General features: G+C 38.8%; 9 protein-coding genes across 9 annotated transcripts; 1 reads left to right on the top strand and 8 right to left on the bottom strand.

Moving 5' to 3' along the window:
- Nucleotides 1–3,853: 3,853 nt before the first annotated feature.
- On the bottom strand, nucleotides 3,854–8,131 carry GCK72_008159 (uncharacterized protein; the record flags this gene model as incomplete). The annotated part of the gene is made up of 15 exons (XM_003102084.2): nucleotides 3,854–3,925; nucleotides 3,971–4,205; nucleotides 4,253–4,348; nucleotides 4,395–4,592; nucleotides 4,640–4,738; nucleotides 4,824–5,017; nucleotides 5,195–5,506; nucleotides 5,749–5,952; nucleotides 5,997–6,179; nucleotides 6,585–6,848; nucleotides 7,381–7,548; nucleotides 7,595–7,702; nucleotides 7,749–7,852; nucleotides 7,905–8,004; nucleotides 8,051–8,131. The coding sequence occupies 15 exons, from the start codon at nucleotides 8,129–8,131 to the stop codon at nucleotides 3,854–3,856; spliced, it is 2,418 nt and encodes an 805-aa protein (XP_003102132.2).
- A 1,095-nt stretch (nucleotides 8,132–9,226) lies between these two features.
- GCK72_008158 (uncharacterized protein) lies at nucleotides 9,227–12,230 on the bottom strand (the record flags this gene model as incomplete). Its single annotated transcript, XM_053726671.1, has 9 exons — nucleotides 9,227–9,424; nucleotides 9,494–9,631; nucleotides 9,688–9,786; nucleotides 9,835–10,109; nucleotides 10,174–10,339; nucleotides 10,476–11,213; nucleotides 11,423–11,564; nucleotides 11,660–11,834; nucleotides 12,134–12,230. The coding sequence occupies 9 exons, from the start codon at nucleotides 12,228–12,230 to the stop codon at nucleotides 9,227–9,229; spliced, it is 2,028 nt and encodes a 675-aa protein (XP_053586248.1).
- On the top strand, nucleotides 10,199–14,867 carry GCK72_008157 (uncharacterized protein; the record flags this gene model as incomplete). Its single annotated transcript, XM_003102120.2, has 8 exons — nucleotides 10,199–10,356; nucleotides 10,550–11,187; nucleotides 11,326–11,401; nucleotides 11,614–11,842; nucleotides 13,831–13,934; nucleotides 13,980–14,485; nucleotides 14,534–14,685; nucleotides 14,733–14,867. 8 exons carry the CDS (start codon nucleotides 10,199–10,201, stop codon nucleotides 14,865–14,867), a joined length of 1,998 nt encoding a protein of 665 aa, XP_003102168.2.
- Nucleotides 14,868–15,098: 231 nt separating this feature from the next.
- Nucleotides 15,099–16,264, bottom strand: GCK72_008156 (uncharacterized protein; the record flags this gene model as incomplete). The annotated part of the gene is made up of 5 exons (XM_053726670.1): nucleotides 15,099–15,201; nucleotides 15,313–15,549; nucleotides 15,608–15,697; nucleotides 15,753–15,769; nucleotides 15,839–16,264. 5 exons carry the CDS (start codon nucleotides 16,262–16,264, stop codon nucleotides 15,099–15,101), a joined length of 873 nt encoding a protein of 290 aa, XP_053586247.1.
- Nucleotides 16,265–16,849: 585 nt separating this feature from the next.
- On the bottom strand, nucleotides 16,850–19,980 carry GCK72_008155 (uncharacterized protein; the record flags this gene model as incomplete). The annotated part of the gene is made up of 11 exons (XM_053726669.1): nucleotides 16,850–17,002; nucleotides 17,052–17,414; nucleotides 17,612–17,923; nucleotides 18,175–18,378; nucleotides 18,426–18,608; nucleotides 18,760–19,026; nucleotides 19,230–19,397; nucleotides 19,444–19,551; nucleotides 19,598–19,701; nucleotides 19,754–19,853; nucleotides 19,900–19,980. The coding sequence occupies 11 exons, from the start codon at nucleotides 19,978–19,980 to the stop codon at nucleotides 16,850–16,852; spliced, it is 2,043 nt and encodes a 680-aa protein (XP_053586246.1).
- Nucleotides 19,981–27,643: 7,663 nt separating this feature from the next.
- GCK72_008154 (uncharacterized protein) lies at nucleotides 27,644–32,373 on the bottom strand (the record flags this gene model as incomplete). The annotated part of the gene is made up of 6 exons (XM_003102074.2): nucleotides 27,644–27,673; nucleotides 27,724–28,924; nucleotides 29,020–30,716; nucleotides 30,767–30,863; nucleotides 31,201–31,482; nucleotides 31,880–32,373. 6 exons carry the CDS (start codon nucleotides 32,371–32,373, stop codon nucleotides 27,644–27,646), a joined length of 3,801 nt encoding a protein of 1,266 aa, XP_003102122.2.
- A 1,159-nt stretch (nucleotides 32,374–33,532) lies between these two features.
- Nucleotides 33,533–36,103, bottom strand: GCK72_008153 (uncharacterized protein; the record flags this gene model as incomplete). The annotated part of the gene is made up of 6 exons (XM_053726668.1): nucleotides 33,533–33,886; nucleotides 33,947–34,450; nucleotides 34,692–35,044; nucleotides 35,415–35,649; nucleotides 35,701–35,853; nucleotides 35,903–36,103. The coding sequence occupies 6 exons, from the start codon at nucleotides 36,101–36,103 to the stop codon at nucleotides 33,533–33,535; spliced, it is 1,800 nt and encodes a 599-aa protein (XP_053586245.1).
- Nucleotides 36,104–39,929: 3,826 nt separating this feature from the next.
- Nucleotides 39,930–46,653, bottom strand: GCK72_008152 (uncharacterized protein; the record flags this gene model as incomplete). The annotated part of the gene is made up of 8 exons (XM_053726667.1): nucleotides 39,930–40,184; nucleotides 43,524–43,642; nucleotides 43,687–43,756; nucleotides 43,803–43,929; nucleotides 44,685–44,841; nucleotides 44,890–45,070; nucleotides 46,422–46,519; nucleotides 46,569–46,653. The coding sequence occupies 8 exons, from the start codon at nucleotides 46,651–46,653 to the stop codon at nucleotides 39,930–39,932; spliced, it is 1,092 nt and encodes a 363-aa protein (XP_053586244.1).
- Nucleotides 46,654–49,933: 3,280 nt separating this feature from the next.
- GCK72_008151 (uncharacterized protein) lies at nucleotides 49,934–59,414 on the bottom strand (the record flags this gene model as incomplete). The annotated part of the gene is made up of 8 exons (XM_053726666.1): nucleotides 49,934–49,984; nucleotides 50,041–50,163; nucleotides 50,209–50,292; nucleotides 50,437–50,559; nucleotides 50,681–50,749; nucleotides 53,498–53,613; nucleotides 54,068–54,202; nucleotides 59,315–59,414. The coding sequence occupies 8 exons, from the start codon at nucleotides 59,412–59,414 to the stop codon at nucleotides 49,934–49,936; spliced, it is 801 nt and encodes a 266-aa protein (XP_053586243.1).
- Nucleotides 59,415–60,186: the final 772 nt, after the last annotated feature.

Genomic DNA, 60,186 nt, shown 5'->3' with positions numbered 1-60,186 from the left:
CTCAGCGGGGCGTAAACAACCCAGCGGCCGGCCGAGAGTCCCCTTTTCTCCTCTTTACATAGAGTATATACTTCACTGGTGCGGGGGAAGGACGAGAGTCCTTCTCCTTGCTATACCGGCCAATAAATGATTGCAATCATCAAGAATATACCTAAGACAGACTGAAATGTTAAAAGGATGAACAGGCGCATTCATGCCTTTTACAATTGCGACGTGGATCAATTTTACGAGTTTCTGATCGTATTTTCTTGAAAATATCAGAATTTTCTGCGTTAAAGCGCCTCACACGGTTTTATAATTTGATCGTTTTGACGAAAAAGGCACGAGATTTGTCAGATGAAGCGAGAAAACTCACAGAAAGAGCGTTTTTTCAGTCACGGTTCATTTTTTGAGCTTTGGCGATTTTTGGTGGGATGATTTGGAGAAAACAGGGAAAATGACAAGAAGAAACAGTGATTGTTAAATTATAGCTAGAGACCGCAACATTTTTTTCAAACTAATTTTTTCATAAAAATTTCCATCTTGACCTGTTCTTCAGGTATATCGAAGTACATTCCCAAATTTTTTTCCGAAAATATTCACTCTCTCCGAAGTTACAGGACCTTTTGGTCAGCCATGGTTTCTACTGAATTCTCTTGGGGAATCCTTTCGTTTTCCTGACCACGCAAAAAATATTTTCTATTTTCACGTTCAGTCAGTCAAATTTTTGCAAAATTTGGGAAAGCTGGAACCAGAAACTGTTTGATTAAAAACCCAACGTGTTATCCACTGAACTAAACAAACACAAAGGTGACGCTGATAAAAGGAAAATATATTTTTGACGTGATTTTTTAAAATTCAAGAGAATTTTTTGAAGGATATTCAGCATATTTCGAGAAAAAACATCAAATATCTAAAATTCGACAGCACGAAATTTTTTGTTTCCAAGTGGATCTAGATCGAAATTTTGCGTAGAATCTGAATCCGTCAAGAAATGATGCGTGTTTGATCTCCTTTAACCTTAACTGTCGGGAAAACTACTTTTCTTTCTGAGTCTGTTGTCTTCCGACCTCGAAAAAATCACAATTTACGAATCAACGCGCTTCCAAATTTTGGCCCCAGGTATCTGAAGAGATGTCCAAAAAGAATATGTCAGAAAATAGATATGTTATCACAGAAAGTTTTTTGGTGTGATGCCTCGCAGTTCAGATGGCTCCCAAAAAAATTCGACAGCACGAAAATCGAACTTTCTTTCAAAACCTATTAGAGTAAGTCCAGAACTATTAGAAACTGTCAAAAAATGATGCGTGTTCGACCTAGAACAAACTAAACGTGACATTTTTCTGAAAAAAGCAGTACGTTTTTTCAGTTTACTGAGAAAACTAAACATTTGGGTGAAAGGAAAGTGTTCTCATCGAATTCTACATACTCGATTACATAGGGGTCGAAAGTTTTCATTCTGTTTTATCGTACTGGGCTCTCAGGGCAGTCCACCAAACATTTCAATAACCTCCCCATGACGTCCCAAGTAGGGCTGTTAAAACAGGCGTTTTCGGGCAGCAACGCCGGTTTCATTTCCGTCGATTGTCGCACACGCCGAAAATAAAACCGGCGATTGCGGCAAACACCGGAAATGAAACCGGCGATTGTCACACACGCCGGAAATGAAACCGGCGAATGACGCCGGTTTTTCAGCATTTTTATTCATTTCCAGTATATTTTCTACGAAAAAAACAGGCGTTTGACGCCGTTTTTTGAAATGAAAACCGGCGAATAACGCCGGTTCAGAAATGAAACCGGCGTTTGACGCCGGTTTGGAAATGAAACCGGCGATGGAAGCAAGTTTCGGAAATGAAATTGCTTTTTAGGCAATTAACGTGAAAATAAGCGGCGCCTGCTTGCCGGTGATTGCCGCAACTAACAGCCCTAGTCCCAAGAGAAGAAAATGAAAAACTCCGCCCACGGTCATTGCGGTCCCTAATTATAGCATAATATGAATGTTTTTCAGCAAAAATTCCACGTTTTTGGACATCGAAGCGTCCTATTTTTGTGAGAATAGAAGTGATTCGTAGTTATTCGAGAGGAATGTGTCAGAAATGCGCAAATACCGCCAATTGATAAAACAAAACACTCGAAACTGATTTAGATTCGTATTGTCTAAAAACTATACAGAAAATTCGTCGTCTTTAACAAAACATACTGGTTTCTGTAACTTGTAATATGTTTTCATTCGATTCAAAATAATTTTTGATCAGTTTTGAATGCGAATCATTGTGAAAGCCACCTCTGATGCATTGCCCGCTTTAAAACTGTGTTTTTTCTTCTTCTTTTCTTCAAATCTGTTTCAAATATGTATTCAGACACGCAAAGAAACTGTCAAACATCAGAAATCATCCAAAATTGAACTATTTTTTCTGAATTTTTCATTTTTAGGCAGGATTTTCAGAAAAATCGTCGCGGGCGGGCTGAAAATCTTCCGTGCACTTTTCCACTAAAATGTTTGGTATATTTCCACAATCGCCCCCCACTCCGGAAGGACCCCCCACGTTATGGTATCACCCCCCATCCCACAGGTTTGGGGTATGATTCCATGGTGGGGGGTTATAACAGAGCGGGGGGTGATCATGAACTTTCGACAGTCCATGATTGCCCCCCAAGAACGGGAATGGGGGGTCATTCTGAACCCTTAGGTATACTTCCACTATCACCCCCAATGAAGTTCACAATTGCCCCCCTACTTGTACGGTATATTATCTCCCCCCATGGGGGCCAATCATGGAATCACTATCAGAGTGGGGGAGGAAAGTGGAAGTACTATATGTTTCCACAATTGCCCCCGCCCGGTTCGAGTAAAGACATGATCTTTGAACCTAAGCCTAAGATTCAGAAGAAGCCTAAGCCTAAGATTCAGAAGAAGCCTAAGCCTAAGATTTAGAAAAAACCTAAGCCTGAGATTTAGAAAAAACCCAAGCCTGAGATTTAGAAAAAACCCAAGCCTGAGATTTAGAAGAAGCCTAAGCCTAAGATTGAGAAGAAGCCTAAGCCTAAGATTAAGAGAAAAACTAATCGATGAGCCTGAAAATGTGGGGGAGGAATGTGGAACTACTCCAAGTTTCCACAATCACCCCCCATAGAGTTCACAATTGCCCCCCTATTTTTACATGGGGGGCAATTATGGAATCCTTATCAGAGTGGGGGAGGAATGTGGAACTAGTCCATGTATCCATAATCACCCCCAATAGAGTTCACACATGACCCTTACTTACCCCTAATGGTCCCTACTTGCCTCTATAACCATTCTGGAGTCTTCGATAAATCGAAATAAATAAGAAATCCTAATAAAAACGAACTGCTACTTCAAACACGAGGGCCACGCGGTGCATAGAATGGTCACGAATTTTTAAAACTGAATAGATAATGAAAGGAAAATGGGGGGGCCATTCCCTTCCGTGCAGGTGGGGGGCAATTGTGATAGAGGTGGGGGGTGAAAGTGAACGTACACCAAATGTTTTGCCCGCGAAAATTTTTTGAAAATCCTTGGCCAAACTTTATTTTTTCACAGTAAAAGGGATGTTCGTTACTGATGAGGCCGCGGCATCCCTTCTATATCTTAGTTTATTGCTCTCAATCGTCTAACGTAGCGGCCGAAACGATAATTCATTGTTTTGGATGGTGTTGTTTTCATCAGTGGAACAGTCAGAACATCTGCTGATTCTTAATGTTAACAAGAAAACTACAATTAAAGGAACAAATAATAAGCCTTAAGAGACAAAAAACGGTAAAACAGATAACAAATTAACAAGGAATACTATAAAAATGATAGAAAAAATCAATGACATCAACATTGTTTGGAAAATCTATGAGAGAAATTGAGTTATTCGATGATGAGAAGTTGTCCCAAGCAATGCGAACACACGTCTTTCATTCCCCAACATCCGGTTACACACTGAAAAATATTCTGATAATGCAATCACGCTCTATTGACAATCACCTCTGGATGGAATCTTCTTCTACACTGCTGACATTCCATCGTTGGCGCCGATTGGTTCAAGAAGGTCCGGCAATTCCCGCAATTTCCGTCTAGTCTACGTGAAGACGAGGCTACGGCTGAGGAAGACGGAGTGGGAGTGGGTGGAGCTTGTTGGCGGTTTCTCTCCAACTCCTGCTCCAATTCCGCAATTCTCTTGGAAAACTTCTCGCGCATTTCCTCGAATTTTGCTTCTTCTCTGAAATAAAAAATAGAAATAGTCCACTGGAGCGCACTTTCTCTCACCGAGCAACGGCATTTGTCATCAATTCCATACTGTTGGCATTCAATGACTTCAACGATTTGTTCTCTTTTTCCAACCTACTGATAGTTGCCACATTACTGAAATTTTTAAACATCCTATTAATGAAAATGCGCTCTATCTCACTGGGATTTCGCCTCGACGAGTGTGGTTTTATTTGCCTTCAATCTCGCAATTTCCGCCTTCAGTTGTCCTTTCTCTCTTCCCATTTTATTGATAGTTGCGGCTTGTCTAGAAATTTCTAACTTCAATACAGCGGTACTGCAACGAGTGCTCGGTTCGAGCTTTTCCTTCGTCAATTTTTCGAGTTCCTTGCCACGATCTCTACAAAAAATTCAAAAATTGCAAGTGCGCTCCACCGAAATTCTTACTCTTCTTGTTTTTCCTTCAGCTCAGATACTTCTTTCTCGAGGGCGGCGATCTTTTTCTTCTTATTTACCTTCATTGTCTTCTGTTGAGTCAATGCATCACTGAAACATAAATTGTCAGTTGAACGAGTATTGAGGGGGCGTGGCCTAGCAAGGAATAGGCCACGCCCCCTCAAAAACACTCTACTTTTTCATCTTCTCAATCTTCTCATTTTTCTTGTTCGATTTGCTCGATTTCGAAATTTCCAAAGCATTGAGTGATTCAGTCGTTGCAGAAATCTCAATCGTCTCGATGGACTCAGGGACTGCGCCATTACAAATGTCACATTTAAGACCGATGACTCGTGAGCACGATTTTTGATAGTGAAGGAAGGTTTTTAGCTGAAAAAATACGGAAAATCGATTCAGAATTCATCGAGATATCGATATGGGGAAAATTAGAGCTGAAAAAAAGGCTAAAAAGGCGATTTCAGCGCTATTTTTCAAAAGCTGATATCTCGATGAGATCTAAATCAACATTTTAGAATGTTTCTTGCAATCGCGCTCCACCGAACTAACCTCTGGAACCCTATCGAAAATGCAGCGTAACTGGCACTTTTCCACCGCATCAAACATGTCACAAATTCTCGGATTACTCTCCTTTTGATATTCCATCACTTCTTTATAAACAATTTCAGCGTGATCCGTAATTTCAGGAAAATGATTCTCGAGTCCCAGGAATTTCAGGTCTTTACGGAGCTTTCGTATGGTGAATCCGGGTTGTTTCACGTCGCGAATCTCTGAGAGTGGAGATGACGTGGCCAGGCAGTTCTGGTTTATTGATTTTTTCAGATTATTCAGGACAGCGAGATTGACGAAATATGGATTAGTCTGAAATATAGGAGGTCATTTTATTTGAAATGCAAGCACAAGTGCGCTCTAATGAGAAATGATAAGAACAAGCGTGAACTACACGTGGAAGGGAGGTTGCCTAATCAAAAAGTTATAATGTTTCGTAACGGAAACACTTCGGAACCAGTTTCAAAATTTCCAGAATGCCACTTGTCCACGGGGAGTACACCAGCCAATCTTGATTTCTCAATAGAGCGCACTTCCCCCTTTCAAAAACTTACAACTTTTGGGTCGAAAACCGTATGAATCTGCTTGAATATTCCTATCGGCCATATTTCAGTGTGTTGGAACAGTTTCCATCCGAGAATAAGTTCTTTGAGAACTTCGAATAGACCATCGACGGCGAGAACACAGAACTCTAGACTATCTATCAATCGAATGGGCACTGCCTTGTGTTTCGAACGGAGGATTGGTGTACGGATGAACTGGAAAATAATTGGAATAGGTTCCGCTGATAGACCAAGATTACCTCAATTTGATCCACATGATCCTTATATTTCTCCAATACTTCCTTCATATCAAGAACTCCATAAAAAACTTTAGGCGAGTAGTTTACATCCAGATTGACCGCTTTCAAAAACTCTCCGTTCATTACAAATTGACGGTCACCATCCTCAAACATTCTGACGACAATCGGTGATGATGGTTGGGTCTGGAATAAGAAATAGACATTATGCGGCGAATATTGCAAAAGTGGGAGGAGCCAGACTTTACAGGGCCGTCGGAAATGCCTTTTTCGAGCTAAAAACTTTTGAATTTCCAGACTAAGAATCAGGCATGTTTCTGAAGTTCCGCATAGATGTTCTCAACTTGAAATGTTTGTTCGTGTTTTCAGATTTCACAACATTTTAAGATGTTTTTTGCAATAAAACTTTCAGTTTTTACTAAAAAAGAAAATTAACCATTTTTTACAACAAAATGACGCCGTCTTTTAAAAATGACGTTATATTCCGCCACTTCAAAAGCGTTCCGTTCCGCTCAAGCCTTGCCAGATCAAAGGAATTTCCGATGACACTGTGAGATTTTCTTTCAAAATGATCCAATTACTGATACGAACCTCCTTAGATTTCCGAAGGAACAAGTGAGGACGTTTATTGATTATTCCCTTCAAACAACTTCTCATAGTTTCCAATTCATACAACAATTGAGCTAATCGGAGTGGTCTTTCTTCCTTGTCAAAACTACAATTTGCTGATTCCAGACTTTGAAAAAGTGCATCATCATCGGCGACTCCCGGGAGATATTCCCTCATTTTCTTGTTAAATTGTTTTATCGTTCCGCCGGGAGATTTGCGTCCATGAAATGAAGTGTCTGTTGAGAGCTGAAAATTGTAAGATAAATATTGATTTTTGATTTCCAATTGAACTTTTGAATTGTTCATTTTAAAATTATGTGATTTTTTCGGTCGAAATGCGTAAAATTTCGATTGTTTCAGGTTAAAACTGTAATTTATGAGTCAAAACGAAAATTTCGACTAAAAACTACGTCGTGGGGAGAAGTGGTCATAAAAATTTGATAATTATTATGAAAAACTAATTTTTAAGTGTGAAAACCAAAGTTTAGGTCATTGTTATACGGTAAAATCGATTTGTTTACTGAAAACTTAGATTTTCACACCAAAAATTGAGTTTTTCATGAAAATTTGAAAAGTTTCATGACTATTTCAACCCACAAGACGAAGGTCACGATGTTTTGTTGAAAAATCTCAGTTTTTCAATGAATAAACTTAAAATGAGAATCACAGTGAATCCAGGAGTATATTTTTGACTTAACAATCACAAATTTGAGCTGAAAATGCTGAAATCGTGAACTTTTCGATCGAAAAACTCTAAAGATTCTGAATTCTGACTCACCGGCCCTTCGGAAAGCTCCATTCCTTTCACAAACTCATTCTCGATATCATCGATTTCCTTCTTATCAAATCGAACGAATTCCAATTTCCGATTGACATCTTTCGATTTAATTTTGAGAAAATGCGCAAGAAATGCACAATACACACCAACTTCGTGGGAATTTGAGTTCTGAATATTAATGAATTTGTTTCAGAAGCCACGCCCATTTTCCTACCGATTTCGGATGAAGATTTCTCAGTGCAATATTCTCTAAAATCACATAGAAATCTGCTTTGGCCATAAATATCCCTCCTTTCAGACTTTCGTATGCGATTGGACTTGTCTGTAAATATATTTTTTATATATTTTTTCAAATTATTGGGACTCACATAGAATGGAATCGCCGGTTTTGTCTCGAAATACTTGTAACTCGTCGTGAAATTTCGATAAATCTTCAAATTATCGACAAATTCTTCAGGAGATCCGTACACTTCTGAAATTAATTAAATTTTTTATTGGAATTTTTAATTTTCAGCCTCGCTTACTGAGCAAATCACTGGAATTTTCGAACAAAACTTGAATCATATCGATTTCTTCTTTCTTGTCGATGGATTGACTGTCTTTCGATTCAGAACGGTTGCGAAACTGCAAAAGTTACGTTTTTTATAATAAAAAGATTAATTTTCTGTACTTTTTCCAATAAATAATTCTCAGAAATCGCTCGAAGAGCGTCAGTTGCGATTGGGGGCGGAGTCATGACCGGTGTCGTCATTTCTCTGAAAAATAGTATTTTTTAAAAGTTATTTTCCACTTTTAAACGAGAAAAACGGTTATTTTACGATGAGTTTGCTCTGAAAATGTGATTGTCCAGCCGAAAAAAAAAATTAAGTATTAAAAGTACTGTACATCGCGGCGAGACCCGGTAACAATATTTGGTGATGTGCCATAGGTGTGGATTTACGAAGGAGTACGGTAATTAATTTTTCGAGTTGGAAATTCGATTTTTAAACGAAAAAACTTCAAGAAAGCTACAATTTTTGTGTTTTTAATACAGAAAAAGTTAAGGAATTTTACCGACTTGAATAATCAACGCAAGAAACATCAGAACCCTCTTTTTACGGCGAAGAAACAACAAAAACGGCAACAGCGAGAAAAAGGTAACAACAAATAACAAATTAAAGATGAAAATTATAACAAAATTGGCACAAAACCTTATCAAACATTCGGAAGATTTCCATGTTAGGCATCGAGTGTGGTCTTTAAGCCGTTTGAATGCACACAAAAGCTGGGAAAAATTAGAGAAATCGGTTGTAATCTCGAGGAAATCATTACTTTCGAATGGAATATTTTCCTGCAAAGTGGATATCTGATTTCTTCTCTTGACTTAATTTGACCAGACTTATAAAATTCCAAAAATGTTGAATTTGTTTCACTTCAATTTTTATTTTGCAAAAAAATTTATTTTCTGAACATTTTCCATATTTTTCATCAAGTATATTTCTCAAAAACCTTTGAAATCTACAAAAAATCAGTCTTAAGAACTTTTTTCGCCAAAAATTGGAATATTTTCGAGAAAAATTTAATTTATAGGAAGCTGTCAACTTCAAAACCTCAACTTTTATTCCTTTTATTTTTAAATATTTTTTGTTTTCAGAGTTTCAGATTTTTAGACAACGACGACGAAATTGGTTAAAATCTGCACTATAGAACGAGTTGTTAACCAGAAAAGAAAAAACAACAATTTAATGTATGCGAAGTTATTAATAACAAAACAATATTACAATTCATGAAATAAAACAAAAAATCAATAAAAACAGTAGATTAACGTTATTATAAAACAATGAAACAAGAGGACATCAATTATTTATCAGTCAATTGTGATTACTTCAGCTTCCCCATTAGTGGGTCGGGAGGACTCTCCAGAGCCAGCTGCTCCAGATGTTGATGGACGAAGTCTCCCAGCAGCTTTCGATATTTTCAGTCCAGTGTAGTTGTCGTATTCATCTCCAGTTGAGACAACGAGCTCACCGCGTGTTGAATGGGAGGATTTCACAAGGATGTTGAACTAAAATGATGGAAAATAAATAAACTGCGCGGTGAAATTGCAAAAAAAGGGGCGGAGCTTGAAACTCACCAAGTGACTCTTCCGGCAATGATCCGCAAACTGCTCATCCGTCATTCCGGTTTGTCCACACAACTTGCAAACCACTTGCTTCGATTCACTGTTTACGAAACAGTGCTCTTCACGAATGTGCTCAATTCCTTGGGTTTGCTGGAAAAAGGGGCGTGGTTTAGTAATAGATCAAAACATTCGATGAGAAAACTGACATAAATGTCAGCAGGGAACTGTTTCAAACAACATCTGCACGACGAGAGATAGTCAAGTCCGTGACGAATCATATGCGACTGAAGGCATTCGGTTGTTTGCTGAAATAGGAAAAGAGACTTTCAATAGAGCGCACTTTGGAAACTTACATCTTTCGGTAGTGACCACATATCTAGTGATCCACAAATCAGGCAACACATCACGTCGGTTCCATTCGCTTCGAGGAATTCCGTATGCTTCTTATCGTGTAGATCACAGAGTTGTTTCACTGCGAAACGCGCATCACAGCACGACGCTTCAAATGGAAATTCCGCCGCGTGCTCTGTCCGAATGTACTTTTCAAGGGCTTTTGGCGACTGGAACTCGAGTTTTTGGCACAGTGGGCATTGGAGTTTGAACACGTTCGATTTGAATCCGGTGACTTCTGAAAATTAATAAAAATTATGAGATTGAGGTCTAATTATCAAAAAAAAAAGAAGCAAACTCACGTTGTTCGGCGTGAACCGGTGTCAAATGCTCGCGGACGTAGTGGAGGAACAAGTCCATTTCCGATTTTTGCGAATTTCCGCATTGGTGGCAGAACCACGAACTGTCGGATTCGTGCATGGTGTGGAGTTGACGATCGAACTCCGAATAGAGAATTTTGTCGCATCCCTGGAAAGAAAAGAAGGGTTAGGAGTACGCTGAAAGTGCGCTCTAACGAAGAGCTATGAGGTGGAGCAAGGAGAGATCCAAAGAGTCTAGAGTATCTGCTTGTCTGAGCTCTCTGCTACTATAAAATAATTCTTACCGCGAATTTACACTTTGTCGACGTCGCAATATGATTTCTCATCATTGAGACTGGCTGAGTTTGAGCCATATTAGCTTCAATATTTGGATTCCGCATACCCGAAATAGCCTTCACATTGCCGGAACGAAGCATACTCGATCGATTCTCATCACTAAGATAACGAATCAATGGGAAATCTTTCCGATCGTCGGCGTATGGCTCCATGTTGACAAAAGTTGGATAGCCGGTCTCTTCGCTATGCTTATTGTAAGCCATATAGCTGAACCATTGTTGGAAACAGTGACAAGTCTTACAAGTGACCAGAGTGTCACATTGCACCAACATCGATCGATGCGTGCAATCCGATGGTGTGTGGAGTTGAAGGATTTTCAAAAGCACCTGTATCGCGAAATCCTTCTCGTTCGCCGGTTTATAATTCAAAAGTTGAACTGGAACAGCTCCGATTCTCTGTGCGTGTGTGTAGTGATGTCCAGTGTGAGTCGATGTATGCTTGTAGACGTAATCGGGAATCGTCGATCCGCGAGCACAAATTTTGCAGAAATAGAAGAGTTCCGTCTCGTGAGTCAGCTTCAAATGCTCCATAAGAGCGAGATCAGACGGGAATCGGACGAGACATGTTCCACATGCGAAGTGTACTTTCTTGTCGCGATGCGCTTGGAGATGGTTCTTGAGTTCGGTGTGGTTGAAGGCGATTCCACAGCAATCGGCACATGTGAGCGTCGTTTCACCGTGTTGTTCCTGAAAATAGCGGAAATGTTATACTCGTTTAGATGGCAATTATTAGAAAATTCGGTCTCAAATTTATCTTAAATCAGAAAATTTTGAATTCAAGTACTCGCCATATGTTTAGTATGCTTCGCCTGCTCCTCAAACGCAATCGAGCATTTTCTACACAGGTATGCTGCTCTCGTAGTCTTCGGAATACCGTAAGACTCCATACTGTACACTGTTCTATCGGCATCCCATTTGTGATCATTCTCAGCGTGATGTTTGAGTGAGGAATTCGTAAAGAATGAGTTCGAGCATTTCGTACACTTGAACTTCTTCTCACGTCCAGCAGATACATTGGAGGGAAGAGTTCCGGTCGAGCTGAAAAATTAAATTTAACGATCATTGCTAAAATAAAATACAATTTCAGCTTTTTTTTTCTCAAATTTCCCACAATAATCCCTCTTTACGCTCACTTCTTCACTTCGGCCACCACCGCCAACTCATCATCCCCATTCTCGTCAATAATCTCCTTCACTACTGGCTCTCCTCCGCTCAGCGATTTTCTCACTTCCAACTCCGCGTCGTCTTCGTCAACGTATTCTGGCGCTTTGACAGTTCCGTATCCATCGGACGATTGTTCAACTCGGACTGAAAATGTAAAAATTGGAATTCGCATTTTTCCAATGAAGGAGTCTTGTAGACTGCCTATTGCTTAAAATGTTCTTGAAAAGTTCTCGAGTTGCTTCGAATTTCTTGTTTTTAGTGGTAATTATTAAACGAGAAATGATTTATTTTTCTGAAAAATGATAAAAACATGCCTGTACGGTCTATTTGGCTCGTGGAAGATGAAGTTGCCACGTTGTTGGTATTTTCTGGAAAATTTTCTTTATATATTTTTTCTCTTATTCTCAAACGCGCTCCATTGCACAATTCGATCTTCAACTCACTATTTACAGTAACCGCATTTGCGCGTAACCGCGCATTGTTGCCAAAAAACCGTTTTTTGGGTGGTCTTCCACGTGGTCGCTTTGGAGGTGATGACATCTGAAATAAAACTGATTAGCTTGATAGCAAGAAAAATTGGGCTGGGGCCAATCCTTGAGAAGGCCACACAACACCCTAAACGATAAAAAATGTACGACATTAAGCGGAAAAGCGTGAGAAAGACTGTTGCGATCAACTGAGTTTTTTGACTGAACAAATCATTCGAATTATCGAATAGATCTCGAATCATATCGATTTCAGCTTTCTTATCGACGAATTCACTGTCTTTCAGTTCAAAGCTATCACGAAACTGCGAAAAATACACTTTTTGTTTCAAAAAATTAATTTATCCGTACTCTTTCAAATAAATAATTGGCAGAAATCGCTCGAAGAGCGTCAGTTGCGATTGGGGGCGGAGACATGACGGGTGTCGTCATTTCTCTGAAAAATAGTATTTTTTAAAAGTTATTTTCCACTTTTAAACGAGAAAAACGGTTATTTTACGATGAGTTTGCTCTGAAAATGTGATTGTCCAGCCGAAAAAAAAGAATTAAGAATTAAAAGTACTGTACATCGCGGCGAGACGCGGTGACAATATTTGGTAATGTGCCTTTAGTGTGGATTTACGAAGGGTACGGTAATTAATTTATGAGTTGGAAATTTGATTTTTAAACAGAAAAACTTCAAGAAAGCTACAATTTTTGTGTTTTTAATACAGAAAAAGTATAGGAACTTTACCGACTTGAATAATCAAAGCAAGAAACATCAGAACCCACTTTTTATCTGGAAGAAACAACAAAAACGGCAACAGCGAGAAAAAGGTAACAACAAATAACAAATTAAAGATGAAAATTATAACAAAATTGGCACAAAACCTTATCAAACATTCGGAAGATTTCCATGTTAGGCATCGAGTGTGGTCTTTAAGCCGTTTGAATGCACACAAAAGCTGGGAAAAATTAGAGAAATCGAATGAAACTTTGAGGAGAATATTTCATTCGAATGGAATCTTCTCTTGCACAGTTAATCTGGCGTGTCCACGGAAAAATCAAGTTTAATGAAAGAAAAGTCAAAGAAGATAACCAACCATGAATGAGGTCATGAGAGCATACAATTTTTTCGAAAAAGTTTTTTTCTAAATTTGCAGATAATGTAGAAATCAGTTCAAAATTGAAAAAAATTGTAAGAGAGTTTGAAAAAAGTTGTAATTAACATTTTATAGCCGGTTTTCAAAAAGCAAAAAAAATTAAAACGAGAGAGGGTCGATCTCCAGACTTACCTCCTATCAGCGCCCCTCACTGCCACTGAGCCATCCGACCGCTGGCCGAAGCAGCAGCTAATTGTCTTTACAAACCCGATACTCCTCCCGAATTGGCGCTCGGATTTGGATTAGTTATGATGAAAAATGAGCAAACTTCGGAGCAGAAAAATTTAACTTTTCGGGAGTTTTGCAGTTTCTGATTATCACCACTCAATAGAACAGATTACAAACTATCGGAATGTGAGAGGAAACATCGAATAGATCAAAAATATTGTCCGAGAGGACTACACGGCCGCGTGGAAAGGCTCTTCCATCGTAGTTCCTTTTGAGTCAGGAGAACCGGAATTGTGGCGATTCGACGTTTTTATGTTGATCTGAAACCTTTAATTTGTATTACAGATGGTACCAACATCTACAATTCTTGGAAACATCGTTTTGAGACAGGTCTTTGATCTTAATGACGTGAAGAAAGAAGAGAAAAAGAGAAGATTTGGAATCAACTGGTAATTTTTGGAAACTATATTAATAATTTCTTTAACTTTTTTCAGGTCATTGATCGCATTCCGTCCGAAAGATCGTTTTGGACTTGCTCTGAGAGTCGAGGTTCCAGAGAATTCTGAAGAATGGTCGATTCAAGGAGAACTCGATGTGAAGATCGCCTCTCCAACAGGAGGAGAGTGGACCAAATTCAAGGACTTCAACTTCAATTCTCCGGAAAATCTCTCGATTTTGTGCTGTTCGAAGGAAGCCGATTTTGTGAAGGTATTCGCTGATGATGAGAAAATGCAAGTGGAGGTCACTGTGAAAGATTTGAAGATTTCTGGAATTGATCCAATAAGTTTTGGGGAAGATGTGAAAACATCTACCAATTTCCAACTAGTCGGAGAAGGGAAGAAGTTCTTCGTCAACCCAGATTTTTTCTCGTCACATTCGGAAGAAGTGAGGGACTTCTACATGATATATCCGAAGTTCACATTTTTCGATCTGATTGGACGAAAAGCTGCACATATACAGGGTTTCTTGGAAACACTGACGGGAGAAGATTCTATCGATGGTAATTTTTGAGTAGATCAAACAAAAAAAGTGATTTTTTCAATTTTAGATTCCACAGTCGCAGGGATTCTTGAACTAGCCGAGTATTTCAGAGCTCCTATGGCTTTCAAGAAATGTGAAGAATTTCTCGTGAAGTACTCAGGAATTTCGATGAAAGATCAATTGGGACTGGCCAAGAAATACAAGTTGGAAGACGTCAAAGTGATAGTTGATTCGAAAGACAAAATTAGAAAACTAATATTTTGCAGAAGTCTTGCCTCTCGAAACTGAATACAGTCTCCGAAATCTCGTCTGCTCTTCCAGACAATCTCGAAGAGTTGGATCACTCCGTGATGGCGTGCCTCTTCCAGAAGTCCATCTCTCTTCATGGCCAATCTATTTAAACTTGTTTCTTTTCTTCTTGTTCTTCAAAGATTATTCTTCAATTTTTTTGTCATTATTCTCGAGTAAATTTGAAAGTTACTTTTGAAAATACTCATTCCGCTCCAAATTACTAGATATTTTATCAGACAAACCTGAAAAAAAAACCGAACAAAAAAACAAATTATTTTTAAAAATTGGACGATTCCTCTCAATAGGCGCCTCTCTTCTTCCTATCTGTGACGTTCCTTCATCTAGCGGTCACGTCCACCGGTGTATCTTTCAGATGACTTCGAAGCTCCAGAAGTTGTCGTTTCACCACGACCACCACGGTGTCCTCCAGATGACACTCCTCTACTTTGATTTCCACTTTTTGTTAGTTCTGGAAGTCGGCTCGTCCTCATCGGATGACGTTTTCAGCTGAAAAAAGTATAAGTTAACGCGCCAACAGCACGCCAGACAACTCACTTCAACCTCTCCATTTTGAATTCTCTTCCATCGAATTCATCATCGTATTCATCATCATACACCCCTCTTCCATTCCCTTCTTCATCACTATTCGGTGTCTCATATCGATATTTATCATACGTCGGTCGAATCGCCACCTTATCAGCTTCACTGATTTTCAGCGAATTCAACGCCGAATACTTTTTCGATGTAGCCATCGGAACGAGATTCTCTTTAGAGAGAAGAGTGGAGAGTGAGCTGAAAATGAGACGTTTCATGGGATCTCCACGCGCCAAACGACACGCCAGCCACTTACATGAATGATTTCCGACGAGAAAGTGCTCCGAGATTCTCGAGATATGCCGATCGACGAAGACGTTCTACCATCTCCACTTCAAGACGTCTTCTGGAATCATCGATTGATTTTGAGATTTTCGGAGAAAATGAGTTGAGTAAATCACAGGAGACGATCGAATTTCTGGAAAAACGGGATAAATATCTTATCGGTAGTGAGAATGTCAATCTGTTTGCTTTCTTCAAAATTTACCTTATCAAACAACACGAAATATTCATCCACGTCATCTTCTGTAATCGTCCGACTCTCCTGTGCCTTCTGGAATATCCTGACGGCTTCAGACTCTTCTAGAAGCGAAAAACAATCGATAAGACTATTCTTCTGATAGTCGGGACTCTTCTTCCATCCACTTTCTACCAAAATCGGTATTATTTCTGTGATCTTCTCGATTAATTTCTGATGAGCCTTCTCCAAATTCTGTTTCGATAGAATCGCCGAATATCGGAAGACGTCGGATTTTCTGGGAAGCGAGGCGACGACGGCATTGAATATATCCATGAGTCCGCCTTCTTTTCGAGCCAATTTCAGTGAGATTTGATGAGTGATAGTCTCACAACTGGCTTCCCAAAGCGAGAGATCCGAGTCATCCGGCAGAGCACCAATTTCGACGAGACGCATCTTTCAGACAGCTGCAATATTGTAATTGGAGTTTCTTTTTACTTCAAAAAGTGAATTTCTGCTATTTTCACAACCGCGCTCTACCGAAATCGAAGAAAATAGCGTGCGAAATTGAGAGACTCAGAGAAAAACAGACATTTTTCAACGCCATTTCGGTGGAGCGCAGTAGTAAGAATTGTGCCGAGAAAATAATTTTCATAATTTTTTCGCAAAATTTTCTGAAATTTTTCTCAAAAAGCATCAGAAATTCTAAATATGTACATTCGACTATCATTCGAAATTCTACTTTTTTGCAAAAAATTGAAGAAAAGATTCTTCAAAAATTAAAAAATTTCAATTTTCGATTTGAAAATTTTCATGGCCCTGTCTGACCTTTTTTCAGAAGGTAATAGTAAGAAATTCAATGGAAAAGACCATAGCAACAACAACACAAACTAAACAATTAGCAATAATTCTTTATAACAATATCTGAATGGAAACATTTGCAAACTCGTTAAAAAACAGGAAAATCTTCAAAAAAGTTAGTACAAACAATGAAAAACAAAGGCAATAAATGAACAAATCTAAAAACAAAACTAATAACCATTATTCTTTCTTCTCATCACAGCGATCTCTTCGTCTTCCAGTGGTGGCCACATATGACAAATCGTATGATGGAGTGATCCGGGGACCCATTGAAGATACTCTCGCAGCAGCCATTCGTCGTTTTTCCGCCACTGTTTGATCATCGCTGCTCGACTTGACACCTAGAAATAACAATTCTTTTTGTTGCTAACAGTTTTCTTACTTTTTTGTCCATTAACTCATTCAACAACATCACTGCTTGTCTCTGAAAAGTGGCACGATTCTTGACCATTGTAGTGGGACGAGCCAAAAGTCTTCCAGTGAATTTCTTGAGCTTTTCGAGCACTTGTCCATTCAAAAGATGCATGGCAAAGTGACGATATTTCATTATGTTCTCGGGCATCCTTCTCATTTCAATCGGAAGTGAATCGCTCACTTTCTGGCACATCGCATCCATTTTGGCATCATAAACTGTCATCAGATTATTATCCATTTCTCCCAACCCACGAACCGCGCCATTACAAGTGTCACATTTGAGACCGATGACTCGCGAGCACGATTTTTGACTGTGGACGAAAGCTTTAAGCTGAAAAAATACGAACAATTAGAAAATAATGGTTCAGAATTCATCGAGATATCGATTTCGAAGAAATTAGTGCTGAAAATTTCAATTTTTGTGGCTAAAAAGGCGATTTCAGCGCTATTTTCCGGAAACCGATATCTCGATAAGATTTTAATCCAAATTTTCGCTTTTTTCTTGCAATCGCGCTCCACCGAACTAACCTCTGGAACCCTATCGAAAATGCAGCGTAACTGGTACTTCTCCACCGCATCAAACATGTCACAAGTTCTCAGTTTACTCTCCTTTCGACACTTCATCACTTCCTTATAAACAATTTCAGCGTAATCCGAAATTTCTGGAAAATGTTTCACGAGTCCTAGGAATTTCAGCTCTTTCCGTAGATTTCGGATAGTGAATCTGAATGAGTTCACATCGCGAATGTCTGGGGGTGGAGATGCCGGAGCCAGGCAGTTTTCATTTATCGATTTTTTGAGCTTAGTGAGAACACTCAGATTGATGAAATATGGATTGTTCTGAAATAGAGAGAATCATTTAGTTTGAATGTAATTACAAACGCAAGTGTGCTCTATCGAGAAATGATCAGAACAAGCGTGAACTACACGTGGACAAGCGGAAGGTTGCCTAATCAAAAAGTTATAATGTTTCGTAACGGAAACACTTCGGAACCGGTTTCAAAATTTCCAGAATGCCACTTGTCCACGGGGAGTACACGAGCCAATCTTGATTTCTCAACAGAGCGCACTTCCCCCTTTCAAAAACTTACAACTTTTGGGTCGAAAACCGTATGAATCTGCTTGAAAATCGCTTTCGGCCATTCTTCAACGTGTTGGAACAATTTCAATCCGAGAATAAGTTCTTTGAGAACTTCGAATAGACCATCGACGGCGAGAACACAGAATTCTAGACTATCTATCAATCGTATTGGCACTGCCTTGTGTTTCGAACGGAGAATTGGCGTGCGGATGAACTAGAAAAATAATGAATTAGGTTCTGCTAATTGTCAATCAAGATTACCTCAATTCGATCCACATGATCCTTATATTTCTCCAACACGTCCTTCATATCAAGAACTTCACAAACGTCTTTAGGCGAGTAGTTTACATCCAGATCGATTGCTTTCAAAAACTCTCCGTTCATCACAAATTGACGGTCACCATCCTCAAACATTCTGACGACAATCGGTGATGATGGTTGGGTCTGAAATAGGGAATAGACATTATGCGGCGAATATTGCAAAAGTGGGAGGAGCCAGACTTTACAGGGCCGTCGGAAATGCCTTTTTTCGAGCTAAAAACTCCGATGACACTGTGAGATTTTATTTCAAAATCATCCAATTCCTGATACGAACCTTCTTAGATTTCCGATGGAACAAGTGAGGACGTTTATTGATTATTCCATTCAAACAACTTCTCATAGTTTCCAATTCATACATCAACTGAGCTAATCGAAGTGGTCTTTCCTCCTTTTCATAACTACCATTTGCAGATTCCAGACGTTGGAAAAGTATATCATCATCGGCGACTCCCGGGAGGTATTCCCTCATTTTCTCGTTGAATTGTTTCATCGTTCCGCCGGGAAGTTTTTGTCCATGGAATGAAAGATCTGTTGTTGACGACTGAAAATAGTTGGATCAATATTGATTTTTTATTTAAAAATGTGATTTTTCGATCAAAATGTGTGAAATTTCGAACTTATCAGCCTGAAATTGTGAAAATTTGAGCTGAAAATGATGAAATTTTGAACATTTCGACCGGACAACTCAAACTTTTCACTGAAAATCAATTTTTTCAGTAGTTTAGATTTAGAATTTTGACTTACAGGTCCATCACTGAGCTCCATTCCCATCACAAACTCATTCTCGATATCATCGATTTCCTTCTTATCAAATCGAACAAATTCCAATTTCCGATTGACATCTTTCGCTTTAATTTTGATAAACAGCGCAAGAAATGAAGTATACACACCGACTTCGTGGGAATTTGAGTTCTGAATTTATATAAATTTGTTTTAGAAGCCACGCCCACTTTCCTACCGATTTCGGATGAAGATTTCTCAGTGCAATATTCTCCAACAACACATAGAAATCTGCTTTGGCCATAAATATCCCTCCTTTCAGACTCATATAGACGATCGGAGTAGTCTGAAAATATATTTTTCACATGAATTTTCTAATTTTCAGGACTCACATAGAATGGAATCGCGTGTTTCGTCTCGAAATACTTGTAACTCGTCGTGAAATTTCGATAAATCTTCAAATTATCCACAAATTCTTCAGGAGATCCGTACATTTCTGAAATTTATTTAATTTTTTATGGGAATTTTTAATTTCCAGCTTTGCTTACTGAACAAATCACTCGAATTTTTGAACAAAGCTTGAATCATATCGATTTCCTCTACCTTGTCGATGGATTGACAGTCTTTCGATTCAGAACGGTTGCGAAACTGCAAAAGTTACGTTTTTTATAATAAAAAGATTAATTTTCTGTACTTTTTCCAATAAATAATTCTCAGAAATGATTCGAAGAGCGTCAGTTGCGATTGGAGGGGGAGACATGACGGGTGTCGCCATTTCTCTGAAAAATAGTATTTTTAAAAGTTATTTTTCCATTTTTAAACGAGAAAAACGGCTATTTTACAAAGAGTTTGCTCCGAAAACGCGATTGTCCAGCAAAAAAGTAAAAAGAAATTATATAAAAAGAAAAATCATAAAAAGTTTAAAATCATAAAAAGTACTGTAATCATGGCGAGACCCGGTGACAAAATTTTATGATGGACCTTTAATGTTTTTACGAAGGAGTACGGTAATTAATTTTTCGAGTTGGAAATCTGATTTTTGAGCAGAAAAACTTCAAGAAAGCTGCAATTTTTGTGTTTTTAATACAGAAAAAGTATAGGAACTTTACCGACTTGAATAATCAAAACAAGAAACATCAGAAGCCACTTTTTATAGGGAAGAAACAACAAAAACAATGGGGGAAAAAGGTAAAACAAATAACAAATTAACAATGATAATTTAAACAAAATCGGCAGAAAATGTTATAAAATTCCGGAAAATCTTAATTGCATTCTAGGCATTGATTGTGGTAATTGAGCCGTTTAAATGCACACTAAAAATGGGAAAAATTAGAGAAATCGCCTGAAAGCGCACTGTAACAAGTATAAACAAAGACAATTGAAAAAAAAACGGTAAAACAGATAACAAATTAACAAAAAATACTATAAAAATGTTCGAAAAACTCAGTGACATTGTTTCAACAAAAAATGTATGAAAGAAACCAATTATTATCCGATGATTAGAAGAGGTTCCAAGCACTGCGAACACTTGTCTCCCATTTCCCATGCACACTGAAAAATATTCTCATTAATGAAAATACGCTCTATTGACAATCACCTCTGGATGGAATCTTAATCCACACCGCCCACATTTCATCGCTTGAGCCCTTAGGTTTATGAAGTTTTGACATATCTCGCATTTATGATAATGTGAAGACGTGGCAACAGTTGAGGAAGATGAGGTGGCAGTGGGCGGAGTCAATCGACGTTCTTTCTGCAACTGCTGCTCCAATTCCAAAATTTTCTTGGAAAATTTCTCGTTCATTTCCTCGAATTTTCGTTCTTCTCTGTAAGAAAAAATTAGAAATTGTCTACTGGAGCGCACTTTCTCTTACCTGTCAATAATATTTCTCATAAATTCGACAGAATTGTCGTTCCACGACTTCATACTGTTATTCTCTTTTTCCAACCTATCGATAGTTGCCGCATCCCTGAAATTTTTAAACATCCTATCAATAAAAATGCGCTCTATCTCACTGGAATTTCGCCTCCATAAGCACGTTTTCATTCGCTTTGTATCTTGCAATTTCCGCCTTCAGCTGTCCTTTCTCTCTTCCCATTTTATCGATAGTTGCTGATTTTCTGGAAATTTCTATCCCCTTCTTCTCTGTCAATTTCTCGAGTTCCTCTTTGTGATATCTACAAAAAATTCTAACATAATACAAGTGCGCTCCACTGAAATGCTTACTTTACTAGTTTTTCCTTCAATTCAGCCAATTCATTCTCGAGTGCGGCGATCTTCTTCTTCTTATTCATTGTCTTCTGTTGAGTCAATGCATCACTGAAACAATAATTGTCAGTTGAGCGAGTTTTAAAGGGGCGTGGCCTAGCTAGGAATAGGCCACGCCCCCTTAAAACTACTCTACCGTTTTAGCTTCTTAACCTCCTCCTTTTCCTCGTTAAATGTTGACTTTCTCTTCAAATTCAAGATGTTGAGTGATTCAGTCGTTTCAGAATTCTCAATCGTCTCGATGGACTCAGGGGCCGCGCCATTACAAGTGTCACATTTTAGACCGATGACTCGTGAGCACGATTTTTGATGGTGAAGGAAGGTTTTTAGCTGAAAAAAATACGGAAAATTAGAAAATAATGGTTCAGAATTCATCGAGATATCGATTTCGGAAGGATTAGTGCTGAAAAATTCAATTTTTGTTATTGAAAACCAATTTCCAGCAGAGATTTTTGTATCCGACGCCGATTTCTCAGTGAGTTCTGAATCAATAGACTGTTGTGACACAGATTTTCACCAATTTTCTTTTTCGCAATTGATAAAAAATCTCGAATAATGATGAAAAACGGTGAAAATCTGTGTAAAATCTCTGCATCTCACCGTCGATACTCTCTCGATTGCGGTAGAGCTCAGTTTCTTGGTTCAGAATTCACAGAGAAATCAGTGTCAGTGCTGAAAATTGTGATTTTAGCGCTATTTTTCCGAAATCGATATCTCGATGAGATTTAAATCAACATTTTAGAATGTTTCTTGCAATCGCGCTCCACCGAACTAACCTCTGGAACCCTATCGAAAATGCAACGAATCTGGCACTTTTCCACCGCATCAAACATGTCACAAGTTCTCGGATTACTCTCCTTTTGATTATTGATCAGTTCCTTATAAACCATTTCAGCGTGATCCGAAATTTCTGGAAAATGTTTCACGAGTCCTAGGAATTTCAGCTCTTTCCGTAGAGTTCGCATAGTGAATCCGGGGAATCTCACGTCACGAATTTCAGGAAGTGGAGATGATGGAGCCAGGCAGTTGTCGTTTATCGATTTTTTGAGCTTAGTGAGAACACTCAGATTGATGAAATATGGATTGTTCTGAAATAAAGAGAATCATTTTGTTTGAATGTAATTGCAAGCGCAAGTGCGCTCTATCGAGAAATAGTAAGAATACTCATGAACTACACGTGGACACGCGGAATCAATTACCGAATGGGTTCAAAATTTTCAGAATGCCACTTGTCCACGCGGAATACACGAGCCGATCTTGATTTCTCAACAGAGCGCACTTCCCCCTTTCAAAAACTTACAACTTTTGGGTCGAAAACCGTATGAATCTGCTTGAAAATCGCTTTCGGCCATTCTTCAACGTGTTGGAACAATTTCAATCCGAGAATAAGTTCTTTGAGCACTTCGAATAGACCATCGACGGCGAGAACACAGAATTCTAGACTATCCATCAATCGGATTGGCACTGCCTTGTGTTTCGAACGGAGGATTGGTGTGCGGATGAACTGGAAAAATAATGAATTAGGTTCTGCTAATTGTCAATCAAGATTACCTCAATTCGATCCACATGATCCTTATATTTCTCCAATACTTCCTTCATATCAATCACTTCATAAACAACTTTAGGCGAGTAGTTTACATCCAGATCGATTGCTTCCAACAATTCTGTTTTCATTACAAATTGACGGTCACCATCCTCAAACATTCTGACGACAATCGATGATGATGGTTGGATCTGAAATAAGAAATAGACATTATGCGGCGAATATTGCAAAAGTGGGAGGAGCCAGACTTTACAGATTCATCGGAAATGCCTTTGATCTGACGCGCTGTCTTGATAAACGCTAATCTAGACTGTTGGCATCGTGTTAACCCCGATTTTCGGGCTCTCGCGAATCAAATTCTTATTAAACTTTTCTCAGATAGGTGCACAGGTGCGTGTTTGCTCGATTATTATTCATAAAAATGCCGATTAGTAGATTTATTAATGTGCACGCGACGCTACGCAGCCAGTGTGTGCTCTCGATATTTTTTTCTCGAGAGATCAGGATTTCGAGAGATCTCGAGAGAGATTCCTCGAGAGATCTCTCGAAAATCTCTCGAGAAATTCTCGAGATTTTCGAGAGATTTCGAGAGATTTCGAGAGATAACTCAAAGACTACTCCAAAAAGAGCACAGTGCAAATTTTGACTCTGGGACATTGCAAACGGACATTTCGAAACCAGACGTTTCAAAACCGGACATTTCAAAACCGGTGAAACACGAATACCTTTTATTTTTGAAAAAAAAGGTATTATTGTGGTTTCAAGGGTCCGGGGTTCGACACCGGCCATAGCAAAACATTTTCGCATTATGTTTTTGGCTTTTTGGTACAAATCTGACAACCAACGGGTTCGACCGGCAATCGTGGAAAAATATTTTTGTTTTTTTTTTGTTTTCAGCTTTTTGGTACCAATCTGGAGACCATAGTTTGATCCCCACTGCGGAAAATAAAAAGTTTCTTCATTTTTCACCGGTTTCCATACTTGCAATCCGGGCCGATCCGGGCCGACGGTTTTTATTAAATAACTTTCTTCAAAAGAATCGTATCGGGTTGGTTAATAGCTCAAAAGATAGGTATTTCGACCTGCCATCAGACAAAATCAAACCAAATTTTGCAGAACATCCACAGAGGCCCCGGGCCGGCTAAAACTGCTGTCGGCCCGGCCCGGCCCGGCCCGGACACTTTTGCCCGGCCCGGCGCCTCTGTGGATCTTCATGGAAGTTTTTTTTGCATTTGTCTGATGACAGGTCGAAATACTCATCTTTTGAGCTATTAACCAACCCGATACGATTATTTTGAAGAAAGTTATTTAATAAAAACCGTCGGCCCGGATCGGCCCGGATTGCAAGTATGCCGGTTTCGAAATGTCAGGTTTCGAAAACTAGGAAATAGTCTGTCAAAAGATTGATTTCTCTCGAGGGATTCTCGAGAGATCTCTCGAGAGATTCTCGAGATATCTCTCGAGAGAAATCTCTCGAGAAATCTCTCGAAAGATCTCTCGAGAATCTCTCGAGAAAATTTCGAGAGAAATCTTTCGAAAATCTCTCGAGATATTTTCGAGAGATCTTTCGAGAAATTTCTCGAGAGATCTCTCGAGATGCTCTCGAAGACACACACTGTACGCAGCGTCTCCATTAGCTCATCACAGTTTTTACAACTGCGCTCCACCGAAATCTCCTTGAAAAATGTCTCTTTTTCTCTGAGTCTCTCAATTTCGCACGCTATTTTGTTCGGATTCGATAGAGCGCAGTTGTAAGAAGCGTGTCGCGATAAACCACTTTTAGACCCTTTTCACAAAAAAAGGTCAAAACTGGTCAAATCAAATGCATTTCCGACGACACTGTGAGATTTTCTTTCAAAATCATCCAATTCCAGAAACCTACCTCCTTAGATTTCCGAAGGAACAAGTGGGGACGGTTCTTGATTATTCCATTCAAACAATTCATCAATGTTTGCAACTCAAACAACAAGTGAGTAAATCGAATAATTCGCTTCTCTACATCATAATCAGAATATGCAGATTCCAGACGTTGGAAAAGTGTATCATCATCGGCGACTCCCGGGAGGTATTCCATCAATTTATTCTTGAAATCCAAAATGTTTCCGCGGGAAAATTGGGATCTTTGTGTTCGAAGGTATCTTGCAGACTGAAAATTGTTAAATAATTCGATATTTTCATCTAAAATTTGCAATGACTTCTTGCAGGACAGTGTCTTTTTATTCGTATAAAAGTGAGATATGTTTCGACGAAACATCGCAAAATTTTACTAAAAACTTTGGTTTTCACACCAAAAATTGAGTTTTTAATGAAAATTTGAAAAGTTTCACGACGATTTCAACCCAGTTTTTTTAATGAATAAAAAGCTGTTTTTGGGCAAGAAATATTCAGAATTGTGACTCACAGGCTTATCACAAAACATTCCATTCGAAAACACTTTCGCGATTTTAACGATTTTCTTATGATTGAATCGAACAAATTCTATCTTCCGATTGACATCTTTCGCTTTCATCTTGATAAAAAGCGCAAGAAATGCACTATAGACACCGACTTCGTGGAAAATTGAGTTCTGAATTTTTATGAATTTGTTTCATAAGCCACGCCCATTTTCCTACCGAGTGCGGATGATTTCTCAATGCAATATCCTCCAATATCACATAGAAATCTGATTTGGCCATAAATATCCCTCCTTTCAGACTCATATAGACGATCGGAGTAGTCTGAAAATATATCATTCTTATATATAAAAGACAATTGGGCGTTGTCTGAGGCGCTGTCCGCAACGGTTTTGGAAAGAGAAGAGAAACTAAGCCAGCGGGCAAAACCGAACTAGCGTGCTTTGAACACGACCGCCGCTTTAGACCACTCGGCCATGCGGGCACATTTGAAAAAGGGTTGCCACGTAAATGAGAAGAGGCCAGCCGACTGAACCCGCCGAAGGCGGGGAAGAGAGGCTGGTTTTTTATATTTTTTATAAATTATTGGAACTCACATAGAATGGAATCGCGTGTTTCGTCTCGAAATACTTGTCACTCGTCGTGAAATTTCGATAAATCTTCAGATTATCCATAAATTCTTCAGGAGATCCGTACACTTCTGAAATTCATTCAATTTTTTATTGAAATATCTAATTTCCAGCCTCGCTTACTGAACAAATCACTCGACTTTTCGAATAAAGCTTGAATCATATCGATTTCCTCTACCTTGTCGATGTCTTTCGATTCAGAACGATCGCGAAACTGCAGAAATTACACTTTTTAATTCAAAAAATTAATTTTTCCGTACCTTTTCCAATAAGTAATTGGTAGAAATCGCTCGAAGAGCGTCAGTTGCGATTGGGGGCGGAGCCATGTCGCATGTCGCCATTTCTCTGAAAAATAGTATTTTCAAAAGTTATTTTTCCATTTTTAAATGAGAAGAAACGGCTATTTTACAAAAAGTTTGCTCCGAAAACGCGATTGTCCAGCAAAAAAAGTAAAAAAAATCATAAAAAGTACTGTGATCGCGGCGAGACCCAGTGACATTATTTTGTGATGCGCCTTTAGTGTGGATTTACGAAGGAGTACGGTAATTAATTTTTCGAGTTGGAAACTCGATTTTTAAACGGAAAAACTTCAAGAAAGCTGCAATTTTTGTGTTTTTAATACAGAAAAAGTATAGGAACTTTACCCACTTGAATAATCAAAACAAGAAACATCAGAAGCCACTTTTTATAGGGAAGAAACAACAAGAACAACGGGAAAAAAGGTAACAACAAATAACAAATTAAAAATGAAAATTATAACAAAATCGGCAGAAAATTGTATCAAATTCCCAGAAGATTTCCATTGCATGCTGGGCATCAAGTGTGGTCTTTGAGCCGTTTGAATGCACACAAAAAATGGGAAAAATTATTTAGAGAAATCGAATGAAACTTTGAGAAAAATATTTCATTGGAATCTTCTCTTGCTCAGTGGGCATCTTATGACTTCTTCTCCTGACTTAATTTGACTATACTTGCAAAATTCTTTTTAAAAAACTGAATTTTGAACATTTTTCACAACATTTTTTTCCAAAAAAAAAATCTGAAAACTTTCGAAAAAAATAGAATTTATAGGAGATTTGAAGCGGCCAACTTCAAAAAATAGTATTTTAAAAGCTGCTCATTTTTCTATTGATGAATATATATTTTTAATCATGGTATCTCAAAATGCGTGAATCTATTTATGTAATCATAGCACGCTAATGTGGAATCGAACCAGCGTCTCTCCAGTTGCCGGCCCGAGACACTATCCAGTGTGCCACCAAGTCACCGCGCCACGTATGCGTCGATAGCTGTAAAGGAGTCGGCGCAGACGCAAGTCGAGAAGTTTCAGCACGATTCCTATTGAGATTTGGCTGAAAAAGAGAAGAAGCTGAAATGAAAAGAAAAGAACAACTAATACGTTTTTCATTCAATAACTGGGGGAGTGTAGTGAGTTCACAATGTGAATTTAAAAAATATAAAACAGAAATGAGAAACAATAAATGGGGGCGAGGAAAAAGATGACAACAAAAACCAATAACAATGAATACAACCTGAGTGAAATGGGGAAACGGAATCGAAAATTACTTAACAAATGAAAATTGATACGAAGACGTGACGACGGCTTAGCGCTTGTTGAAGTGTCGACTAGCTATCTGAAATTCTGATTTTGTAAAAACTGGAAAAAAAACTTTTTGAAACTTACACTAGCATACTTCTTATCGTATATGTAGTCTCCGTCTCCATCATTCGACGACGCCGCATTTCTTCTGGAAGCTTGTCGACGTGACTTCCTCACTGATGGCTCTCCAGAATCCACGTCTTCTGATGAAGACGACGTTGACTCGGCACGTCGTTTGTTTGTGCTTCTAGCTGATGATGAAGGTTCTGGAGTGTAGTCATGATCGTGAGCAAACACTTCACGTATTCTGGAAGATGGGAGATATTCTGAATCCTCCGTACTCTCCAAATCGATTCGAGCATTCTTATCGGTCCCCGACTTCTGTTCGTTCAACTTCAAAAAGTTGTTTCCTTGAATTCGATAGGTGACTTCCACTTTCTCTGGTGCAGCATCCGGAATCATTCCTCTCAGAAGACGTCCACGACTACTGAATGCAGCCTCCGGGAAGTGTTGACGACAAACCAGATTCTCTTCATCCGATTTCAATCTTTTCTCGAATTCCGCTCCCAACTTGTCAATCCATCTCGCCAATCGATCCGCTCCTCGTGGAACTCTCAACATTCCATTCCGTGCACCACTTTTCGAACAGTAACAACACACTCCTGGATTATCACAATCCTCGTGTTCCGATGGTTTGACTGTGGGAAGTTTGAAGTTCTCCTGCTCGATCACTTTGACAGTTCCATCGTGTTGATCCGCTTCGAGTACTTGTTTCCGTGGCTGACGATGTTCTTTCGGTATTATCTCCTGATCGTCGACATCGTTCGTCTCTTCCGATGGAGTACGACGAGAATATCTACTGTTTGAACCAAACAAATCGTATTTTGTCTCCTTTAAATGCTTGTATCGCTGAGCAAATTTCAAAAGAATCGACTTGAGCTGATCAAGAGTGATATGTGGTCGTAGAGCAGTTACTGTGATCAGAACATTCTCCATCTGATCCAAAGTGCAATTGTATAAATCCTCCGGACAAGACATTTTCAGCATCGAGTAAATCTCATCAAGTGTCTCTGCGTAGTGGACATGACAAACATATGCTTTGGTCTCTTTCGCCATGAACTCCTGCGCCGTTCCAAGCGTATATTCTTGACGATAGATACAACCAAGCATTATCAGAAGCTTCTCGGAGTCAATCGTGACGTTCTTCAGGCCTTGGTGATGTTCCAAGTGTCCACATACAGCACAACGGCGATTGCAACCCTTCAGTCGACTCATCATGGTTTTTCTGGAAATAATAATGATACTTTCTTCCTCTTAAAAACAAATTTTTCTGCATCTTTGTCAATGCTCTTATTCAACATTTTCGACTTTAAAACATACCTCGCGAGAGTAATATCCGAAATGTGTTCACTGAAAATGTCGTTGGGATCGTCTCCATTGAACAATTCATAATTGTCCACTTCTTCACATTTCACATCATCAGATTGTGGAAACGACGGATTCAATAAAGGCGTTGGAACGCTTCTGATTCCAACCGGAGGCGGATATTTCTGCGTATTCGCATTCTTGATCACAAACTTCTGTTGTTGGGTGAACTTCTGCACAAAGTTATGAGGCGTAATATTTTGTGGCATCGGCGCTTGTCTGTTCGGAATAATTCTTTTGAATGTAGCTCCTTGAGTGACATTTCTCATTTGTTGCAGTGACATGGGCGCTGTCACCGGAGACGGATTCTGCTGGAATTCCAGAATATTTTGTGGAGTTGGCAGCGGGCTCATTTGTGTTTGCCTCGGTGGTGATACTTCGTCTAACGGCTCTTCCTTTATCACTTTCTCCATTACGGGTTCTTCTTTCACTTCCTTCTCGAGTAAATCTACTGGTTTCTGCTCGAAGTCCACATTTTCTTGCCGCGGATAGATGACAGTAGCCGGTGGAGCCGGTCGAGAAGCAGCAGCATATAGAATCGGTGCTTTCACCTTTCCTTGCAATGGAACTTGTCTGATTGGAATCGCTTTTGGCACATTATTCAGATCTATTCCATTCAAATGAATCGGTCGCCCAGTGATCGTTCTGACTTGTCGATGTGGTGGAGTCATTCCCATTTGAAGTGGAGCAGGAAGAAAATGTTGTGGCTTCTCTTCAATTTCATATTCATCTCGATTCATAGCCATTGTCGGTGGTGGTGGGTACGACATTCCAATAATCTCCTCTCTTCGGCGTTCAGTGTTAAAATCACTTCCATGACTGTAGAGACCAAAGTGTATCTGCTTCTGAAGTCGTTTCGCAGTACTGTCAAGATTCTCCTGCATTGACTGAGTCATAGTCTCCGCTGTAGCTCCTCTTCCACGGAATTGTTGATTGATACCAGCAACCGAGAGACAATCGTCCAAGCGACCGTATGAATACTTCTTGCAAAGATGCCGGAACTTTCCGCCGCTCGAGAAGAAGTGAGATGCATCGATAGACATCGCTGGTGTTGCCACTATCTCTCTAGCCAACACTGCCAAATGCTCCATATGCAATTGACGATTTCCCCACCAGTAGAACGGACTATCCGAATCTTCAGGACGCTCCACAAACGATACTTGTCTATAGTGTGCGAATTCTTTCATCATGATATCACGACGCTCTTCTGAAGTCATCTGGGAGATATCTTGATAGAAACTCTTCTCAGAGCTAGCGTCCATTTTCACAAACTCCTCAGCGACTCGAGATTCAATCTGTTTCCACTTCAACGGAGGGAAGATATCACGATACGCGTAACGTGGATCCATAAGAGTCGCCATCTCGTATCTCGCACGAATATGAATTTGATTGAGGTAACCGAAGGAGTTATTCAACGAATCCTTGATATTCTTCTGGAATCGATAGCCCATATCGTGTGTTTGGATATATTGACGGAGTCCTTCAATAGCTGGGATGATTTGTGAGATTGTGTTGTTCGAAGAGCCCAACTCTCGACAATACTTCAAGCATTGTTGCATCAATCGTTGTAGATATATGAGATGATTGAATGTCGAGTTGTTTATATAAGCCGTTTGTTGGAACCGCTCGCAGTACTCTGTCAGTGTGTCATGCTGAAAGGGAAATAGTTGGGAAATTATTTGAAATGTCAGAATATGCTTACCAATACAAGACATCTTGTTAAGAAGACACAAGTGTTCTCCCATGGCCCCTCATCGATCATTGGAAGGTCCAAGTTGGCGTTCTTCGAGAGCTGCATTCTGAAATCAACAAGGTTTTTAGTGGTTTTGGGAGGGAAACGCTAAAAAGTTTAATTTTACTGTAAAATTTTTCAATTTTTCATTGAAAATGTGAACATTTCTGATGATTTTTCGGCATTTCTTCTAATTATGAATGATAGTCGAACATTTGACGTTTTCGGCAAAAAAATTTGAACTTTGGCGCCAACGTTATGAAAATATCGAAATGAAACACTGCGTTGACAAACATTCTGAACGAAAACTTTTAATATTCGCTTCAGCTTTTCAGCATTAAATTTCGGTATTTTCATAATTCTTCACGCTTTTCACTGTGAAAAACGGCAAAACAATTACAAACCTTCTGAATTTACTGTACAACTCGGCATCTCTCTTCACAAATCGAATGAATTCTCTCAACGAAGTGAGCCCATCCGAGAATTCTTGAATCTTCATGAGATCCGCAATGAACATTGACATATAATTATAGAAACAAATGTGATATCGCTTGATGACTCCACTGTTTGCCACCAAATTGTAGATTTGATCATTGGGACACACTATACTTGTGAACTTCACATTCGAATATGTGTGATTGTTGACAGCGCGACGGATGGAGATGAGAAGACTTTCCGCGTCAGGTCTGAAAATATTAGAATGATTTTTCTCTCTGATCAAGACCCGGCTTCAAAAACTGTCTCTTTTTTTCCAAATTGTGACCATTATTGTTGAATTTTCAGAATTTCTTCTAATTCTGAACGATAGTCGAAAATTTGACTTTTTCGCGAAAAAAATTGAAAATTGAACTTTGGCGCCAATTTACCCGGGCCGGGTTTTGACAACTATGAAATTTTCAGATTTTTAGAAATTCAAAACTTTCCAGCTTTAATTTCGCCTAATTTCACTATAAATATCTCATTTTTAACTAAAAACTCTCCAGTTTCCCCGCACGAACGACATTTACACTATTCCCATTTCTCCTCTCTTCTATTTCTCTTCTACAAACACCATTCTCTCGCATTTCTCCCGAATAGACTCACTCGCTTAACAATAGTTTCCTCAAGTACACAATGTTCTTCCTTTCATACAAATCATCAAAATAGTGTATCGAAAAGACGAGATACTTTTCATCATCATTTCCAGCGACATCTATCGTCACTCCCAATGGACCGACGGTTTTCTGGAAGTTGACAAGCGGCTTTGTCAATGAATTCTGCTTCTCCACATATTTGAACATCGAATCTTCTTCTGGCAGAGCACAACTCGGGTTGAGATGTCTGAGAAGTTCTCGGAACGGCAAGGAGTGAATTGCATCGAACGGGATTCCAGTACTTGCGAAGAATTTTGATAGATACTCCGTCGTCTTCGGATCCACGTCCAACTCGGCCTTTGGTTCCGATACCGGTGCCACGATGCGATGCCTTAGAATTCCTTTGGCTTTGACTGGTGGAGGACGGTAGACTTGAGGGATAGCATTAGGAGGTGGAAGTGGTGGAGGTTTTGTGGTGAGACGAGCTTGTTGTAGTGTTTGCATGGATGTCTGGAAAAGAAACACGTTTTTTCGACGACGGAAGATCATTTTTCAGGAGATTCAAGAAAATCGTTACATTTCAAAACAATTATCATTAGAGCGCATTTCCGAGTTTCTTAATTACGAATTTCAGCTTATTTTGGAGATCTAGATTATTTCGTATTGGTGCAGCTTAAACTATAGAAAACTCATATGAAAATCAAACTAAATCGCACAACAAACGTTCGGGGGAAAGTCCGCAACCACTATGTACGCAAACACCGATTCTCCACTAGTACATTTTGAATGCGGGGGGTCACACACACCAGCTGACTTCAACCGCTACGCAACCGCAACGCGATGTCTCTCTATGGGGAATTTGAATCCCTGGTTTTGGGAAAATTTTTGAAAATTTTTAAAAGAGAAAAGTGAGATGACCGTGAAAGTTTGTTCAGGGAAAAATAAGAGAATCTAAAAAAAATTAAACTAATTTTCAAACTTGTCCGTCAGAAATGGAAGTTTTCAGTTAAATTTGACATGTTTTTACAGAGAAAACTATGAAATTCGGTATTATTGACAAAGAAAGCATTTGAGATAGGTACGAAAAAAATGTAACTATTTTCAGAAATTCCAAACAAAAAAGGTTTTTTCAGAGAAAAATCTTGTGAAAAAATGAGAGAAAATGAGTTTTCGAATACATATTCGAAGTATTTCGAAGCACAGTCAATCATAAATTATTGGTAATCCTGTCCTGGCTGAAACTTTGCTGAAAACTCATCGAAAATCACATTTTATAGCTCAAAAGTTTCGCTTAAAGCATCTTTTTACACTTTCGTAAGAAAATTTCAAGAAATTGATTCGAAAAATCAACAAAAAACAAGAAATTGCACTGAAAATTTTGCAAAAATCAAAAAATGCGCCAAGTGGTTTGCTGGTGCGTTTCTTAGTGTGCTTGCGCATTTCTCGTGTTAAGGCCGGTGGTCTTGAAAAAATCAATTTTCTGAGAGAAAATATGATAGTTTCAGAATAAAAAGATTTAAAAAGCATTAAAACAAAATATTATACCAATGACTCATTTCTGGTCAAAGAAAAAACACGGCAATTGACTGAAAAACCGGGGAATAATGTTTATCATGACAAATATATTATTTACAGGGTAATTGTTACAAATATCAGTGAATTTTCAAATTTTCTTCCAGAATGAGTCAATTGTTGCCACTTTCCGCTTCGCCACCGTCTTTTGCTCTTGAGTTTTCCGCTTTTTCGATTGAACCTTCCCTCCCGACGTCTTCTGAATCTCCGGCTTCTTCGCCTTCTTCTCCACAGTCACACAAATCAAATCGGGACCGTCCGAGGTGTCGCCCATCTTCAGAATACACTCATCGACGTGGCAATTCAGAATTTCTAGTTGACTTTCGACGTCTTCGCCACAAATTGGGCACGGGCGGGTGTCCATCATTATAATATCGTTGTCATCTGAAGACATGACGTCTTCTGAAGCCATTTGTTGCTTTTTCTCGTTCCAGAAGTCGGTGATCTGTAAATTTCAATTTGGGTGTCTGTGCATCCAGAATTCCAGATGTCCTTCGTCACTTACCGTTTTACTCTTCTTCTCCTCCTCAAACACCAGCTGTGACAGCCTCACTCCCAATAATCGAATCTCTTTTCCTCTTTCTCTTTCCAGTAATTCCATCGAATACTTCTGTATATCATCGAGTGATGTCACCACTTCAGAAGGTGTCAGTGACCGTGTTAACACATCAAACGACGACAATTTCAGCTTCAATGTTATCGTTTTTCCTCCTGTTACTCCTGATTTCCGGATGTCCTCTTCCAACATTCTACAGATTTCTGCGTGCTCGGCAATGAGAATTTTGAAATCTGATGTTGGCGAGAATGTGCGCTCCACCGAAATACTCTTCCGACGAGGATCCGATGAAGATGGGCGGCCTGGAAGACCAAGGGCGGTACGGAGAAACGATTCTTGAGCCAATGGGGAGAAGCACAGTGGGAAGAGAGCTTTTTTGAACAGCATATCTCCAACAGTTCGAATTTCCATCGATTGAAGGTGCGCTTCAGAGACCCGACCGATTCCACCAACCTGAAAAAGTAACGAGATTTCATGGGTTCAATATTTAGCACGACACTCTTGTGCTCTACCGAAACCAAAGAAAATTGCGTACAAAATTGAGAGATTTAGAGAAAAAGAGACATTTTTCAAGGAGATTTCGGTGGAGCGCAGTTGTAAGAACTGTGCTGAGCTAATATATCTGAATGATAATTTTATGTGTTTCAAGTCTGGAAAACTCTTCATTTACAACAAAAACCTCATTTCATCTCACCTTTCGAATTGGCAACTCTTCCAAAAACTCCAAAATCTTCTCCCGATCATTCTCCAATACAAACTGCCCATTCGGTTTATTGAAATCCGAACATATTTTAGCCAGCATGAAATTCGCTGCAATTCCAGCGGAACAAGTCAATCCAGTGAGTTGTTCAACTCGAAATCTGATCTCTCTGACAATTTCCTCACGCCCAACACCAAATTCCACGTCATCATAATAGATTATTCGAGTTTTTGCGCATTTCGGGCACTCGGAAGAGTCGATCTCGATGTTTTCAGAATCCGGAGGGTCGGTGACACGTGGCAGCCAACAGGGACAATCTCCGCCGTATCGATGTCGTTTTAGTACTCCTGGAATGGGAATATTCAATATTTATAAGTTGTAAACGTCCAAATTGGAGCTATGGCGATATTTTCAAAGGTTTTTCACGCGTTTTGTCATTTTCGTTATAACTTCGCTGATTTTTTTTTTGTTTTTCATCATAATTTTCACAAAAATTTACGATATTTGTTGAAATTTTGACCAAAATTAGTCAAAGACTCAACTGTATAAATTCAGCTTTTCATTGAAATTTGAAAAAATGGTAGAAAATTTGTAATTTTTGTTAAAATGTTAATCTTTTGTCAACATTGTTAGACTTTTTTAAATTAATTTCAATCTTTATTTTCAAAACATGTGTTTCCGAGCGTCCAGATGTCTGTATGTCTGTGTCTCCCGTACTTTTTTCGGTCCTCATCGTCACATAATCAGTCAAATCGATATAAGCCTCATCCAGTGACATCATCCCCACATCTCCATCATATTCCATAAAGATCTCCGAGAATTGGCGACTGACTTTTGAGTATTTCGAGTAATTTCCGGGTACCAGAGTGAGATTTGGACACAACTTTTTCGAAATGAATCCTGGCATTCCGGCGCGGACACCAAATCGACGGGCGAGATAGTTCGATGTGCTCTGGAAGTGTTTTTTAAGAATAAATCATTAAATTTTAATTCGCCAACTCACTAGCATTGCCGACGATCCAACTGCCATCGGAACCGTCCGAAGTGCTGGATTATCTCTCATTTCGACCGCTGCGAAGTAAGCATCCATGTCTATACAAACACAGTCTCGACTCAAATCTCTTCCAGCTTCCAGCTTGTTTTCTAGGTTTTTCATCTGAAAAATAACCAATTTCCGTCAGTTTTCGATACGGAAATCCACCTACAAAGAGCTCAGCACCTTGTCTCTCTTCCCTCGTCGCTGATTCCAATCGATTCTTGATTTCCGATACTTTTTCATCAATTCGTTGTTGTTGTTTCTTGGAGAATGAAGAATACGAGCCAGACGTGTTCTCTTCGATGATTTTTGTGATTTTCTGCTTGTCCAGACCGGTCATTCCAGCTTTGTTATCGTTAAATGTCAGCATTTTCAGTGATTTTCGACTGGAAATTCATTTTATTTCATTTTGTTACAAGAAAAACCATTAAAATTCAAAAAACCCTCGTTGAAATCGTCAAAAGTTGCCCAGACTCCGCCCATTTCTGTGCATTCTACCGTGACGGTGTTTGCGGAATTTCGCGGAATTTTTTTTTCATTTTGGCAATTTCGTACTGAAATTAAAGGTTTTCTCATACTTTAAGTACTTTTTTTGGATTTTTAAATACATTTTTGTTTTCAGGGTACTCGAAATGTTTGTATTGAACCGATTCCATCGAGCAGCGCCACTTCTAGCGCAAGTTTCAGTGCCAACAACGTCCGCCACTAAAACTGGTTTGTTTACCCGTTTCCGTTTGGTTTTTTAACATTATTTCCTGATTTTCTAATAAATTAACTTCCAGTTCAACTACACACAACGAATGCACTCAGCAAAGAAGACTACTACAAAACGCTGGGTGTCGATAAAAAGGCTGATGCAAAATCCATTAAGAAGGCGTATTTTCAGGTGAAATCGGGTTTCAGAAGCAGTTTTTGTAATAAAATGAAGATTTTCAGCTTGCCAAGAAGTACCATCCAGATGTGAACAAAACGAAAGAAGCGCAGACGAAATTTCAAGAAATTTCTGAAGCCTACGAGGTAATTTTTGCAAAGAAAATAACGTTTTGACTTAAACACCATAAGAAACTTTGTTCAAACTTTCAAAACTTTTCAATAATTGACAAACACTGCTTAATCTTGCTCAACAATCAAAAATTCATATTCTAGGTGCTCTCCGATGACACAAAACGACAAGAATACGATGCATATGGCAGTGGCGGCGGACCGACGGGTGCTGGAAGAGCCGGCGGAACTGGAGGAGGATTTCATTATCACGGAAACGTTGATGTTAATGAAATCTTTAGGAGAGCTTTCGGTGGTGGTGCTGGTGGCGGTGGAATGGTGAGTTTTGGTAGAAATCATCCAAAATTGTACTGTTTTTCTAAATTTTTCATTTTCAGGGCGGTTTCAATTTCGACAACTTTGCACAAAGCACATTCGGACATTCGGCTGCTCAAGAGATGGTAATGGATATTTCTTTCGAAGAAGCCGTACGGGGAGCCACTAAAAACGTGTCTGTCAACGTCGTCGAAGATTGTTTAAAGTGTCACGGAACACAAGTGGAGCCAGGGTTCAAGAAGACGTCGTGCCCGTATTGTAACGGTACTGGAGCGATTTCTCAACGTCTTCAAGGCGGATTCTTCTATCAGACGACGTGTAATCGATGCAGGGGTAGTGGACATTATAATAAGGTATTTTCAATCATTTTCTCTGTATTTTACACCAAAAATCTTATTTTTCCAGAATCCATGTCAAGAATGCGAAGGAGAAGGCCAAACTGTGCAACGTCGTCAAGTGTCATTTAACGTTCCCGCCGGCACGAATAACGGAGATAGTCTCAAGTTTCAAGTTGGCAAAAATCAAGTATTCGTTCGCTTCAATGTGGCGCCATCGCTGAAATTCCGACGAGAAAAAGACGATATTCATTGCGACGTGGAGATTTCGTTGGCGCAGGCGGTGTTGGGTGGAACGGTGAAAGTGCCGGGTATCAGTGGAGATACTTATGTTCATATTCCAGCTGGAACTGGTAGTCACACGAAAATGAGGTGAATATTTGAAGGAGAAGTGAGAATATCACGGTTTACAGACATTTCTGATGACATTTTGAAGATAAAAATTTGTCAGATAAAGCTAGAAAACTCGCAGAAATCTCACAGCAAACCCCGATTTCTGTACAAGAGCTGTATTAAAATCCGATTTTGAAGCAATGTGCAGACCCGCAATCAGATACAGAATCCTTTGAATATTCCCCCACAAAAACCAACACATTTTCTTGCAGATTAACTGGTAAAGGTGTAAAACGACTGCATTCGATAGGCCACGGTGATCAATATATGCACATTAAAGTGACGGTTCCGAAGTATTTGACAGCTGAACAGAAGGCAATAATGTTGGCATGGGCGGCGACGGAGAAGTTGAAAGATGGAACGATTAAGGGATTGGATACGGTGGATGAGAAGAAGAAGAAGAGTGAGAAAGTGGAGAAGAAGACGGAAGGTAAGAGATTTTTCAAGCCGTGGATTCCACCCGTTTTTCGCTGTTTTGCATTCTTTCTGATGCATCTATCTATAATTTCCTCAATGAATCGTTCTTGTAGGTGCATCAGAATCCACGCAAAACAGACGAAAACAGGAGGAACCGGTGGCCGAGAAGGCGGAGACTGTTGACGAGAACGAAGAGAACGAAGGGTTCTTTGGGAAAATGAAGCGGAAGATTTTTGGGTAATTCTAGATGGTTCTGAATCTTCTGAAAATTGGAAATATGATACGAAGCACGTTTAGACTGAGTAACACTGATTTTGTTCATTGTTTTGTAATATTGTGTGTTACTAGTGCCAATCAGTTTCTACACGAAATAAAACCTTGTCAAGCATGAACCATATATATATATATATTTAGCTTTGTACGATCGAATAGAAATTTTTAATTTTCTGCTCTTTGAGCACCTACAGTACTACCGTAACCTGGAGCCAGGTCCCCAAACTTTTTTTATGGGTTACTAAAAGTCTATAGTATGTTTGATTGAAATTTCTAGGTTGTACCATCCATACAGACCCTAGGCACACACCCTTTGGTGCCATGCTCGAGTCTCAAATAGAACGCGTCATATACTTTTCGAGGAATTGTGATTTAATTGTGAATAAACTGAAAAAAATTGACAATTTTCCAACGGAGCTGTACATTTTTGCAGTCTGATGTGACAATCGAATTCTCGTTGTCTATCTGTACGTCTGTTTATCTGTACTGTTTGGAGATGTCTCAATTACTTTATGAGGCTATTCACGTCCGGAAAAAAAAACGTTTTCCCCTCATTTACTGGAAAAAACAGCGAAAAGGACTGTTTTTTCTGGATGCGAATACCCCTATAAAGTGAATGAGACATCTCCATAACAATACAGATAAACGGACGTACAGATAGACAGTGTCACATCAGACTGCAAAAGTCTATAACCTCCTTGGAAAATTGTCAACTTTGGAGTTTATCGACAGAGAAACCAAAGTTTTCCCCGAAAAAAAGTCATTCAATTATTATTATTTTTCAGATAATCCCGCCGAAAAGGAAGACAAAGTTGAGAAAGAAGAGCCAAAAATCGACGAAACGAGTGAAACGCCCGAGAAAAAAGCAGCTGAATCCTAGTTTTTTTTGTAATTTTCACAATATATTATTTTCTTTTTTATATCTGAAATTTAGTCAAAAATGTTTCATTACGGTCCCGCCCCACCCCCACTTTTCTTGTTTTCCCTTTTTCTGTTTTTAGTTCATTTAGGATGATTCATAGCGATTTACTTGTTATTTTATTGTTTTGTCTTCTGTCTGAAAATCTAAAAATTAATCAAATTTTATTGTTTTTATTAGAGAAATTCGAAAAAGAAATAAGTCTAGAAAAATAATGGAATGTCAGATGGAATTGAAAAGATATGAAATCATTGTGAGCTGTTCCCTTCAAATTTCCTGGAATCTCTTTTGAATTCCCAATTCGAAGGAACAGCTCACCTGGATGAAAACGGGGGTGACATTGTGTATGGGGGAAAAGTATAGAGTTTTGAAAGAAAAAATTAAATCGATAATATATTTGGAGAAGCCCGTTTTAAAATGGGGGGAAAGGGCGGTTTTTTCGGGAAGTTTGGAGAAAAAAGGGGCGTGGCTTGGGTCTCGAAGGGAAGAGACCCACCCAAGATACAGTAACCTAAAGAAAGAGAAAAAATAAGATTTAAAAACTATTTGAATGCTCGATTAAGAGAATATCTCGAATGACAGAATCGGCAACTCTGCATATCCATCGCCGACGATGACGTGGAGATGGTGGCGGCGTCGGCGGTTTGATCAATATATCGAATGCATCGAATATCAGTCGGAATGAACGGAATGATGTGTTTGGAGACGTAGAGATTCTCGACGATGAACGCTTCTCTCGACATGTTACGAGCTCGTTTTTGCATTAGGTTCGCGTAGAGTTCAGAGACAAGAACTACCTGCAAATTGGTCATTTTTAAGGGAATGATGAAAGTATAGAAATGGTGGGGATACTTGCGATGGGTCTGGCCGATTTGAACATTTTCATCGGGTTTCAGTCAGGAATGGGCAAATTATTTGAATGATTGTTTGAAACGTGCGATATTTATTAAAACATGACTTACATGGAATGTACTTCTGTTGCCCCCCCCTAAAGTACCAATTTTTTTTGCTCATTCGATGAGTTTTCCCGAGAGAAAATGACCCATAAAGGGTTTTCCTGTGACGTGACCTCGTTTTTGAGAAATTGAGATTTTTCAAAAAATGCAATTTTTTCGAAAAAATTTTTTCATTAATTTTTTTCATTATTTTCCTGGTTTGTTCAAAAAAAGAGTTTAGAACATAATTATAGCAAATTTTATGTAGTTTTTGACAAAATATGAAACTTATGAAAAAATAATTTTTTGGTCCAGAAAAAGGTCAAAATGTGACACCCTCCAAAAAAAAAAATTTTTTTCGAGAGCGGCAGAGGTGACATATATGTGGTAAGAAAGTACAACTCATCTGGATCATTTTTCTATATAGCACTATAGTCGCTCCCTGGCAAAAATTAAGGAAAAAATTGGTCTGAAAATTTTCATTTTTCGAAAAAATGTGACATGTCAGAAATGAGTTCGAATTTCTAATATTGAATACGTTCCAATTAAAATCTTTCTAGAATAAAGATTTTCAGATTGTATTCCATGCTTTTCAAATAAAAAAGTTCATCCCAGTTGACTTCTCTTGTCATAGCACTCGTTAAAATATTGCAAGTTTTCTCATATGGTGGAAATTCAATTGCTCATAACTCCTCTAAAACTGAAGCAAACAGGCTCAAAAACGCTGAAAAACTTAAAAATAACTAGTGCTTCTTAAAAATCATAATTGGGTTGTTTTCCCAAAAATTGTTTTTTCGACTTTTGATAAGGGGGGACCACATGAAATTTTTCCAGAATCTTGAAAACTTTTTTTTTTTGAAAACAACCCAAATTAACGGTTTTAGCATCTATTCTTGTTTATACACTAGTTTTAAGCTGTTTTCAAAAAAAAAAAAGTTTTCAAGATTCTGGAAAAATTTCATGTGGTCCCCCCTTATCAAAAGTCGAAAAAACAATTTTTGGGAAAACAACCCAATTATGATTTTTAAGAAGCACTAGTTATTTTTAAGTTTTTCAGCGTTTTGAGCCTGTTTGCTTCAGTTTTAGAGGAGTTATGAGCAATTGAATTTCCACCATATGAGAAAACTTGCAATATTTTAACGAGTGCTATGACAAGAGAAGTCAACTGGGATGAACTTTTTTATTTGAAAAGCATGGAATACAATCTGAAAATCTTTATTCTAGAAAGATTTTAATTGGAACGTATTCAATATTAGAAATTCGAACTCATTTCTGACATGTCACATTTTTTCGAAAAATGAAAATTTTCAGACCAATTTTTTCCTTAATTTTTGCCAGGGAGCGACTATAGTGCTATATAGAAAAATGATCCAGATGAGTTGTACTTTCTTACCACATATATGTCACCTCTGCCGCTCTCGAAAAAAATTTTTTTTTTTGGAGGGTGTCACATTTTGACCTTTTTCTGGACCAAAAAATTATTTTTTCATAAGTTTCATATTTTTGTCAAAAACTACATAAAATTTGCTATAATTATGTTCTAAACTCTTTTTTTGAACAAACCAGGAAAATAATGAAAAAAATTAATGAAAAAAATTTTTCGAAAAAATTGCATTTTTTGAAAAATCTCAATTTCTCAAAAACGAGGTCACGTCACAGGAAAACCCTTTATGGGTCATTTTCTCTCGGGAAAACTCATCGAATGAGCAAAAAAAATTGGTACTTTAGGGGGGGCAACAGAAGTACATTCCATGTTAATTATACAGTACCGGACAAAAAGTTATTAACTTTAGCTGTTTTCAGTGAAAAATGACAAAATTTGACAGTGTGCCATAGTAATTCTGAATGTCACACCATGAAAATTTTCAGTGAATCATATAGATTGAACGTAGAGCTCCATTTTTGTAGTTGACAACTTTTTGTACGGACACTCCCTAGAGAGTTACATATTGACAAAGTAATTTCTCCCTCAAATCGACCATTTTAGTGCAAAATTTGCGATTTTTGAGCTGTCGTCGATCATAACTCTCTTGGGAGTGTCCGTACAGAAAAGTTGTCAACTACAAAAATGGAGCTCTACGTTCAATCTATATGATTCACTGAAAATTTTCATGGTGTGACATTCAGAATTACTATGGCACACTGTCAAAGTTCAAAGTTGGTTGCTTTCCACTGAAAACAGCCAAAGTTGATACCTTTTTGTCCGGTACTGTAATTGAGTAATCAAACAAATTATATAACAAACTCGTGTTTAGTGTATTTTTTAAAAATCGGAACTACTTTGTCCCAATTATTAGAATTTTGAAACACCCATTCAAATAATTTGTCCAGCCCTGGTTTCAGTACAAATTTTTTAAATTTTTCTGATTTTTTTTGGCAAAAAAGTCGAATTTTCGACTGAAGTCGAATGTGCATAGGATTTCTGACTATTTATAATGAAAATATCAAAAAATGCCGTGTTTACAGTACCGTTCAATAAGATATACAATTTTGGCCGTTTTTAGTTGAAAATGATCAACTTTGAGAGGGTGTTACGGTATCACTGATTGTCCCACTAAGAAAATTCTCAATGGCTCGTACTGATCGAATGTAGAACTTCATTTTTGTAGTTGACAACTTTTTTGTACGGACACTTCCTAGAGAGTTATGGTCATTTTAAGACGACAGGGCAAAAATTGTACTATCTTGCACTGAAATAGGAAATTAGTACTTTGTCGATATGTAACTCTCTAGGGAGTGTCCGTACAAAAAAGTTGTCAACTACAAAAATAAAGTTAAAAAAAAATCTTTATTATCCATTAAAAGTTTACTTAATGGAACAATCAGTGATACCATGACACCCTCTCAAAGTTGGTCATTTTCCACTGAAACGGCCAAAGTTGGAAGAATTAGAAATGAAGGGATTTCTATTCTATGTTAATGACTTGCCATGTGTATCCAAAATCCATAAATTTCATTCTAAATGACTAGTAAATTTCAATGCTATTTTACTAGAGAAGTATCAATGTCCGCAACTATAAAACCAAAATGTTGGATTTGAAACAAAAATCGAACAAAAAGAAATGAAACATTCGTTCTTCCTCAGACAGATTTATGTGAGCATTTTATGAGCGAATGCTCCTTCTTCTTTGTCAAAATGAGAAATGCTCTCGTCATCTTTCGAATTCGAAATCTAGAAATATGAATTCTCAAATCACAAACCTTTCCTCCAACCACTGCCAACGCAGACCTCGCGTCTTGTATCTTCCTTCCAAAGTAGTGAATCTTTCGGATGTACTGCACACCTACCAAGTCGATACACATCGTTGTGATCGCAAGGCCTGGAATTTATAATATTCATAAGTTGAATCACTTTAAGGATTACCTAGAATGATATAAAGCAATATGATATACATGTAACCGTCTCGACGAGGCATCAAGTCGCCGAACCCGACCTGGAAATGAATCTATGTGTCTGTGTATCCAGATGTCTGTACTTACAGTAGTCATTGTGATGAAGGACCAGTAGAATGAGGTGAAGAAAGACCACGGCTCCAGTTTTGACATTAGTACTCCACCGAATGCAGTGTACACAATTAAGATGGCCAGTACTAAGAATGCAGGGATTCTGAAAAGATAAAGTCTTCATTTTTGTAATTGGTTACTGTGATATGTTATTATTCCAGATTCCGATACTTCAGAAGCCTATGCTAAAAATCACTCTAAACGCCACAATTCCCGTTCTCCTGACTCAAATGGAGCTTTCGTGGAAAAGTTTTTCGGTGTAGTACAGAGTTGCATGGAAGTAAACTCGGAAGTTAAACGGAAGTGAGTTTTATTTCGACAATATAAAGCGAACTGCAAAAATATGAAGTGAATACGTTTTATTGATGGTATCGCTACCTTTCGAGCATAGAAAATTCCAACATTTTACTTATCCCCTACCAGTAGACCTAAATAAGTCTTCACTTCCGACTTCCGGGATATTCCGGGTTTCAAAATCAGCTCTTTTTTCAGGTCTATTGGTAGGGGATAAGTAAACTGTTGGAATGAATTTTCTATGCTCGAAAGGTAGCGATACCATCAATAAAACGTATTCACTTCATATTTTTGCAGTTCGTTTTATATTGTCGAAATAAAACTCACTTCCGTCTAACTTCCGAGTTTACTTCCATGCAACTCTGGTGTAGTACTCTCGGACAAGATTTTTGCTCAATTTCTTGTTTTCTCCCTTTTTCCAACAATTGTTAGTGTATAAAACTACGAACACTTCTTGGAAAAAGTGAGGAAATGAGGAATTGAGAAAAATCTTGTCCGAGAGGACTACACGGAAAAACTCTTCCGCCTAAACTCCTTTTGAGTCCCGGATACCCCCGTACCTACCTCTTCTCCTCAATATTCATATCGTGTCCCATCCCATGACTATGACAATGCTCACAAACGTGCTCTCTTCGTTCTTTCCTATGTCGAGACAATATCAGATACTTGAGTTTCAGATAGTTGCCGTACAGCCATACGAGATGTTCAGATAGGAATTTACCTGAATAAAAAACGAGAACATAGAAAAACCCTCAAGTGCCAAACTCACCCAAGTCCGCGATGGTGACCAGCGTGAGAGGTATGCCGAGCAACGAGAACAGTATGCACCATATCCGTCCGATGTTGGTGACAGGTACAGGGTTACCGTATCCGATGGTAGTCACTACGGTAACTGCGAAGAAGATGGACGATGAAAATGTCCATGTCTCTGTTGCGGCGTTCTTTTTTACCTGGAATAAGAGATAGAATAGAGGGAAAGCAGAAAAGTGATAAAAGATCTAGTTTGTGTATAAGTTCGGATGTCCAGACTTTGGGAAATTACTGTCAGATGACGTGAGGATTCAGAAATTGTGTTCAAAACTCGGAAGGCGGAAAGTGGAGTAAAAAAAGTGGCAGAAAGCGGAAGGGGAACGAAAATGTCATTTTTGCAAGACGATTTGGATTTGTGATAAATTTCGTTAGTACAAAATGATAGTTTTGCTGCAAAAAACCTCAAAGAATATCAGAAAATTCGAGTAGGCCAACAAACTTTCAAGCTGATATCCTCTAGGCGGAAGGCGGAAAGCGGAATAAAAACTTTTCGTTGAAAAGCGGAAAGCGGAAGGCGGAAGGCGGAATTCCGCTCAATCCCGATTCGAAGCTTTCAGTATGATGCTTTCTACTCAAGACTTTCAAACTAGAACTTCAAACTTATATATCTAGGTTCATTTTTACATTTTGAAAAATGTCTCAACTGTTAAAAAATTTCAAAGACTCCAGCTTTCTAATAATATAAAACTTAATTTTTGAAAGTTTAAGCTAAACTTTTTCCTAGTAAACTAGACCAGGACCAGTTCATCCTAGACCTTCTAAACCAAGAGCGAAAAAAATAGTGAGTCAAAGTCAAGAAAGCTTGTGATCTCTTCTCGATATCCAACAAGTTTTCTTATTTTTTGTTTGGTCCCGCGGGAACAGCTGAGTCCTCCTTTTCTCTTCTCATCTATCTGTCTTCTCTCATCTGATAATGTCACAAGGGACCCCCTTTCCCCTTCTGTTTTTCTCAACATCCCTTACTTTTTTCCTCTAACACACCGATTTATGAGGAAGGGGGTCCCGAGACGAAAGGGAAAGTGATGAATAGGTGGATGGGGGGAGAGATTGGGGAACAATAAGGAGTCAAACAACGAAATAAACGGCGGTATGTGTGTCGGTTTGTCCAGACGTCCAGGTGCCCAAGAACTGTCGACACGGATATCAAGTATACTTGGAAGAGGGCCACTGGCCGTAACTTGCACAAAACTGCGTTTTATGAGCTTGAAAAAATACGAAAATGTAGATCTCAGCGAGTTCTATGTCCGTGACATACTAAGGGTCGGATGGCTATTATGGCCGGCCCGTTTAGTTCTGGTTTCCAATTATGGTAAATATATAGGTGAATACTTACAAAATATTTCACCAGTTGGAAAAAGTTTGATAACTTTCAAGGCAGTTAAGATATTGTGCTTCAAAAAGAAGTTCTTTACCCGTTTCTTTTCTTTCTTAGAATTCTTAATACCTAAGTAAGACATCTGGACACATACCCCGTTTCGTCACCTGACCTACCTCATTACTCGTCAAAAAGTATTTCTCGAACGCGACGAACAGCTGATCTGACATGTTGTGCATGTGCCGTTCGGCTAGCGTCTCCCATTCGTATCGTTCTGGAAAAAAGGGATTTCTAGAAATCTTAGTACGGGTCTAGAAACTCACTCGTCTCATTTCCAGCCGCCAACCGAATCAAATCGTCGACGAACTCATTTTGGCGAGTGTAGATCAGTTTTAGCTGAAATTTCATTTAATTATAAATCATTAAAAGTTCAAAACAACTTTGTGTTGACAACACGAATAGACACAGTTTTAAGAGTGTGTTCGTCTAAAAAATTGTAGCATGACCTTTTTGTTTTTTTTATGTCCAAAAATGGAAACAGGAAAAACGGTACATATAAATAAAGAGGACAAGATGAAAAAATTAGATTTTTCGAAAATTTTGAAGAAAAATGAAACTTTTCATCTTTCTGGCTACAGTACTACTGCTTGTCGTTGAGAGGTAAGTCTTTCTTTAGATGCCCGGGTACCTCACAAACGCGCCTAGCATGCGCCAGACTCTCTAAACGTTTTGTCTGATTAACCCAAAATTTCCAGCCAACTCCGTGTGAAACGTCAATTCTATATGCCGTATGGAGGTGCTGGAGCTTACTATGGAAACGCTTGGCCAGGATATGGAGGATATGGATACAGTGGTGGAATGTACCCTGGCTATGGTTACACTTATGGCGGATGGGGAAGATAAATTTTGAATTTTTGAAATTTTGTTTGGAATAAAATATTATCTTGATCTTTGAGATACAGTAACCAGGTAGCACAAGAGAGAAGGATGGAAAAAAACGGGCGAACATGCTCTCCTTGGTGGTGCTCGTAAAAAAGAAATAGAGAGAAGGAGGCACCTGTCACCGCCGTCGTTCTCCGTTAGAAAATTGGCGGAAGCCGTCGTTTCGAACGGCCGGGGGAAATTATGGGCGGCCCCCTTCTTTCTCTCTATCGGAGCCATCTGCCACGTCAATGAGAGGACCAAGACGAGGCAGATGGCTGGTACGGAATAAGGAGGAGGCGTCGTCGACAAAGATGGTGATGTGACGAGTGAAAATGAATGGGTTTTTCGAGAAGAAAAGAAGAAGTGCCACTTTTAGTGCAGTGAAATGGATTTTAGGGAAATGGGAGGGCTTAATACAAAAAAAGGAAAAAGAAATTGGGCAGCGGTGGGAATCGAACCAGCGAAGGTTTGGGTGAGAGGCAAAAGTCTAACCATTTGAGCTAAGTGCACCAGTAAGTGTAGGGATGCGGGGGGCATTCAAGAAACTGTCAAAATCGACAATGGATCATTTCCATGTTGATCCAAAGGTCTATTGGGTGAGGACACGGTTGGAATTTTTAAAGTCTAGTTTTCGATTAAAAATTAAAAATTAAATGAAAACGCTGTATAAAAGATGGTAACTTAAGCACTTTTACTCTAAAATTTCAAAAAAAATTGCGAAATTTTGAATCCGGGACGAGAGTTCAGCCCGGTCCGCTTTTCCACAAGTTTACAATATCTTTTAAGGCAATTTTTTGATAATTGGGAGTATCAAGGAATTTCTAGAACATCGTTTTGAGAACTATTTATTAGACGAGATTTATGCAGATTTCAGAACATTCAAGAATTCATTTCAAAAAGTCTATCTTTTCCTAATTTTTTCTTTCCATTCTTCCCCTATAAGCCTTCTTCTCCTTGCACATTTCCCAACCCCGCACACACATTCCCTCTCGCCACTCTCGCCTCTCCACACCCTCTCGCCATCTCCCCTCATTCATATACGCACTCGCCTCCTCTCCCTTTCGCAGCACGGATGGCCGAGTGGTCTAAGGCGCCAGACTCAAGCGTAAACAGCTTGCCTCAAGTTCGAGGTCTACTGGGTGTTCTGGTACTCGTATGGGTGCGTGGTTCGAATCCCACTTCGTGCAGATATTTTTGCGTTTTAGGAAGTTTTTTGCAAGGAAATGTTTTAATGACTTCTCGGTGAATTTTGTTCCGAGGTCATATCACTTCATGCTTCGACCAAACCACAGATCGTCTTCCTCCAATCGCCAGAGGACATTTCCTGTTCCCACACCTCCCCCTCCTCATTGATATCTTCAATTCCTCAAACGGTGGCCCTATTTCGAAAATCGATGTATTTTTGATCTTCCAATCTACAATTACTGTCCTAATACATATTTTTCAATCAAAAAAGTGGGAGCAAAGATCCGTAAAATAGGGGGCCACCCCTTCTCTAGTGAATTTCCTACGGTAAATGACCTTAACTAACCAGATATAGGGCTTTGATCGCCAAATTGATCCCGATAAACAACTACAAAAATTTGGGTATAAAAGGGACCATCGCAGTGGTTAGAGTATCAAATTTCATATTTTGATATTTCCTTTCACAAAAACCTTCCAAAATGAGCCAATTCTTCCAAATCTGTCTCATCTTCGCCATGCTGGCCGCTCTTCAAGTCAATGGGTAAGTTTTAGAGTAATCTACAGTAAACCCTAATTTAATTTTTCGTAGATTCCTCTTCCCAACTTATTCATCTGGCTACAACTACGATTGCTATGGATATGGGGATGGGTACTACGGTAATGGATATGGCAACGGATACGGCAATGGTGGATACTACGGTGGATACAACAACGGATATTATGGAAAATAAATTTTGACGATGATTGTTCGATTTTTCAGTTAATAATAATAAATTTTATCAAGAACATTAAAACATTTTCTGAAATTTTACAGATGTTACAAGAAAACACAGGCCCGGCCCGAATTCGGTTCATTTTTTAGAAGCCGGGCCTTCTGGCCGCGGCAGGGTCTCCAAAAATTTTCACAGGCCTTTCCGGATAAGTATGATACTTTTTGGCTTATTTGAGAGGTTCTAGGTTTGAATCCCATCGATGATTTGCCGCTTTTCTCTTTTTTCGTAACAAAATTCATTGGTTGTCAGAAAGCACTTTCAGAACACACCGCTACAACCGGAATCTGAAATTGGGTGTAAACAACTATTTAGGTCTGCAAGGGAGGCCTCGTAGTGGGTGGTGGAAGTGATAAACATCGCGATTTGACGAAGTTTGTTTTGATATTTGACAGATGGTCAATGGAATACGGAGGAGTTGGTCAAATGTGAGAGACAAGGAGTGAGTAATGTGTAGAATGAGTAACTTTTGATTTCTATAGTAGGGTGGTAATTGATTACAGTAGGATTTTTATAAACCTCAGTTGCCGTTTTCAGTTGAAAATTCCCAACTTGAAGAGGGTGTCATGGCGTTACTGATTGTCCCATTACGAACATTTTTGATGGATCATACAGATCAAAAGTATAACGGAAACTCACTAGAGAGTTATGCTATATTTTAGACCACATTGCAATTTTCCACTGAAATTGGTTGATTTGAGATAGAAATTACTTTGTTAAAATGTAACTTACTAGGGAGTGTGCGTACAAAAAAGTTGTGAACTACAAAAATGAAGTTCTACTTTTGATCTCTAAAATTCCTTAAAAATTTACTCGGTGTGACAATCAGTGATACCATGACACCCTCTGTACATTTTCAACTGAAATGACCAAAATTGTTAGAATTATGGCGATTACTGTATATTAGATACCCCACCTGTTGCTCTTTCATCATCTGCTCGTGTGGCTGTTCTACACTGTAGAATATCAATGCTCCGATTACTGTATACGTGCATGTCAGTAATACGAGTGCCACGTGGGGGAGGACTAGTTTGGCGAACTGGAAATGGGGAAATGTTGGTTTTTATATGTGAAAAAAGATTACCTTCCGTATCCCTGTTTCCTCTTCTTCCTCATCTTCATCCTTACTCTCATCATCACTCTCATCGTCGATATCTTCATGACCGCTCTGAAAAGAAAAATTATATAAAAGCCATTAATATTATTCTAAAATCAGTGACTCTGAAACATTTCTTTAAATTTTTGTGGGAAAAATATTAAGAAACACATGAAAAAGGGGAAAAGTGGAAGAAAATCTAGCCGTGCAACTCACAACCATTGCTGAAATTAGACTGAGCTCTAATTCCAGCTCAACCTCTTCATTTTCTATGTACACTTTTCGTCGGCGTTTTTTCTTCGCATACGGACACACATGAGGGTTCTCCGGTAAGTCCTCCTGTTTTAGTTATAATAAAATCGGAAGTCTGTCATTCTAATAGTGAGTATCCAGACATAAGAGGGTAAGCAAATTTGCTCCACTGCACACTAATAGAAGAAAAAACCGCAGCTAAACAAACCTTATCACAACTATGAATATGATTATCTTCATAATACTCGGCTCGTCCCAATCCGGCTCTTGTCACCCTCTTCACCGAATAGAGCTTCCCTGAAATAAAGGGAAAAGAGGGCATGCAGAAGATCAACTTTTTTGGAAACTGTGTTTCATGCATTCAGAATTGATCAGGTGGCAAACGCGCTCTATTGAACTTTTCAAAAACTTTCCAAAAAAAAATTACCCGTCTTCTCAACTTGGTACTCGATAAAACTCTAAACTCCTCCTCCTCTGCAACATCATTCCCGTAGATCAAATCTTCGTAGAGCTCTTATCATGATGAGAGATAATTGACCCATTATTATTATGATAGCTCTCTTTATTGATCCCGCCCACTTTTTCATTTATGAAAAATTTGGCGATTCCGAAGAATTCCATGAGACTGAAACTACGAATTTCAAAGAAAAAAATAAATTGAGAGAAAATAGGGAAGGGTGGAGCTAAAGTCCGGAATTTCAGAAGTTTGTCTATTTATGTATCAGAAAATTAATGCTGCTTCAGACTTACGATCAGCTCCGTTTCTTAACGTTATTTTTATTCCTGTTTTCGAAATCTTGTTTTCTCGTTTACAGAATCGAAACGCGTCAGAGGTGCGCCTGACTATATGATTCTTCAAAAAAGCATGCGGGAAGGCCCGAAGCCCCGGCTTCAAAAAGTGAACAAATTTTTTTCAAAATTAAAAAAAAATTTCATCGAAAATGTGAACATTTTTGATGTTTTGCGCATTTTTTTCTATTTCTGAATGATAGTCGAAAAATTAACTGTTTCACGAAAAAATCCAAAAAATTCGAAAAATTGAAATTTGGCGCCTAGTACCCGGGCCTTGACAAGTATGGTTCGCAGAATCGAAACGCGTCTAAGGTACGCCAGATCATATAAATCTTCAAAAAGTCAAGAAGCTCTATGATCATATTTTTACTGAAACGGTATGTGTAGTCTGGCGTGACGTTGGTGTGTTTATATCAGAAATATTAAAATAATGTGTTCTGTCTGTATGTCTGTATGTCCACTGTCATATACAGTTTTAGAAAGAATAAAAAATAAAACAAAACTACTTTAAAAAAGTGAGTGAGAACTCTCAAAGAAATTGAGTATGTGTTTGACGGAAACCAAACCGAGGAGTGCATTTTGGGATTCCATTTTTTCGTTGCGTCAAAAAAAGTTTTTAAGCAAAAAAAACTTTGGGGAGGGGGAGGAGATGGAAGTTGTCTCAGCCCGGACACAACTCACACAGAATTTTTGATGGACAGCCTATCAGCGGAAAGTTTTTTGTGTTAGAGCTGGGGCTCTGGAAGGGTTTTACTGGTGGTATGTATTGTTGGTTTATGGAAGTTAGACCAAATATGAAAGATAAAAGTTTTTCGGACATTTTTGTTGTCCAGGAAGGAGAGACGTTGAAATTTTCGAAATAGAGAACTGATATTAAAAGTTCTCGAAAATATCACTTATTGTTAGAACTTCTAAATGTGTTTGTTATACCACAGAGTCCTCCGCTGAAATCAATGAAAATTTGAGCGCGAATTTCAAAATTTTAGAAATATATATTTTAAAAGAATTGGTCACGAAAAGACGCGCGCCCAGTCAAAAAACTGACATAAATCGGCTCAAAAATTGGTCGATTAAGCTGCGTATCAAAATACCACTACGAAATAGCGATTTGAAAAATTAAAATTGAATTTGCCTCCAAGTCTATTGGAGCGCATTTAATTTCAGTACACCAGACCCCGCTGTTATATCATTTTATGGGTTACGGTGGTTTTCAATAATGCACTATGAGACACACGGGGTAACAGCGATGAACCTCAATTCAATCTCGTAAATCGACACCGAGAGAGATGCGTTGCGTGCGCGTCCGCGGCTCCTTTGATAGTGATAAGCCGCGAAGCTCGTTTTTTTCTTCGAAAAAACTATATTTTATTCATTTTTTTGTCGTTTAAAACCAATTTTTCGAACCTTTTCTTTGTTTTTCATTCGAAATAAAATTACAGAAGCGAAAAATATGTTTTCAGCCAACAAATGCAGCGAAAAATGGACAAATCAACATACAAGCCGAGGCGAAAATTTCAGGTTATTTTTTCCACGTACAACTTCTGATTAGTCTGTTTTCCCGTAGTTTCATGAATAAAACTTTCAGAAATCTTCTTCTACGCCTTATTTTTCTTCTGAATTGTAAATCTTCGGCGCAAACTTCACTTCAACAACGCTTCTCAAGTTTAATGTAATATTAACAATTTTTTTCTAATTTTGCTTGTTTTTTTTTTCCTTTTTTAATAAAAAATTGTTGTTGCTCGAAAGTTCTTTGTTGTAAACGTCACCAATTGTGAGTATTCTCATAGTTTTCCTTGTCTGAAATTTGTATTAAACGTTCTGTCTTTGTCGCATTTTTTAAGAGTCTATAGGAAAAATTGTATTTTCTGAAACAGGAAAATGTAATTCTAGTTGATTTTGACTTTATTCTTCAAAACAGACATTTTTCTATTATGTTTTCAGTGGAAAAATCAGATTTCTCATAGCGGCCAGCGCCGTTCGCCGCGTCGCGGCTTATTCCGTTCGAGGCGACGCGGCTCTCGTATCAACGGAGCGCGTTTTCGCGAGGTTCATCGCTGTTACCCAGTGGAGACATACAGCACCTGATCACCACCTGATCAATTCTCATTTCGCACACTCGTTTACAGTCAGAATTTTTAATTATCAAAACCACGCGAAAGAGATTAAAGACACTCTTTATAAAAAAAGCGGAAACACCATGCATCCTTGTTAAAAGAAATAGAATTCAACGTACCCTCCGCTGCCGCCTATGGAATCCTTCTGGAATCTCAGCCACCCGATCGTCCATTTCATGCCGTTCCAACTCTTCATAACTGTCGTATTCGACGCCTACGTGATGGTATGTGGATGCTGGAAAACTTTTATTGAAATGTTTTTGAAAAATATCGGAATGATGCAATTTCGCTCCATCGAACACAATAGTACGATAGAGCGCATTTTTCGGTTTTTTTCATACTGGTCAACCGGGCCGAGACGGTTTTCTTGAATAACATTTCTCAAAAAAATCGTATAAGATTGATTAATAGTTCAAAAGATACTTTGAATGGTCTTCCATTAAAAATAAATTCGATTTTTCAAAAAGACAATCATGTGAGCTACAATCGCTCCCAATCCCGACGGGCCGAAGGCTGTTTTGGCTTGTGTGATTTTTTCAGGATTTTATTTTTAACTAATGGCACTATATTTTCAGCTATTAATCAACCTTGTAGGAGCTTTTTGAAAAAAAGTTATCGGCACGTCTCGGCCCGATTAACAAGGCCTACCGTAATCATCACTTGTCTACCGTAACCACCCAACAACCTACCGTAATCATCATTGTTACGATGAAGCAACGCTTCGTGTGGATTATCACCCTCCTCCATAAGAAGACTGCCAACATCACTCGAGTCAACTCGCTGATATCCTCGAGATGTTGACGTCATCGCTGATGACGTGGCATCTGCAAAGTTCTTATTTGGAGACTTTGAACATAGAGGAATTTTTGAAAGCTTCATAAAAACTATACTTTTTAAGAAGATAGGAGATTTTGAATAATTGAACAGTTGACGAGAATGCGGAATTTAAAATTTCATTGATATTTAATAAAAACACAAAAAAAATCCAAAAATTAAATCTGAATATGGCGAATTTCATCTACATTTGCAAATTCGGTGGTCCAAAAATTTCCTCGAAATAGCAGAGAAAGCAGAAAAAGAAAGGTAAGGTAATCCGAGAGTCTTGCTCCTAGTCTTCAGGTTAGATGATGGTGGGAGGCAAGAAGAAATTCAAAACCAGAAGAAGTGAGGCACCAAATATTGCAAAAATTGTTTGACACTAGCAGACGGACACACAAAAGAGCAAAAAAACGACGTCGCGGAAAAAGTTTAGTTTTTTTGTGGAAACCGCTAAATTGATTAGCTCCCCGGCGGTTAGTGTCGGGGAGATGGACACATGGACACCACCCAATTTTGATGATTGACTTTAGACACCCCAGACATATGTACATTGTGTTTCTTTTGGGGGGGGAGGCCGCTGAGGCAGGAGGAGCCGAGCGTGTGATTTGATAAATGAAGACTTCAACACTATGGGTCCCTGTGGGATGGCTGGTGGCTCCGAGAGCTTTGACAAAACGGTTATGAATACTGAAATTAGAAGAAAAAAGTTAACGCAGTCAGCAGGATTCGAACCTACGCGGGCAGAGCCCAACACAGGTGGTTCGCGATGGAAGCATTGTGCGTTCGCGCGGTGTCGAATATGGGAGTCATAGGAAACTTATGTGCTAGTTATATGCCTGGTATATGGAAGCATGTTCTGCAGCGGGAAGCATATATGACCCACGCGCGATCCATGTTATTCTTGCCGTTTATCATGTCTACCGTCACCTCGTACGATGCCCTCGCCCACAAATTCCACCCATTATAATGTGTTGTTACTTTGCTATTCCATTCCGAGTCTGTTCAGCTCTATTCTTTATAACATATTCATTTTCTCCGTTTTCAGTTTTCATTGAAACAAATTACGACTATACTTTCAGTAACAAAAGCACGAATAGTTTTAGAGAAAGCACAGAAAGCTATAACTTATTTTTCCGTTCCTTTTCTTTCATTCCATTTCTTACCAAAAAAACCGAAATCAATCAATGAATCAAAAAAGTTTAAATCACCTAATCAACGGAATGAATGTTTTCCGAAAACCGTATAACACAGTGATGAGATTCTTACTTTTCTTACTTCGTCTTGACTAAAACTTACCGTCTTACCTTTTTCCATCTAAAAATAATTATTATAGCCAATCCGAAGTAAGAAAAATAAAGACGCTCTTACTTTCATGAATAAGATAACTTTATCATTTCATTTCATTGAGCTTTCCCTAAAAAATCGCGATTCAGCTTGAAAATTAAAATTACTTTTCGGACATTAATTAAAAATTAATTATTACTTAGTCGTAATTTGTTTTCAGCAAAATTTGACAAAAGTGCATGAAAATCTTCGAAAACGGAGAAACTTATGAAAATGTCTTTGAAAAAAATTGCAGTTTCAATTACGATAAACAGCACGCCATGGTGTAATGGCGGAGTGTCGTTGCAAGTTTCAGGTTTACGGTGAAAACATGGATCCTATATGCGAGCTATATGGAAGCACGCAGGATCCGTGCCACAAGCACCACGCCTCGAAGCATATCACTTCCGCGCGCGAAGCACATCGTTTTATGCGAGCACATGGGAGGTTATGTGCTTCCATTTTGAATATGCCCCATATAGCATCCATCGCGAACCACCTGTGAATTGATTTCTAGTCAATCTCCTTAACCACTCGGACATGACTGCACGGAAGTGGGTCGCCGCGAGGGCGTATAGGAAAGTGAGGGAACGAGGCGTCTACCTGGAGAAGGAGAGATGTGGGAAAAATGTTTTGCAAGTGCGCTCTATTGTAAATTTTTCTGGATATGGAGGCATTTTACATAGTTAGATGAACGAGCAAGTCATAAATATCCAGGATAAGAATCAGAAACATCTAGAAGAAGTGTTTTGTTGAATTGGTCAGCAGAATCAGAAGAAAAATCCGAGTGATGGGAAGAAAGAAAAAAAGGAGCGAGAAGTGAAGAAGAACTAGGCAAGATTAATGAGCCGCCTTTCTGTGCTCCGAAAAAGTGAGCCATGTTTCCCTTGTGAGCATCTTCCGAATACTGGCAGGAAAGTATGTGTGTTTTGGAGGAACAAGATGAGGAGAAGAAGGAGTTGATAATCGAGAGGGGGATTATTTTCAAAAATTGGTAAAGTGGTAGTTTTCAACTTGACAACCACGAAGTGTACGGTCGCAGAGACGTGCTCCGACGCACAAAGCTTGGCACGGTGCCAAAGATTTTTACGTTTATTTTTTATTTTTTATTTTTTTTTTTATTTGTCGTATCTTTCAATAATAACCGCGACGCTCACTCAACCAGATTCGGGAAAAATTCAAAACTTTTCGTTGCGGACCTTACGCCTCGCAATATTGTGGACAGCAGTATTCCAAACAAGGCAAGACACAAAACAAGAACCGTGTCTTTTGATTTATAGGTCAGGATGATGACCATGAATAAAAGGGATTGAATTTTATAAAAACATTTGTGCATTGTATTTTTAGGGGCTCATTATTTTTTGTGATAACTACTGTATACAGGATTGGACTAACTGAATCCCAATTGGTGCAACTATTGATGAGGACTACCCGAATCAGAACTGCCCGAATAAAAACCGCCTGAAAAAAAGTTTTATTAAAAACTTCCCAAGTCAAAACTGACTATGAAATGAGAAATCGTCATTTTAAAGTCAATACAACTCGATTTGGTAGTTCTTAAAAACTACACTTAAAAATTTAAAAGAAAACAAATCTAATACACAACTTCTACGAGTAAGTAAAACTTTTCCGTTTCCTCCCAAAAATCTGATAAAAAAGGTCAAAACGGAGAGCTTCCAAAAGAGCCATTTGGTTTGAAAAATGACCTTGGCCTTTAGGCTTTTCTGTGACTTTGCTTCCTTTCTTTTTTTGTTTAAAAACTTCATCTGGACAACCAATTTTTTGTGGGGATTTCTCGATCCAGATGGATATGTTTATGTTATAGTAAGGGTATTTGAGGATAAACTAAAAAAGTTTGCAAAATCAAAAAAAACTATAGTTTCTCTAGACTACTTGGAGAAACGACGTCACGGAATATTGGGTTAATAAAAATATGAAAAAGTGTATTGGGGCTCGAGTGGCAGATGAAAGGGAAAAGGTACCTTCAGTTTTAGGAATATGGAAATGGGGCAAGAGAGATATAGCGAAGAGAAGAATGTGGAGGTAGCTGATTTTTTGGTTTTTTGGTGGAATTTCAATAAGAAATGAAGAAAGTCAAGAAAATTCACAATAGAGCACATTTTCATATTTCATAAAACTTTTATCTTTCCACAGGTAGACGCCTCGTTCCCTCACTTTCCTATACGCCCTCGCGGCGACCCAATTTCGTGCAGTCATGTCCGAGTGGTTAAGGAGATTGACTAGAAATCAATTGGGCTCTGCCCGCGTAGGTTCGAATCCTGCTGACTGCGTTAACGTTTTTGTTTTTTTGTTTTTTAAAATAGAGTAACTAGAAAAAAGTGATGAGGTAAAAAGTATAATAGAAAGGGAGAGGTCAGGCTCAAAAAGTGTGTGAGTGTCTGGGGGTAAGGAGCAGGGAGTCAACTCAATTGTTTTCCACTTTTTCGTTTCATTTTCATCTTCTTTTCTCCTCCTCCTGCTCCCCACGACGCCATCGTTATTCCTCTAATTTTTTCTCCTTACTTCATTTTGGCACCCAAAAAAAGAAGGAGGTCTCATTTTGTAATCCTTTTCGAAACTCAGAAAAAAATTGAGAGAATGGAGGAAAAATGATGAATCTATGCGGATTACGGTATGGATTTGAGGAAAAAATTTGAGCAAAGAAAAATAAAGATTTATTGGTCTAAATTCACCTGACTCTTATTCTGTGAGCTCCGAGCAGCAGAGACTACTGAGGATTCGGGTTTTTCAGATCCCAAATATTTATTGTTGAGCAATTTTTAGAATCTAGGAATTTTAAGACGGGCGGTCCAAAAAAACGGAAAATAAATTCATACCCAAAAACATAACAAAAGTATCAAAATCTTGTCGTCTCTCTATCTTTTTGGAACAAGTTGAAAACCTCCGGGGCCACACCCCTACCCTCCACCAAAAGTGAGAAGCGCCCTCCTGTCTTAGTTTCTCCCGGTCTGCGCCCCGAGGGACAGTTTTGCGATTTGACATAAAAATGGAGGAGATAGTGTGAGAGATGAGGAGAGATTCCAGAGAAGTATTTGCTAAAAGAGGGGTATACGATGTATAGGGGGATGAATGTGTGTCTGAAGGAGCCCCAGAGCACTGACTGACAAAAATGTGCAAAATGCTTCGGATGGGTTTTTATGTTTTGACTCGTCAGGATGAAGTTTGAGCAAATTTTTGAGATAAAACATACGAGTTTTGAGTGAAATTCGAGGGATTTTTATTCTATCAAGAATTGCACATTTTTTGCGTCACGGTGAACATTCGAACGGTGAACATTTTTATAGTCGGTATAGCATGCAGCTAATTTCGGATATTCACCATGATGCAAAAAATGAGCCATTCTTGTCAATTGTGCGCGGCTGCATTGGTAGCCCTGGCCTCATCGTGTTACCGGTCTGTGTATTGATGTGAAAGAAAATCTATAAACTCGCAATAGAGCGAATTTGCAAAACTATTTGACAAAAAAAGCAAAAAAAAATTGCCCTGAACCAGGATCGAACTGGTGACCTTTAGATCTTCAGTCTAACGCTGTCCCAACTGAGCTATCAAGGCACCCCAAAGGAGGTCTCTCATGGGGGGTCAAGAATGTTCCGGTTTGCTTGCGGCGGCGGTAAGGAAGGTGGAAACTCTTTCCTATTAGATCAGTGGGTCTAGGTTTCCACTTTTTGAGGACAAGACATTTTTGTAATCTTTTAGAATAATTTCCCGGAATAAAAACGCTAAGCATGACAAAAATTAGAAATTTTCGAATCTTCTAATAAAAATTGACCTACCTGATTCATCAATAGCTGGAATTTCAGACTCTATCAGCGGGTCGAATGGTTTCGATAGTCGAGGTGTTTTCCGGAACAGCCGGAAGTATTTCGATGGCATTTCTGGAAAAGTGTTCCGTTGAAATTACAGAAAATGAGGTTTTCCCGAAAAAGTGCAACATTCCAGACACTACGTAATTTCACTCGTCAAAAATAGAACGAGCCTCACCAGTACTGACAAATTTTTGAGGAGCCGCCCCTTCCCCGTCCCAAAACACATTTTAATTTGAGTAAAGGAGCCTCTCCTGAGCACCCCGAGTTTTACGGGCCATGTCAGAGATAACGGAGGGATGAGAGGCGGAGAGAGAAAAAATTAAATGAAAATGAATTTTATGCAGTTAATTTGAACCCCCATTTCCCATTTCAGACGGAAACCGGAACTATTTTTCCGTAGTTTTGGAAAACTGATGGTTGGTCGACTACTAATTGGAGGTCAGACTACAAAAGGTCGACCTGTGTATTGGTGTGAAAGAAAATCTATAAAGGTGCAATAGAGCGAAATTTCAATCATTCAAAACTGATTTACAAAAAAGCAAAAAGAGATTGCCCTGAACCAGGATCGAACTGGTGACCTTTAGATCTTCAGTCTAACGCTCTCCCAACTGAGCTATCAAGGCACACCTACGACCGCTCTCCAAGGTATTGATAAGTGTGATTGTTTCGATACAACCTTATGTGAGAAACGCATTGTTCATGAATTTCATACTTGTCAAAAATCGGGCCGGCCCGGGCCGAAATTTCTCTTGGCCCGGCCCGGCCCGGCGGCCCGGATTCAAAAATGGGTACCCATTTTTACCAATTTTTTTTTTGAAATTTTCGATAAAAAACAGTAA

Source organism: Caenorhabditis remanei, chromosome III (assembly GCF_010183535.1).
Source record: "Caenorhabditis remanei strain PX506 chromosome III, whole genome shotgun sequence".
Taxonomy (NCBI): Eukaryota; Metazoa; Nematoda; class Chromadorea; order Rhabditida; family Rhabditidae; genus Caenorhabditis; species Caenorhabditis remanei.
Note: the sequence above shows the minus strand (reverse complement) of the source record. Positions and strands in the feature narration are given on the sequence as shown.